This window comes from Lycium ferocissimum, chromosome 6, assembly GCF_029784015.1.
Source record: "Lycium ferocissimum isolate CSIRO_LF1 chromosome 6, AGI_CSIRO_Lferr_CH_V1, whole genome shotgun sequence".
Classification (NCBI taxonomy): Eukaryota; Viridiplantae; Streptophyta; class Magnoliopsida; order Solanales; family Solanaceae; genus Lycium; species Lycium ferocissimum.
The window spans coordinates 55,886,775-55,958,863 of NC_081347.1; the positions used below are offsets into that span (position 1 = coordinate 55,886,775).

The following is a 72,089-nucleotide window of genomic DNA, read 5'->3' on the forward strand; positions in this document are numbered from 1 at the left end:
TTAATAAAAGCAGTCTTTGCGTAATTAGACGCTATCTTATTTTTACCAATCTTTATATTTTTCCCTTCTTGTCGTTGATTTTTATGACATTATGCTTATTGTGTCTTTACCTAAAATTTCTAATTTAAATTGTTCAAAATGACATGCTAAGTTTCTTAAAAAGAGCTCACAATGTGTCTATGTGATACCTTAAATTGGTTAAAAAATTCTCTATAATTTAATCAAATTCATAAATGCAACTTTAGAAGTTGTTGCATAATTGCAGTTAGGAACTAAATTGGACCTAATATACTCTTAATGTATGTGTTTAGGTCCAAGTATGTCATTATTAGTCTTATGTTAAGTTTTCTGTGAAATAAGGATATCTATAGCCGAATTAACAGGGATATGATTGAGCCAAACCATTAACGGAAGAATGAATTTCGCATACTTTAAGAACATTTTAACTCTTTTCTAGGGAAAAAAAAAAAAACAGATACCGAAAGCCCATTATTTTTAAATTTTGAAGTGTATCAATTTTAAAATAATAACACAAATATCACAAAATTGAAATAGTAATCAGAATAAAGGGATGATATATCCCTCATTTTTAAACTAACAATAATTACCTTTGTTTTCGTTTTTTGACTAACGATTTTTAAGAAAACATTTCCATGTCACTATCTGAAACCAATATCCTCTTCACTAGCTCCTTTCGATCTTTTTGTTTTCTTTTTTCAATAAAAAAAAAAATAGAGAGGTTAATTTGACCTTGTGTTAGCTCTTTCTTCCATTGTTTTGACCGTAATTGTTTTACCTATAGTTTGATTATTCTGAATTACAATTCTAAAAGTACTCATAATAATAGAGAGAAACTCTTGTATGAATTTCTTGCAATTTATTTTAATATTTTAAACAAATTTTAGTTTTGGTGCACTGAATATTTGAATCCTTTTTTTTGTTTTCCAACTCATTTATAGATAGACTTTTGAATAATATCGATTGGCTCAAAAGAAATATTACCAATTAGGACCGACTGTCTCTTATTTACTTTTGCTATTTATTTTATATTTAATTCTCCAATCTTATTGACGAATGTTTTTTTTTTTTTTTTCCTTTTTTCAAAAGTGATAAATTTTGAACTAATTTAAAACTCAATAAAATATGAAGATTGTTGAAAATTCATCAACATTCTTAAAGCTAAAAATTGTTAGAATAGTTTGTTTCATGTTGGGAATTGATTGGCACTTTCCCACGTCGGTGGTGACAGCTTCATTAAGATCCTTGGAGTCTTTGTTCTCTTCTTTTGTTTACTTTGATAGAGTAGTACACATACTTTTAAGTTGAAAGATATATTATTATATAATTAAAGACTTGGACTTGCACTTGGGGCGTGGGCCGGATCGCATCATAAATTAGATATTACTCCCACTATCTCATATTACTTGATCATTTTTTCTTTTGTACGTTTCGTAAAAAATCATAAATAAAAGATATATTTTACAGTTTTACTTTTATCTCTGTCCAACAAATACATTCTAATCAATATTGACTAATTTCAAAAACATTTAATACTAAGGGTAAGATGGAAAAGATTTAATTAATTTTATTTTGATTTTGTAAGTGAACAAGTAATTTGGGACATATGGCCAAGTAATATGGACGGAGGGAGTATTTAAAAAAAAAATCTGTAATACAATAATTAGTTTATTTGAATTTTAACTTTTTCATAAATAGATGTATCTGTTTATGAAATAATACGTCTTTTTTTTAAAAGGATTGATTTTTTTTCTTTTTTTTTTGCTGAAAGGAATTGATGGTTGCTTGTATAAACAATGATTCCCAATGAGTAGTATTGAAAAATTCTGCAAGTATATTTTGATTTTGTTGTATCCTAAAAGGAATCATTTGTATTTTCTCAAAATCAAAATACGAGCGATAGCTCTTTAAGCCGTTCTTTGTTTTATTCTCTGTTAATTTTTCTTTCAGAAATAACAATTCATAGACGTTGAAGAATAAGACCTTACATATTACTTAATAGAGAAGGTAAATACTTATTAGTACCCTGTACTTATATAAAGTCAAATTCAGATGGTATCATGAAGTAATGTTATAGATACACTAATTAATTATGAAATGATAATTACCCTTCTACTAAAAAAAAAAGAAGAGAGATAACCCTTATGTATATTTAAACATATATTATTGTGATTTATTGATTTAGTATAAATATTTATGTTTTTGCCAATGAAATGTGTGTGTGCATGTGTAAGGAGCACAATTATTGAAGGCAAAAGGACATAAAGTGAAGAGATGAGATCTTCTTAGGATGATATATGCTAGGGCACGTCATTGATTTTGACAAACGCTGGTCCTAAAAGATTCTTGGACACGTACAAAACATTGAGATACGTGTAATGCTAGCTCAATCTCAAATAAATGATACTGTAGGTTTTGCTGTTCTATTGCTGTTGGTTGACCATTTTTCTTGATTGTGACCTATCCTCAATTGCTTTCCCTATCGTGTCCATTCTGGCTTAAATCTTAAATCTTAAATCATGAGTTTTACTCCTTCACGTAATTTTTTTTAAAATGAAAAATGGAAAAATAGCAGTACAGTCCACACATCTAATTTATATATATATATCTATATATTATTTTAAAAGCATAAATAGAAATATTGGTTGATCAAAATATTCTTCTAATAATGAATGACTTTTATATCCTTAATAAGTTCTAATCATGTTTTCAACATACTTATAGCCTGTTTGGCTAAGCTTCTAAAAACAATTTATTTTAAAAAATACTTTTCAAAAAAGTATTTTTGGCTAAAAGCAGTTTGTGTTTGGTCAATTAATTTAAAAAGTACTTTTGAGCAGCTATTAGTATTTGGCCAAATTTTTAAAAAGTGCTTCTATGTGTATTTTTTTCAAAAGTACTTTTCAAAAAAGTACTTTTGGGCAAAAAAAGCCTATTTTTTAAACTTTCCGAAAAACTCGCTTTCCTCGCTACTCCCCAAAAACACTTATTTTCTCCCAAAAGCTTGGCCAAACATCTCACTTTTTTTAAAATAAGCACTTATTAAAAAAATAAATACTTTTGGAAAAAAAAATAAGCTTGGCTAAACAGGCTAAACCTAATACCTAAAAGAACGTTACAAAATTTCTTGTTAGACTTAATCATATTAGAACTAAAATAGACATTACCTAATTAAGGTCCAAAACCTTACTTTACAACATATTTCCGTAAATACTACTAGATGGAAAAGGACTTGATTCTCTCTGAAGTTAATTAAAGAAATAACATTTATGTTAATAATATTTAAATCTCATATAAGTATATTTTCAATATATAAAAGTAAAACTTTCATTTCACTCCTTTAATATTTTAACTTTCATTTTGATGAAATTATTTACTTCAAATCAAAAGCGGAGTCTGAATTTGACGGTCATGAGCTCTGGATCCTAATTTATTTAAAGTTATTTTGTTCATTAATAATCTATACATAGTTAATAAACTTTTAAGACAAATACAAAGTTTGTGCAGCGGATGGGCTGCTCATCCCTTAATTAGGGGTCACGGATTCGAGCTTGGGTATGAAAAAAATCTTTGGAGGGAGCACTTTCCCCGAATAGGCGCTACAAAATGCGAATTATCTGGATTAATCGGGCTCAAATGCGAATACCAGGCATCAGATAGAAAACCAAAAAATAGAAGAAAAAAAAATGAGGTAGAAGGTTCGATAATTTTTGAAAAGTAGACCTTAAGAACAAAAAGTAAATTTGATTTTAAAAAATAAGATTAGGATCTAGAAATAATTAATTGAAAAATTTGACATTTTATTGAAAGCTTTTGTGAAGACTACAAAAGCCTCTTAGTTATCCCTTATATATAATAGTAATATTTATTTTGATCTAAGTAAAAAATTTAAAAATTTTGCTCTATAATATAAAACTGAGAGAGTAAAGAGAAAAAGAAAAAAAAACCACAAAAAAATATTACAATATCAATATACAAATTAAAGAGGGAATGAACTTAAGAGAAATAATTGGTGTTAAGAATTGAGTATAACCAACCAAAATGCAACAATTAGAACACATTTGGTACAACATGAATGGTCAAGTAAAAATATGAGGACTACAAAACTTGCATATTCTCCCTTATATATAAGTATGTAATATCTGATAGTCTTTCTATTGTAGGAGTAAGATATATATTTATAAATAATTGGATGAAGGAAATATGTAAATTGATAATCCTTTTACCAAAAAAAAAAAAAAGTATAAAATTGAGAATGTTAAATTATTTTCTAATAACATCTTTTACCTCACTATTAAAATTATTGTCTAATAACATTTTTGTACCTCATAAAACAACTATAATGTAATTACAAGTAATATTACCTAACATTTCTTTTTGGTGATAATTGATAGGGAATAATGTGCAACACAGTAGAGAATATATATAATGTATATGTTTTGTATAAACTCATGAAATCAACTCAAATTACAGTGTATACGAAGTATAGCTATATATTTACATTAATATATTTTGTATATATAATGTATATGTTTTGTATAAACACATAAAATTGTATATGCTTTGTATAAACACATAAAACTAACTCAAATTACAGTGTATATATAATGTATATGTTCAATTGCTATATATAAAGTTATAAACATATACAATAGTACCAAAGATGAATTCTAACAAATTTTGAAACAAAGTGGTAGCAAAATCCATCAAAAGAGCTCCAGCGGAGCAGATCAAACAGCTATGTCTCTTCTACTCAATAAATTGACCGTCACATGGGGAACAAGAGTTCTGCAAATTCATATCTCACCAACACTATCTTGACACAATCTGAAAGGACCATGATCAGAGGCGGAGCCAGAATTTGAGGTTTGGGGTTTCAAAATTTTAAGACATGATAACGACCTCAAGCTAATGTTAACAACTCCCAAACTAACGTACAAATATCGGTATTTAATATATTTAAAATAGCGACAAACTGAAAGAGTTCCTGTACGTATCTGTCAGAGGATAGGTGGCTGGTGGGCAAAAACTTTTGTAGTTTTGAAGAAGAAAAAGACCAAATAGGTTTTGGGTCTTTGTAGAAATCTAATTTTTGGTTTGATGTTTGTGAAATAAACGGAGAGCCTCTTTTGTTTTAGAGTGGAACGTTATTTTTGCATTTTTAATTGTCAATCTTATGTTTTTAAAAATAAAGCTTTTTAAAAAATTTTAAAAAAATGCTTACATAGCTTTATGCTATAAAGCGCAAAATAGTGTAGCAAAGGGAAAAGGATGCCAGAAGATGGGGCTCGAACCCACACTAGACGCACAAGGCTTTTCCCCTTCTTTCTTGCCATTGGACCATCAACTTACTTTGGTGAGTGGGTTCGAACTTAAATAGATATATATAACTACTGGATTTTCTAATATAAATACATAGTCTGCGTAAAAGTTATTGGATTTGGCCAAACTCCCGTGTTATACCGTAGCTCCGCCCATGGTTACTAAAACAAAAGCAAAAATGTTGAAAAGTCCTTAAAAAGGGATAGGTTTTCTGGGAAGAAATTACCTCAGGATCATATAATCACAATAACTAACCAGGGCACAAAAAAGAGGACAAATCCATGTGTCGAATGTTTTTTCCATCAGTCTTCCATATAGAAGAATTATTAAGTAAGGAGATACATGAAAAGATGACATGCAACTATTAACGGACAGGTCAGAAAGAATAGTCAAAATATGAACCATCAGAGTTGAAAATTTTCGGCCAGATCTAAACTTTCATGGTTTTCGGAGATTAACCTTTCGGCTAGATCTAAACTTTCATGGCTTGATAGCGAAAACTAATAGAGAGGGGTGAGGGACGAAGCTCGTGGTGAGCTTGTGTTATTGCGTCGAAGGCTGGCCGTGGTGGGGGTTTCCCCGCGTTGGAGGGCACAGTTGTAGCCGAGTGGGAAAATAGGGATAGATGGGTAATATACTAATAATTGGGTTAGAATTAATTAGTTAGATGTCCCATAAGAAATTACTTACTACGTTTCAATTTACGTGTTTTTGTTTGACTAAGCACGAAGTTTAAGAAATAAAGAGAGACTTTTGAATCTTGTGGTCTTAAATTAAGATGTGTATAATGTATAACATATTTTTCGAATATTGTGGTTATAAACTTATCATGAATGATGTTTGAATTGTCAACTAAATAAATATTGAAAGATTCCCCCTTTTTGAGACAGATCAAAAAAGAAAGTAAGACTCTTAAATTGGATGAAAGGAGTAATTTTTTTGAATTCCTATCTAATTATCGTAATAGCTGTATAGCTATAAGTTTTTTAAATTATAACCTTAAACATCATAAGTAGAATACCCCCCTACTAACCTGTATAGATAATTAAAAAATTAGGAGGTTTATATGTGTATGTTTTATTTACGTTGCTTTTTAGGTTGGAACAACTGATCCAGAAATTTTGCTAATGTGTTCGAATTTCGAAGAAGTAATATATATTTTCTCCATCTCAATATATGTGATACTTTTCGCTTATTAAAGTCAATTTGACTAAACTTTGAAGCTGAATTGAATTAGATTAACTCAATATTTTAAGATTAAATTTTATATATTTGAAAACTACATAAAAAGTATTATAAGTTATAACTTTTCTCATATCAATTTGTGAAAAAATACAACGTAAAACGTTGGTCAAAATTCATGCAATTTGAATAACCCAAAGTGAAAAATATCATATAAATTGGGACAGAGTGAATAATGTATACGTTAAGAATATTCAATATGTAATATATATTTGTAACTCGTAATAGTTGATATGTGTACACGGTTAATTTTTCGGCTAAGGGTGTTGTTTGAACACCTTTGCTGGGGTGATGGCTCCGGCACTGGGTAGGAAAAAGACCAGCAAATGGTACAAATCTACTATCGAGTAGTTCTTCCGTAGGGTTTTGACATTTGGATGATGTATTGAATTTTTTGTTTGGATTATTAACTCTTGTTTAGTGCTCTGAATCTGTTAATTGTTTTATGTCAAGTTGTGAAACTTTACTAATTCTATTATAATTGCTAGATGGAATAGCTTGATGAGGAGGTTTATATGCTAGTTAGAGTTTTAATTCGTATTCCCTCAAAGTTAATCGAAAGAAGACTTGAGGATTAATGAATTTATTTTCCTTTAAATAAATAAGCGCAAGACGTTTTCCTTGAAGATCTATTGCCTAATTTAATGCTCAAATTCATATAGCCTTTTCTTATATTATCTAAAAGCTTGAGATTTATTAGATAGAAGAATTCATTCTTTGAAAATAAATCAACTATTGAATAAAAAAAAAATCAAATATACGTTGAATTGAATGAAGAACCAGAGCTGTATTTGTGAAGTAATGTTCTCCCATCTATCCCATTTCAATCACCCTCATTCCCCTTATTGATAACCATCTCTCTAAGCTCTCTGTCGATCATTTTCTTTTAGCAAATTTAGCTAGTAACTTTTGGTTTATAACCACTTCTAAATAAAAGTGTTATTTTAATATCCTGAATAGTATCCCATAATTATTATTTCTAACAATATCCGTATCAATACCTGTGAAGACGATCAATATCTTTTTATATTATCTTCCACACAAGGGTTCAATTTTTTTTTTAAATCATCTCATTAAGAACAAAACAAAAATTTTAAAAATTATTTTTAGTACGACTTTTTTTTTTTTTGGGAACAAAACTAAAAAGAAAATATGACATATAAATTGGAAAAAAAACCCCACTTTATGGGATTACACTAGATATATTGTTTGTTGTTGTATAAATTGGAACAAAGAAATTAATATTTGTTTATTTCTTACGTTTAATTTGCACCTACAGAATGCTGAGCCAGCACTGAGGCTGTGTAATGGGGTTGGAGTAGTCTAATACAGCTCTAAGATTATGGGTCATTCGCACAAATGCCTCTACTTTGGGGTGGTATTTAATTTTGGCCCCTTAAATTTGTGGTCTTTAATTTTCTCCCTTCAGTATTTTTGGCGTGGCATAAATTATATTTCGGCCGGCATAGTTAGCGTTTAGCTTCGATAAATGTATCATAATATTCCACAAGTTATACCGGACAAGGCAAAACTTTCAACATTCAACATGATCTGAAAAAAGGCATAAGTATAGTTTCCGCTCGACATAATTAGCGTTTAGCTTCGGGATATGTATCATAACATCCACACAAGTGATGTCGGAAAAGGCAAAATTTTCAACACTCAACATAATCTGAAAAATACCACACAACTTATGCCGCATAGCTTAATTCTTACAAAACTTGTGCCAGACGAGGCAAAAGTTTAGTTTCCAAAGATAAAAATGTTACAGAACTTATACCGAACGAAGCATATTTGAATATTTTCTCATTAAGCTGTAGGAACAAAAATTAAAGACCACAAAAATGAAGGGTAAAAGTTAAAGACAAGTCTGTATGAAGGACAATCCGTGCAAAACTTTGTAAAATTACTCCATGACTTTGTACGTAATAATAGAGAAACATATAATAGTTTGGATTGAGTAGTGAATTGGGCTTCTTGGGCTACGTTTTATATGGTCCACTCTGAATGCGAAAAGATGGTAGGATTAAGGTGGGGATTAAGGTGGTGTTTGACTCAGACACTCCAATTTCAAATGTTGTTTCTAACACGGCTAATGGTCATTGTATGTGAATGCCACTTAAGCTATTATAGACTAAATATTATATGAAGAGACATCACTACAGGTGAACAACTTGAACGCCAATAGTTAAGAAAAATATAGGCTTACATTAACATTCTGGATATGATGTTAATCTATAAACGTGGGTACAATTATAAGTATGATAATTGATCAGTAAGTTGTGCATTTATGTGCTTGGTAGGTCAAGTGTGACGGTAGATATATATAGGATCAACTCGATGAGACCGGTAATAGGAGGGCTAAGAGTTTCATTAATTGTAGTTAGATCCCTTCTCTAACCCTTATATAAACACATAACCAGGATCATTTCATAACGTTTGTTGTATGTGGTAACTAGTGAATTTAACCGCGCTTCACGCAGTCATAGAATATTTTACTTATTTTATGAATGTCTTCTAATACTCGAATCTTAAATATAAAAAGATTGATTTTTATAAAAATTAAAAATATCTTTAAATTTTCTTTGAGAAGAGGGTCTAAACATAGAAGTTTATCGACTCTTAAGAATTGATTTTAAAAATGAGTTAATGTCGTTCTCCAACCCTTGCTACTAGGGCTGTTCAAAACCGAACCGCAACCAATAACCCAACCGCAAAATAGGTTTATTGGTTTATTGGTATCGGGTAATTGGATTAACGGATGGAGAATGGTTTGGAATTTTATAGTTAATGGCTTAACGGTGCGGGGGACGGTTTCCTCATTTTTCTTATCGGTTTAGCCGTTAACCCGTTAAGAATAATTAAATTATAAATATATCCCTATGTATATAAAGTACTAAAGATTAGAAATACTAATCTTTGAGCCTAAAACTCATTTTTCTTCCCACAACATGGTAGCAGTTTCTCATTTTCCTTATTGCTTTTGCCTGTTGTTTGTTTCTTATTATCTCATGTTACCAACTAGAATCATTCAAAACATTTTTACTTTCCTTGGATGTTTCTTCCCTTTTCTATGGTGAAGATGAGAACGAGATAGAATTACTAGTGGTTGTTTGAAAGAAATAAGTTTCTTATGGACATTGACACACTTTAGTATGAAAATCTCATACTTAATCTGCACAGTTTATTTAATAACGATACTTTAGTGAAAATTTAATTCGTATTTTCAATAATTTAAAATCACGTGTCCCAAGAATACCCACCATGAGTAATACATCCATTTAAATCTTGCGATGTGAAGCAAATAGGGTCAAATGTGAGTTTGCAACCTATACGCTATCAATATTGAGCCTTTTGTGTTTTGATAATTTTGTATTGATGCAATAGTCCAAGCAATAGAAGGAAAAAAAATCTCATATACTTTATTGATGAATCGATAAACCGACCGCTAACCGACCGTTAACTGCTAAATCCACACCGAACCATCTGATATCTTATTGGTTGGTTAGCGGATTAAGCTATTTAAAAATCGATATCTGATAAGCCGAACCGTTAAGCACAATTATCCAACCGAACAGCCCGATAAGCACCCCTACTTGCTAACTAACCTGAGAGTAAAAATTATGTCCAAGGTATATTACAAAACTAAAAGTTTCAAAAACTAAACCAAAAAGTCAAATCAAAACATAACCTTAGAAAATAAAAAGAAGTTACGTCGACAAACAATAGTTAAAGCCCAAAGAAAAGGTGTCAATACTATTTTTTATTTTTAAAAGCAACTCATTTAAAGTTGTGATGTTCAAGGTTTAATTGTGCACATTCTCTTTAAATTCTGCAATTACGTAATAAGTGTATTTTAAGTTCTTCTAACTCATTGGTAAATAACATTAGTAACTGAAAAGAATACGTTATTCATGTGGTCTATTCAATAGTGAATTTTGAAATAGTGCAAAAAAAAAAAAGGCAAAAATTTGAGAACATAGATAAATAGACGTGGTCTAAGAGAGGTGGCACCTCACCTCTTTTATACCTAGCTTATATATGTATACAGAAGATTTAATACTTAGTAAATTTACTACGGTCACAGAATATCTTATTAAATTTATATTTAATATTTTTCTAACATCTGACTATTAAAAGTAATGAAAATTATGGTTTCAAAAAATTAAATTTTGTCATCTTATTTTTCTTTCAAAAGTTTATCTAAACATAAACGATTAAATTTTAACCGATGCATACTTTGTAAAACTTAATTTTCAAGAATTAAACTTAAAATCAAATTAAACCAAAATAAAAATAACAACTCGTTTGGCTACCGCCGACCACCTAACGTCTCTGTCGAACCTTTCACATCTTCTATATATATAAAAAAGGAGAGGTACAAGCAATGTGGTTAAGCCAAGTGACAAGTTAATAACAAGCCACTTGGCACTTTTACGACAGGATAAGTAGATAATGTAATAAAATTAGTTAGCTTAGAATTAATGTTGTTAATTTTAAATGTGAATTGAAAGATAATGATGCTCTTTTGAATTTGAATTAAAAATAAATATCATTAAGGATAAAACTATATTCCCTAATTCTTATGAAAAACTATATCCCCTAATTCTTATGAATTGCTGTCAAGTTAATCCTTTCTCCGTTTCTTTTCTTTTACTGCATATGCAAATATTTAAGTTTTGCAACTAAATTTTATGTTAATAAGAATTTTAATAAATAATTATTTTGAATTTAAATCAAAAGATAAGAAATTTGAATGTGGATAGAAATATAAAGTTGAATCTTAATGTTTATCACTTTGCTTTTATTCATTATCTTTTGTCTCAGATCATCATTTAATAATAATAATATAACAACGACAATAATAAATAATTATGATGATAATTTATTTAAAACTGTATGTTTACCATAAATCATTTTTTTTCCGTACTCATACCTATAAGCATCAAATGTATTTCAATAAGCCAATTAATGATATTTTACAAATATGGGAAAAAAGGTCAAGACAAAAAAAAAAAAAAAAAAATAGTGTAGAAAAAATTCATCATTTCATAGTTTAAGTTGTTTTTTGAAGTTCCAAACGGAAGGACATAATTAATAGACAAATTCATAAATAAGTAATGGTTTAGTACTTAAAGTATTAATTTATCATTATCTATTTGACGTGATAACAGAAAGGTAGAGTATTACTCTATTAGGGATTGTTTTGAATTTGAATCATATCCTTAATATCTATCCATATTTACGTACATCTATATAAAGTTAGCTATAATTAAGATGATTTTCACTTTCAAAAGTTAAATAGTAACTTATTTATTTTTTGCTTTTTTTTGTTTTCTGATTCATTTTATTTAACTTAAGTTTAAAAGCACAGTTTTTGTAGAGCCGTTTTCTATTACAAAAATCTCTAATTTATTGTTGATTGATGTTATAGAAACTGAAGAAGACTTCTTCAAGAGGCCTGTTTGCCAACATAGCTATAGAAATGGAGAAATAAGATCATTACGGAAGAAGGAGATGCGGAAGATTGGAGCAAAGAAATTGAACGGGGTAAGCCTACTACACACGTGAAAACAAGAAGCTTTTGAATAATTTACTTTGATTTCTACTATCAAAAGTGACATGTTCTTTCTTTTTTTACTGGAAAGTTTATAGTTTTCTTGCTACCTTTGAAGTTGCTTTATCTTTTGGAGCAAGAATGAAATATGCAAGCTTGATCAGTGTGTTAGTGATTTTTTTAAATTTCTCTACGTTAGTTCTACTTTTAGATTGAATTATTATTTTTAACCCTATGCGACGAATCTTCGTTATTTCCTTATCTTTTGAAATACTCGGCAAACATATACTTTGAGCACACTATTAAATGAATCGATGAAACTTGAAATAGATGGAGGAGGTATGAAACAAATTGAGAAATATACAATTTAATTAGACATTACACAATATGATATTTAAAAAGAAATATCTCAAAAAATGAGATTTTACATTATCTTTATTTATTAAAATATACAATTTAATTAGATATTAAAAGTAAGTAATTAATACAAAATAAATCTGTGCTAGCCTCTTAGTTCCATTTTAAAGTGGAATACTTCACCCCACAAGTTTATTTTTTAGATTAACTTTATTTTTTCTGGATTCATGCAATACTTGCTAAGCTTATCCGATATAGATCATTTGGAAATTTAGGACACATTTTAGTTTATAGAAGTATTAAATTAGACATTTACAACATATTAAATTAATTAGAATTCTCATAGAATTAAGACAGAAATAATGAATGGCTTATGAATGAATAACAAAATATATCATGCTTGCTTACTTAAAACTTTTCCGCAATTTGAGTTGAAAAATAAATCTTTTCAGACTTTAAGTTGAAGATAGACATATATTTAACTCTCTCTCATTATCATATTTATCTGCAATTTGAATTTGAATTTTAAAAAAACCTTTTATGAACTTGAATTATATATATATATATATATATATATATATATATATATATATAAAGTTTTTTTAATCATTATTTTACTTATCTTCAATTTTAATTGAGTTAAAAAATAATGTATATGAATTTAAATTGAAGATAATTACTTTTTATTTCATTTTCGTACTTATCAACAGTTTGAATATTTGTTGATTATTAAATCTTTTATGAATTTAAAGTGATGATAAGTATTTTTTAAAATTCTGTACCATTATCCTACTTATCTGCAATTTGATTTTACTTAAATAAATAAATATCTATTAATTAAATTAAAGATTAATATTTTTCCTTAAAAATTTTCTTTAAATATAAATCACTGACTTTTAGTTGTTTTTTTATAGATATGTTTAAAGTATAATCTTTTTAAAATAATTTAAAGTGCACATATAAATGTATCATGAACTATAATTAGTATTCAACTGGAGAGTAGGAGAGTTCAACTTTAAATTCTCCTACTCAACAGTAATATGCTTTAATTTAACAAAACTAAGTAATTAGTAAGTATATATTAGAGATGTGTGTTATTAAATGGTTTAAAAACAAATGAAATCAAGTGTGATATGTCCAAGAATAACTTAAGGGAGGGTTCATGTTACATACTTAATATTTGTAAGAATAAATAAGTTTAGCATAGAATTTTTTTATCCAAATGCAAGATTTACTATGTGGTTAACACTAACAGTAATAGTTGTTATCTGCTACAGATTAGATATACGGTGTTTTAATGTTGATTTTTATTGTTCACTTTGTCAGATGCAAGATGAATTCATGAAACACCTATTTGTTCAATTTGAATTTACAAAGAGGGTATGGCTAGACTATTGGTATGTCTTCACAAACAGAATGTAAGCTACAAACTGGGAGCAGTATTTGCGATGGTCCATCAATTGTGTTTAAACTAATTAATGCTGAAGCAGTCCACTTAGTTTTGATTGAGAAAAAACTTAGAATTTTGTAAAAGAAGAGTAGACATTGGGAATGTAGAGCAAAAGAGATAGATTATGTTTGTTATGTTCGAGCCTCACCTCAAATAAGTAAAAAGAACAAAAAATAAATTAAGGAAAACAAATTGAACAACTTTTGGCTTTTTAAAAGAATTGATGATTATTTAATGAAAAGAAAAATTGAATATTAAAAGTTAGTTTTAAATATTTCATAAATTTATTGTTGTTAAGAATTTCATATGGAATAATAATAATAATAATAATAATGATGATGATGCTGTTTTAAAATTTTCAAAGAACATGGAACATACAAAAACCATTTTTCTATGCTTACAATTTTGTGTAGGTGTCTTAACAAAACATAAATGCTTATATTTTTATAAACCTTTTGATAATTCAAGCAATGAATATGGAGTCTGGAGCCAAAATGACATATTTTTGCAGCCATTAGTCCAAAATAGGCTGCCTTTTTTTTTTATACCACAATGGGTATTTCGTTGGATAACCAACGAAATACCCAACAACACTGTTCCTGTGCTTCACTGATAAGTTGCATTTCGCTACAAGTGTAGCGAAATGCAACAATTTTTTTTTTTTTTTTTTTTTTTTTTGCATTTCGTGAATCTTAGAACGAAATAGGTTTTTTATTTTTTTTTATTTTGTGAATTTGAACAAAACTGGTTTAATTTTTTTTTTTTGGGTATTTCGTGAATTAATTCACGAAATATAACTATTTTTTTTTTGCATTTCGTGAATTAATTCACGAAATATAAATGATTTTGTTTTTTTTTGTATTGAATAAAAAAACGAAATATGGAAAATACAATTTTTTTTTATTTCATCTAAAAACGAAATTGAAAAATATATATGAATTTTTTTTTTATTTCGTTCATCTAAAAACGAAATTGGAATATATATATATATATTTTGCATTTCGTTGGTAGATCAACGAAATAGGATAAAATATTTTTTTTTTATTTCGTTGATATACCAACGAAATAGGAATACATATATATATATATATATTTCATTCATATACCAATGAAATAGGCTCAATACATCAAGGATACGTAGACGTTCGGATCGTCATTTTAGGGGTTGAAAAGGTGCCCGAAGTAAGTTTTGTTTGAAAAAACTTAGTGTTTGACTATAAAGTTATTTTAGTCAACTTTATATGTCGAGAAAATTAGTCAGCTTTATTTTCAAAAATTGAAACCGCAGAAGTGAAATTGACATTCACAGCTACATTACCCCGAGATTTTTACGTTGAAATCTATTGCGTATCATCATCTTATAAGTAAATAAAACTGAAAATTTCAAGCCAATTTGGGGAAAAATTGAAATTGAATGGGATAAAAGGTGTTTTTTTAAAAATCGGCTCGGCCAAACCGCCTATGGCGGTTTGTCCGCGTAGATCTCGAAAAAATACGCAAGTTCAAAAAAAAAACGTGTAAAACGGACGTCCGAGCGCAAAGTTATGACCATCTAAAGTTTGACGACTTTACAACTAGTTTTTCTCCCTATATTTTTTAGAATTATATTTATATTCAAAATAAAGTTATGTCTTGATTAAAAAATAACACGCTTAAATCAAAATCTTAAAAAATAAAACACCCTAAAGTTTCCAAACAAAACATATCCTGATGTACTGGGCCTACATTATTGTACGCAGAAAAAAATATCATATTCTATATAAAATATTGACGTTTCGGAATCTTGACACACGACTAATCATTGGTCAAAGTATGAAAAAAAACACTATGTCACGAAATGTAAAAGATATTATTTTGAAAACTATTCAATGCTCGTCTAAAACTGATTGAACCAACAAGAAATGAACAAAAAAAAAATAAAATTAAAACCATAGCGATATGGAGAGCAGTAAAAACGGTAAAAAGGGGGGGGGTGGTTCGTTATATACCTACGAAATAGAACAAAACATTTCGTTGGTATATAAACGAAAAAAAATAAATTATTTTCCTATTTCGTTTTTATATAAATGAAATACAAAAAAAATATATATATTCATCCTATTTCATTGGTATATGAATGAAATAAAAAAATAAAATACACACACACACACACACACACACACACACATATATATATATATTTCTATTTCATTTTTATATAAACGAAATGAAAATAAAATTATATTCCTATTTCGTTTTTATATAAACGAAATGAAAATAAAATTATTTTCCTATTTTTTTATACAAACGAAATAAAAAAATATATAAATTTTTTTATCCTATTTCGTTTTCTGATACACGAAATGCAAAAAAAAAAATTATAATTTCCTATTTCGTTGGTATATCAACGAAATAAAAAAAAATATTTTATCCTATTTCGTTGATCTACCAACGAAATGCAAATATATATATATATATATATATATATATATATATATATATATCCAATTTCGTTTTTAGATGAACGAAATAAAAATTATATTTTCCATATTTCGTTTTTTTATTCACGAAATGCAAAAAAAAAAAAAAAACACTTATATTTCGTGAATTAATTCACGAAATACAAAAAAAAAATCAGTTATATTTCGTGAATTAATTCACGAAATACAAAAAAAAAAATCAGTTATATTTCGTGAATTAATTCACGAAATAAAAAAAAAAAAAAAAAAAACCTATTTCGTTAAAAGGTTCACGAAATGCAAAAAAAAAAAAAAAAAAAAAAAAAAAATTTGTTGCATTTCGCTACACTTGTAGCGAAATGCAACTTATTAGTGAGGCACCGAACAGTGTTGTGTGGGTATTTCGTTGGTTATCCAACGAAATACCCATTGTGGTATAAAAAAAAAAAGGCAGCCTATTTTGGGCTAATGGCTGCAAAAAAATGCCATTTTGGCTCCGGACTCAATGAATATGTACACAAGATTTTCTTTAATTTTTTCTATGCTTTTAATCTTGTGCGAATGTTAAGGATAAGGTATTTAGAATGGTAACAAGTAGATTATTAGAAGGTAGAAGTTTCGATGATAAACTCGGATTAATACGAAAAAGATGTGTTGATGGTAGAAGATATAATTTACCGACAGGTTTCGAGAAAGTTGTTTTAGTGATGGGAGTTTTTGAATTTTCTAAATGAGATAGATATATTATTATTAAAACTAATCGAATAGCTGCTCAAGATAAAGGAACTGGATGTTGTTTATTAAGATATACAATATCCTTTATTTTCTTGGTGAAGATGGCTATAGAAAGAACATTCCTTTTAATGGAATGTTGAATCAATTGGAGGAAGGATAGTGTTAGCATTGCGAGAATATTTTGGTTACAAAATTCAAGAAAGAAAGGATGGAGTCCTAATTATTGTGTCTTTCAAAGAGGTTACTTCAACAATTTTTAGTTGATTCATGTGCAATGGTTGAAAATTTTTACTTCAACGATTTTTAGTAGTTAATGTGCTAAAAAAAAAGTTAGATAAAATTTGCAATGATTAATATTATTTCGGCGGCGCATCGCGCGGGTACAGATACTAGTATTAAATAAAATCTTCAGTACTCAAAAAATCTATTGTGTCAGTCTGTAGTGAAGTGATGCGACACCTCATTTTGTGAAAAAAAAAAAAAAAAATCTACTTAACTTTGTTCTTTCCTCCTCCTCCATTAAACTCTCTATTTAAAGTTTATAATTTGACATCAATATTGGATGAACATGCAGAGGATCAACAATCAGGAACATGGTTGATGAATCAGAAGAAGATCAAAAGTCATGACAATAACATAATGCTTAATTGAACGTATAAAGAGGCGAAGAAGAGTACAGTCAAACCTTTCTATAACAGCATGGTTGGGTCCTAAATTTTTCAATTGTTATAGAGAGAATATTCATATACATCTATAAAAAGATTGACATTTAAATAATACTTGTTGTTATAGGCAAAAAAGATGCATAAAATCTAATTTTCATTTTTAATTGTCAAATTCTAAGCTTAATCACACTTTGTATAATGAAGGAAAATCGTTTAATGATGAAAATATATATATTCATATGATATTTTTTGTAATAAATAGTGTATTAAATGACCAAATATTTGGTCAAAATTTCTGCTCTTATTATTGGTAATCATAGATATTCTATTTTTATAAAGATGGTTAATTATTATATTACCAAAAAAAGAATATAGCTATTATATGGGGGGTAATTTTACAAAGAGCGTACTGCTATAAAGTTGGTTGTTGCCGTTATAGGTGAAATGTTGTTATAGAGAAGTAAAATATAACATAAAAAATCGGTTAGAAAAATCTTAGTTATACAAGAGGTCTTTGTTTTATGCGGGTCTAGTATATAGAGTACGATCTGTAAATGCAATCAAATCCTTTAAAAACGATATAAGGATAAAATAAATAAAAAAGTTCCATTTCTGAAGTAAGTTATTTATCTTATTATGTTATTATTAATATAATCAAAGACTTCTTATATAGTTAAAACGACCCTCACAAATTGCCAAAGATACCAAATTGCTTGAAAGAAGTGTCTCTTGATAGTTTTCGCTGGGTGTTTATATTAACTGTTTAACTTTCTTATATTTTGGGACAACTATCTAAACAAAAAGAGACATATACATTTTAACATAGATATTCAAGACACTGAAAAAATAAATAAGATATACCAAGTGAAGGGAGATGACACTAAAGTAGCTTTGTTTATAACAAAATCACGACAACTTGAAGGGAATAGTCCCAGTTTGCATAAGCTAAATTATCAATGTTACTATTCAACAGGTGAAATTTTACACTATAAAATCAAAAAATGCTCCAAGAGTATATACCTCAAAATATTTAAAATAAAAGGAGCAAGTTTGCATGACACAATTTGCTGGCACTTCAAATCATCATCAGCTGCTATATTATTCTTTCTTTCTTTTTCCTATATAAGAAGTGGGAGTGGAGTTGCTGAAGCAGGCTGCACTTCGTTGACATGCCTGCTTGTTGGAGAGGGCATTTCAGTCATTTCAAGTTGCTGTGTTTTTTACCATGTTCTTGTTGGTTTGTACATTTCGTTGGCTGCTTTGATTTTCTGCTATTGTGACATTTTAGCCCTTTAAAGGCCCCGTGCTCTTGATAACCGAGCGGCCCACTCAATTGTTCCCATAACAACACATGCTAATGTGTCAGACATGAACTAAAATTATTTTTTCAATTTTTTTAAATTGTTTCAATTGTATCTATTTTCCTTTAAATGGAAACTTTTTTCTTTACGCTTATCAATATTTCCTCCATTTGATATTTCCTCCATTTGATATATATATATATATATATACATATACATATATATAATGTATATAGTAGGATTAGATTCCGCTAATATGTATTGATATATGTTACTGCATTTTTGTACATTTGCTATTTTTGCAGTTCTTTTTTCTTTTCTTAAGTTTCTGCGGTGATTCACTTTACATTTTTTAATGTGTCTATCGGAAATAGCCTCTCTATTCCAAAGATAGAGGTAAGGTCTACGTACATCTTACCCTCCCCAAACCCCACTTGTGAGATTACACTGGGTATGTTGTTGTATAGTAGGATTAGAAGATCTTGTCAAGTTTTAGTTTGTTAAAACTAAGTAAAATTCAAGTTAGGCATAAAACTTGTACAGATTTTAGTAGAATTTAAGAAAGAACATTCAAGATTATTCATATTCTTTTTTTCTTTAAGGTTCAACTTGAGTTAATTACTCAATTTTCCCACTTAAAATTAAACAAAATAATTGTACAGTCAAATCAAAAAGCAAATTTTTCGTATTTCAAAAATAAATGTAAGATGTGTGACTCTAGAATTAATTAAAATTAGCTAATAAAGATACGTTTTGAATTCACATTAAATATACTCACATTATACATATTTCACACAGTCTAGCCGATTATCACATATTGCTTAGCTTATCTTTGAACTTATTGTTCCCCTTTTGCGCACGCGCGCACACACAAGGGCGGACACACCTTATAGTAAGGGGTGTCGTCCGACAATGCTTCGTTGCAACTTTTAATTAATATTGATGTATATATATATACTAATCTAAATAACAGAATATCATTACATTTATTCTAAAGTGACACTGCCTACCACAAAATGCTCCATGGCCTATTGGTTAGGCATGTTTCTAGTGTAGTGATGACCTAGAGTTCGAATCTGTTCGTGGCAAATTATAGTTTTTTTTTTTAAAAAAACTTTTTGTAATTGTTAAAATATAGCATGCTTTACTCGAACCCCCAAAATCTTACCCCTAGGCCCTAAGGATCAAATAAACCGATCAATCTAAGGTTAACTTTTGCATAATTGTCTTTCACATTAAATTACTTGAAACCCAAGTTTGAACTGGATTAACCAAGCTAAACTTAAAACTCTAACATTCATTCGTCTCTCTAATTTTTTCATCTGTTCTCTTCTTTAAATGTCGACACCTCTTAACAAAAATCCTGCGTACGCCACTGCGCACACACACATACATTTTCGCATAACTTATACATATATTATAGGAAAAAAAAAGAACAACCGAACGTTGTATTAATTAATAATGATTTTTATGTATTTACACAGATTTTTGAACCACAATTATCGTATTTATCTGTGGTAGCTACTGCTTCTTTCCTCACACTGCTTTATCATGGCTTTTTCGCTTTCGTTAGTTTCATTTTCGTATTGCTTTGAATTGTTTGTGCTTATCTAACCTTTTCTCGTCATGTTTTCTCTTGAGCCGAGGGTCTTTCGGAAACAACTTCTCTATCTTCCGAGATGGGGGTAAGGTCTGCGTACATTTTACCCTCCCCAGACCCCATACTGTGAGATTTCACGAGGTATGTTGTTGTTATTGTTGTACACAGATTTTTGAATGGAGAATATCAAATATACAATCTTTAACATTGCTTTCCAATTTAATAAACAAAGAACAAAGAAGAGAAAAGACATCATTTGACCCCTGAACTTGGCACGAAAACTTAGTTTAGCAATTAAACTTAAGTTGTATTTATTTACCCCCCTTAACAACTTTCAAGTTAATTAAATACCCCCCTTAGCGGCCTGAACCAGTTGAGATCTAGGTTTTGTTCACCACTCGCCTTTGGTGATTGGTCCATGTCATTAAATATTTTTTTAATTATTTTTATTTATTTAGTTTTTCTCTTTCTTCTTCATTCTTTCCCTATTTTATTATTTTATTAAAAATGGAACCGCGACCACCACGCCACCACCACTGCCGCCTCCACCACACCACCACCGCCGCCACCCCCACCCCCAACCAAACAACCAAACCCACCTTCTTCCGCCCCTCCACCCCCACCCCAGCTGCAACGAAAAAAGAAAACTCAAATTCATTGTGATTTACCTCCAATATCATCAACGCTCCATCAACAACAATTTCGCCACACACCCGATCCATTTGAAGGGCAATTCGTGCAATTTCTTCATTATTGAACATTGCAATTTCTTCATTACTCATCGAAGAAAAACCCATCAACAATTTCGCCACACGGTCCATTTGAAGGGCAATTTGCAATTCTTCATTATTGAACATTGCAATTTCTTCATTACTCATCAAGAAAAACCCATCAACAATTTCGCCACACAATCCATTTGAAGGGCAATTTCGTGCAATTTCTTCATTATTGAACATTGCAATTTCTTCACTACTCAACTGAAGAAAAACCCATCAACAATTTCGCCACACACCAGTCCATTTGAAGGGCAATTCGTGCAATTTCTTCATTATTGAACATTGCAATTTCTTCATTACTCAACTGAAGAAAAACCCATCAACCAAATAGCTTATATAATCAATATTTTACAGTTCCAATTGTCAAAGACAATAACCCATTTTCAACAGAAAAAAAAAAAAAAGGAAAACCATTAAGAGAATTAGGATGGAACCTTACGGGTATTGAATAAAAACTTGGAGAAATTGGGGTTTAGAAACTCAGTAGAGGGAGGCAAGGATGGTGGGAGGGAATTTTTTTTTTAAAGCTGAATTGATGGTAATGATGGTGTTGTGAAGATGGGTGGTGACGAGGTGGCTTAAGGGTGGAGATGGGTTGGTTTTGGGGTGAAGGAGATGGTGGTTTGTTGGTCGGGGTTAATGGGCGATGGTAGCGGTGCAGTGGTGGTGTGATGGAGATCAGTGGGTGAAGGTGGTGGTGGGTCACGGTGACGATAGGAAGGAGACGGAGGGCGGGTTTCCGGGGGGGGGGGGGGTTGGAAGAAGGAGAAAGGGAAAAGAATAAGAAAGAAAAGGAAAAAGTTAATTTAAAATGGAAAATAAAATATTAAGAAAATCTTAATATATCATCCAATTAGAAGATGACATATCTACAGTTGGGACCACCTTTAGTGTTATTTTTTTCTTCCCACGCGCTTTTAAGAGATTGGGTACACTTTCTTGCCACGTCACCCGCTAAGGGGTGTATTTAATTAACTTGAAAGTTGTTAAGGGGGGTAAATAAATACAACTTAAGTTTAGTTGCTAAACTAAGTTTTCGTGCCAAGTTCAGGGGTCAAATGATGTCTTTTCTCAACAAAAGAATATCCAAATATTGGGCCCGTGCAGCCTACTAGTATTGATAGAAGACAGAGTCTGCGGCAACCAAATTCAGTAAAATATTATATAGGGATAATTGAAGCCATGACAAGTATAGGGGGAGCTAAAGAGACGTTTTATTTCAGTGGGGAGACCAATCGGTAAAGTTCTTTGGTAACTGATGTGATACTACATCACTGAGATATAATTAATGAGACAGATAATGAGAATAGAAGTGGAATGAGCCAAAAGGAATGCCTCAGCAAGTAACTTAAAAGAATTAATTTTCTTAAATACCTTTCCCTTTTAATTGAGCAATGAATGTGAATAATTATAAACTTATTGATCGAGTGCTTTTAATTTTCATCAAATATTTGGTGGGAGATATAAAAGAAAAAGGTTAAAAATTTGACAAAAAAGATAAATAGCAATGGAAGCCAGAGAGATATTGAAGGAGCCAGGATTTTCACTAAGGGAGTTCAAAATACGAAAAAGTAAACACACGAAGTAGGCAAAGGGGGCTCAACGTCTACTATATATACATAAAAAATAATTTTAACTATGTATAAACAGTGTAATTTTCATCAAAGGGGGTTCGCATGACCCCCTTGGCCCTTCCTCCCTCCGCTCCTGTATAGAGAGATGCCACATCACCTTGTCTATGCCTAGCTTTATAATATATATTGATATTGATTGGTCCACTGACCCCTTTGTATTGAGAAAGGATAATAAAGAAAATGATCATTTATATATAGCTCAAAAGGACACACATGCAATTATCCTTGCTAATCTAAATTATTTTATATCCTAATATCATGTTTATTTTAATTTTATTATGTTAATATTCTTACAAAATAACGTTTGGTTGAACGAAGTTGAAAAATTCACAAAAAAAAAAAAAAAAAAAAAATCAACTATTTTTTAAACAAACGCCACGCCCCTTGACAAGAGCAAACAAAAGAATTAAGAAAACACATATGAAGAGATACGAGAGCTAGCTTGCAATAAAATCCCTAATGAGTTCCATTGGTAAAATTATGAATAATATTGTGATAAGATATGATATTTTGTGTTTTGATGATTTGCCAAACTTTTGAGGAACCAGATAGGGATCAGGTACTCGATCAGGTCCCCTGCACGTCGTACAGTCAACTCTACAGTTGTAAAGGCAAGCCTTGTACCGGCCGGGCGAGAAGCAGAGAAGACGACAAGGTGCAGTGTGCTAGAGGCCAAACCAAAGATTGAAATGTCCATATCCATTGTCACATGATTCTCACATGCTCCCGAATATATATACGACATGTTCCAATGCTTAACCTAACACTTTGAAATCGAAAAGAATATTTACTCTCAAGAGGCAGCCATCGCTGCTCCTAAAGTGCTCTCTTAAAGATCAAAGGTGCAACAACTAAAGGAACTAGTTCAGTATTCAATGTCTATGTCTTAGGTTCTTTTTAAATGTTTAATTTTTGTCTGTTGTTCTTTACTTGTATTCCTACACGGCTTTCAAGAAGTGTAAAAGTAGGACAAATTTACAACCTTTGTCGGTTTATGTTCTTGGCTAGAGCTAGTCAAGGTGTGATTGTGTTCATGGCTAGAGTTAGTCAAGAGTGTCTTTGCAATAGAGTTATTGTAAAGGGCTTACAATAAAGGTATTGTAAGGGGTAGGGATTAAGAGTTTAATTCCTAGGTTGCAATAGGTTGTAATTTGAAGTTGCTCTCTTTAGTGAAGTTGGAAATCCTACTGGGGTGGGTCGTGGTTTTAATCCCTCGAGTAAGGAGTTTTCCACGTAAGTGTTAATTACTTTCTGTTTTTACTTGAGGGAACAGATAGAGAACCTAGTTCTCTATCTTGTTTGGTGGACTCATATATTATATCAATTAGTATTAGAGCGGGTTCTTTCTAAGAGCTTAACACCTAGATCTTTCTCATGGCTGCACCACCAAACTTAGAAGAAGGACAATCTAGCACAAGACCACCAAGATTCAATGGTAAATATTATGGATGGTGGAAGACAAGGATACATAACTATCTCATGGCTGAGGACTCCGAGTTATGGGACATTATCTGTGATGGTCCTTTTGTTCCTATGAAGAAAAATGAGGCTGGAGCTGAAACAGTTCCAAAAATAAGGAAGGAATATAATGAGACTGATAGAAAGGCTGTTGAAAAGAACTACAGAGCCAAGAAGATCGTTGCGTGCGGTATTGGGGCTGATAAGTATAGTCGCATCTCATCATGCCAATCGGCAAAAAAGATCTGGGATGCTTTTCAAACCGCTCATGAGGGAACTAATCAGGTGAAACAGTCTAAAATAGACATGCTTACCATGGAATATGAGCTTTTCAAGATGAAGGATGGTGAGTCTATTCATGATATGCATACGTATTCACCTCCATCATAAACAAACTTTATTCTCTTGGTGAAATAATTGCGACAAACAAATTTGTTCGCAAACTACTAAGTGTCTTTGCCAAATTCTTGGGAAAGTAAAGTAAATGCCATCACTGGAGCCAAGGATTTGTAAAAACTGACCATTTATGAGCTCACTGGTAATCTCAAGACCTATGAACTCAAAAGAAAACAAAATCTGGAAAGGAGGGAGCCAAGGCAAGAGAAGAACCTGATTCTCAAGGCTGATGGTAAGAGTGATTCAAGTGATGATGAGTCAGATATGGCATATCTCACTCATAGATTTCAAAAAAAAATGGTTCGTAAAAATGGTGGGCTCCAGAAGAAGGGAAGTTACAGCAAAAATCTCAAGGGATATGGTTGCTATAAAAAATGTGAAAAACCTAGGCATTTCATCAAAGAATTTCATTTCCACAAGCAAGACCATTACAAGAACAACTTTGACAAAGCAGCAAAGAGGAATTGGGTTCCTGATATAAAGTTAAAAAGAAGAGAAGCAGCAGACAACTTGATGAAGCAGGCTTGGCTGCATGAGGAGATTCCACAAGTGAATCTGAAGATGGAGATGACTTATGTGACACATCCATGTTGGTCACGTCAATAATGAACCCTCAACATATGATTCAATCTTTGCTCTCATGGAAAAATATGACACTGATGATGGAAGTGAGCAGGATGAGGTAACCTTCTTGCTGTTCAAACAAAATTGAAAAGTTACTCTCACAGAAAATTGATCTCATTAGCAAACATGTTAATCAATGAGCATCATGGTATCATTAAAAAAAGGAGGCTCTAACTGAGAAGATTAATGAAGTAGAACAAGAAAAGGATGACATGATAGTCTGCATTATAAACTTGAGGGAACAGGTTGAGGAAGTTAATAGAGAAAATTCCTTGCTAAAAAGTCAAATGAAGAAATTGATGGATACACCTTCTAGAGGAAAGGAGGAGGATAAGATTCAGCTTGAGCTTGGAAGTGAGCTTGAGCAAGCCAAAATGAGTCTCAAGGCTAAGCTGGAAAAGAATAAAGAGCTTCAGGAGAAGCTGAAAACCATGAAAATCAAGCTAGATGAGTCATTGCAGTAGACCTGGTCCTCAATTGCATCTATGTACACAAATGGTGTAGCAGATAGATACGCATTGGTTTTCAAAAGACCAAAATTCCCAACAATCCCCATAGCAAGGCTGTCTCTATAACTGAAAGTTGGCTATACACTTATTGTGGTCAGACTGGCCATCTCAAAAGGGCATGCAAAGTCAAATTTCAAGCCCCTAAGAAAAATGAAGATTTTGTCGAAAAGAGATAGAGAGCAGAGGGACCTGGTCCTCACAAGAGAAAAATTGACTTGTTTGCATGGGCAAAAAGAAGCTTAATTCATCCTCTCCATCACTCCAAGGGACTAATCTAGTTTGGGTTCCTAAACTCAGTCAGTGATCCATCCGGCAGGCTTGAGTGAGAGGAAGCAGTCAAAAAGGTACATGGATGGGGGTTTCTCAAGGCGTATAACTAAATAAATGAATTTCTCTCACTCAGGCCTACCAAGGAGGGAGGATGTCATTTGGAAATGAAAAGAATGAGTGAATTCTTGGCACTGGCAAAACTAGCAAGACATTCTCCCTTGCAACTGAGAACATGTACTACGTGTTTTTATATGAAGCACAACTTGTGAAGTGGCCCTCATATCTGTGGGATCTAACATAACCCTTTGTTCTTAATATATCCCTGTGTCCTTGGTAATGATGCAAAATTGAGACACAGACAAATAGGACATGCAAGTATTTATCTTTGATTGTCAGTAAGATCGTAGAGGACCTGGTGCTTGCGATGTCAAAAAATCAAGTTCTCAGATCACAAAGTATGTGGTGCTTGCATACAAAGAAAGGATGTGTGCGATCTTCGATGATTTAAATGATTTAGGTAGCAAAGAGACACACAATGATGAAGCTGAAGATGGTGAATTTACAAAAGTCCCTGATGAAGCCATCGAAATTTCAAATGGAAAGACTGAATTAATAAGTCAGATCAAACAGAGTGATGAAGAAGATGCAGCAGAATCTCCAGAAGGCACTGAGTAACCCGGTCCCTCCATTACTCTACTCGAAGTTGAAGATCGGGTAGCTGATGCTGTATCAGGTACTCTTGAGGTTGGACAAAGAGATGGAAGTCATGCCCCTGTTGATGTCAATGATGAATCAAATATGAAGGAACCTGGTTCCTCGAATCCTGAAGTTATATTATCCAACTAGAAGCACAAGGGATCTCATCCTCTCCACAATGTAATTACTCCCTTAGACTATGGTATTCAAACTAAGTCTAGGGCAAGAAACATGCTTGCCTTCTCAGCCCTCCTACATCAAGTTGAACTCAAGAATATTAAGGAAACATTGAAAGATGCTCTTTGTTGGATAGTTACCGTGCAAGACAAGCTTCACCAATTAGAGAGAAACAAGGTGTGGCACCTGGTCCCGAGGCTTTCAGACAGAACAGTGATTGGGACTAGGTAGGTGTTACGAAATAAGCTTGATGAATTTGGAAACACTACAAGGAACAAGGCAAGGCTGGTAGCTCAAGAAGAGGGAATAAACTATGATGAGACTTTTGCTCCTGTTGCAAGGATGGAAGCAATCAGGATTCCTATTGCTTTTGCATCTCATATGAAATTCAAATTGTTCCAAATGGATGTAAAAAATTCCTTCCTTAATGGATATCTGAAGGAGAAAGTCTTTCTCAAGCAACCTCCTAGTTTTAAAAGTCATGAGCATCCTGGTTATTGTGTTCAAGCTTGACAAGGCTCTATATGGTTTAAAGCAAACTCTTCGGGCATGGTATGAGAGATTGTCAAGGTTTCCTCTTGAAAATGGCTTCACAAAAGGAAAAATTGATAACACCTTATTTTACGGAAAAAAGAGGGAGAAATTTGTTGATTGTGAAAGTTTAAGTTGATGATATCATTTTTTGTGCCACTAATGATTCCCTTTGTTAAGAAGTTTCAAATCTCATGGGAAATGAATATGAGATGAGCATAATGGGTGAGCTAAATTTCTTCCTTAGGCTGCAAGTGAAGCAAACCTCAAAAGGCACCATGATCAGTCAACAAAAGTACATCAAGGACCTGCTGAAAAGATTTGAAATGGAAAATGCTAAGATTATTGATACACCTATAGCCACTGCTACTCGGTTAGACATGGACGAACCTGGTTCTTCTGTCAATGGAACCATGTATAGGGGTATCATCGGGTCTTTATTGTACCTAACTGCTAGTAGACTTGACATTGTCTTTAGTGTTGGGTTGTGTGCAAGGTTCCAATCAAGCCCAAAGGAATCTCATTTGAAGGCTGCAAAAAGAAATTTGAGGTATCTCAAAGGAACTACGGACCTGGTCTTCTTCTATCCTTCAGGAGACAATTTTGACTTCATTAGATATGCTGATGCTAATTATGCTCGGTATTAGTGGATAGGAAGAGCATATATGGAATGACACATTTTCTAGGGTTATGCTTGATCTCATAGGGTACAAGGAAACAAAACTGCGCATGGCTCTCTCCATTCTTGGAGGTGAGTATGTGGGTAACTACTGTTGTGCTCAATTGTTATGGATCAAAAACAACTTAAGGATTTTGGTGTTCTCACTGACTGTGTGCCGTTGTTGGGTGATAATACAAATGCACTAAATATGGAAAAAATCTAGTGCAGCACAAAAGGACCAAACACATTGATGTTAGGCACCATTTCCTAAGAGATAATGTTGAAAAAAGTTTGATCTGTATGAAGTTCTGCAAAATAGAGGACCAGGTAGCAGATATTTTCACGAAGACACTGAGCAGGGAACACTTTGAAAGAAATTGCTTGTTGTTGGGCTTGATCAAGCTCAACTAGTTACCTATTCACTAGTTCCCTCAATGATTGGCTATGTTAAGAGGAAAGGTACAATGCTATAAAGTATTTTTTGGTGGCATCTAACTCACTCTTATATTGTTACATGTATACACACATGGCAGTTTCAGGACAATACCAATATATGTGTCATTGCATTACTCAGAGTCTTTGCTTGAATTTTTAAAATTGTCAAGGAACACAGTTGCTGTAATTCAGGTTAGTAGTCTCTTCAGTACTTCTATGTTTTTAAATTGCTCAAAGTGCCATGTTATTAATCTGTTTCCAGCCTTAATCTCCAAAATACACTCTCAAACATTTTTCTTTTCTCTAGCACCGACCCGATATCTGACACCTTTTCTCCACACCCAATCACACTCATCCTTCTCTCCCATTTAACCCGATTTATTTTATCTCTCTCTCTCCTCACTTCAATTCTCAGGCACACCACTTCACCTTCTCTCTCTTACTGAACACAACAACTAAACCCCAAACCTTCTACATTCTCCTCTCTTTGTGTCTTCTTGCTTCCAAATTAACCATGTCTTAACACGATCCTCCGTCTCCCATCATACTAGAAATGAACTCCACTCTCTCACCATCTAAAAACCCAACTCCTTCAGAATCAATATTGCAAGAATCACCCCCAAAAGCCCCAATCCCCACCCCACTATCTCACCAACAAAGCCAAAGATTTTTGGTCCCCCTAGGACTCGCAAGAGGCAAACCCTAAAGAAATTCGTGTCCTCTACCACAACCCCTATTCCTACTGAAAAGCCCATCTCGAAAGAGAGTGGTCAAACCGTGTCAGTCTCGAAATACCTTCAAAATACTGAGGAAATCGAGGAAAAAAATGATGATGTTGAGGTTTTCAGTCAATCTATGGTGGCTAAGGTTGTGGGTATAGAGGATCAAAGTGGTGTTGCTGAAAAATTGACTTCCGGTGACATGTGCAAGACTGCAGGTGTTGGTACTACAGAGGAGCAGGAAAATGCCGATAATAAAGGAAATTCTGAGGAAAACTCAACTAACTCAGGTAATCCCATCCCTCTTGATAGTGCTAAAGGGGTAAATGAGCCTTCAATAGAGTTTGATGGGTCTTTGTCTGAAAAGGAACCGGTTAGGTCTAACATTTTGGATAGTGACGTCAAGATTGTGGCTGGTTTTGTTGATGCCTTGCAGGCTGAGGGAGGTAGTGCAAGGATTCAGGGGGAAAGGAAAAATGGGCAAGAAAAGGGCGAACTAAATGAGGGACCTGGTCCCTTAACCCAAAGAGAGTTTGAGTCCTCTGCACTCAAGACGACTCCTATCTAGGATGAGACACTAGGGTCCTCAAGGGAAAATTTGGATGGTATTTTCAACCCCTTAACTCTGTCTACCGTTATTGTACCTTTGAGAGATCCTTCTCCTGAGAAGGAACCTGGTTCCAACAGCCCTTCTCAGGTATTTGATTCCGATGATGATCTTGTCATAAGTGCAGTGTTTAAAAGAAACTCTGGTGCTGTGATAAAGGGTGGTGTCAATGAAAGAAAACACATTGCTTATAAGGAACGCACCACCAGGAAAAAGAAAAAGGCTCAACTTGAGTCTGCTCTAAAGGGTAGTAAGGAGAAGAGTGTTGTGAACAAAAGGAGGAGGTCAGTGAAGTGTCAGCTTGTTGATGAGGAAATTGAGTCACCTGCTGATGTGGTACTTGTGGAGAATGAGGAAGATGAAGTGGAAAAATCTTCACTTGTTAAGAAGAATTCAAAGAAGAAAAAGGAAGAGAAAGGAAAGACAACTAATGAAAAGGATGCTGTGGTTGATGAAAGTGAACAGGGTGAAAAAGAGAAGAGTGTATCTCAACCTCCTAAGAAAAGAAAGAGCAGTGTAAGTGAGGAACCTAGTTTCTCAAAGAGGCAAAAGAGTAAGTCTTCTGAGTTAGAGAGGCATGAACATTTAAAGGCTCAAAAAGTGTTGTTAAGCAGATTGTTTGACTTTGATATTGGTGACAAACATGGGATGAAGGAGTTACTTGAGATTTTTGAATTTCAACAATGGTATAACCTCTTTGTCGAACCTGCCCCTAGTGTGTTTGAAAAAGAAGTGTGCAGAATTCTATGTCAATTTGTGCTATACTGCTCTAAAGGGTAGTAAGGAGAAGAGTGTTGTGGACAAAAGGAGGAGGTCAGTGAAGTGTCAACTTGTTGATGAGGAAATTGAGTCACCTGCTGATGTGGTGCTTGTGGAGAATGAGGAAGAGGAAGTGGAAAAATCTTCACTTGTTAGGAAGAATTCAAAGAAGAAAAAGAAAGAGAAAGGAAAGACAACTAATGAAAAGGATGCTGTGGTTGATGAAAGTGAACAGGGTGAAAAAGGGAAGAATTTATCTCGACCTCCTAAGAAAATAAAGAGCAGTGTAAGTGAGGTACCTAGTTTTTCAAAGAGGCAAAAGAGTAAGTCTTCTGAGTTAGAGAGGCATGAACATTTAAAGGCTCAAAAAGTGCTGTTAGGCAGAGTGTTAACTTGAGATTGTTGAATTTCAATAATGGAATCACCTCTTTGTCGAACCTGCCCCTAGTGTGTTTGAAAAAGAAGTGTGGAGAATACTATGTCAATTTGTGCTATACTGATGACTACACTTTGGTTCTATCGGTGAATGGCACAGATTTTGATTTGGATTAAGCAAAGCTGGGTGAGATCCTTGGTTTCCCAACTACTGGGATGAAAGCAGTGGAAGGAAAGGCTTCTGAGGCTTTCAAGGATTTGGTTGTTGAAAAGGAAGGGACTGCTATTGGGGAAAGGCTATTTAAGAAGCAGCTTAAGCCTGAGTATGAGCTCTTGTTTGAGCTAGTTAACAAAGTGATACTTCCACGAGCTGAGAGAAGATCAATTGCCTCCATCGCGGACCTGGTTCTCCTTGATGCACTAGCAACCTTTAATTCCATCAGTTTTCCACCTCACATGATAGAGCATATCATAAAGGTTGTTAATGCAAGAGAGGGCAAGCATGGTCTTCCATATGGATTCTTTCTAACTAAAGTCTTTGAGCACTTTAAGGTTAAAACTGGAAAACCCACAGTGGGAACTCGAAAGCAGATGATCACCATGGGAACTTTAGAGGAAAGTGTTGGCAGCAACTCAACCATTTCTAGCTTGATTGAAGCAGAAGAGAAAGCCACTGCTGAGATTCAAAGGCTCCAGGCTGAAAATGCTCTCTCGAGATCCTAACTTGTTGAAAAGGCACAGGGACCTGGTCCTAGTGGTGAGGTGGAGGCTGCTAAAAATGAATTAAGGGCTGAAAATGCAGGGTTGAGGCAAAAGATTGATGAGCTTCGTGACCAAATGGTCCAGGATCAGAGAAATGCCTGTGAAAGAGTTGATCGACTTCTCAAGGCTCTAGCTCCTTAGTTCCCTTCCTATCCTGTCCTCAATCCCCATATTCCTAAGCCCCTTAAAATTCTTCAATTGTTCTGTTCTTTTGCTCCCTGTTCGATAATGACGTTGGTACTTTTGATCATTTAAATATCATATTTTTGTACTGATTAAGACTACTGTTTTATTATAATTAATTAACTCTGGGCAATTACTCTGTTTTATGCAATGCTTAATTTAACTTGCTATTCCTCTTTCTGTTTATGTTGTGTTGCCCAAGTGGCCATGAGTTAATGCTACAGAACTTCTTTTTGCTTATACCAATATATTACTCTTTTCAATGATGCCAAAAGGGGGAAAATACATATTTTTCAAAAGGTAAATTGATATGCTGAAGTTCAAGAATACCATGTTGTTCAAAGGGTTAATTGATATACTGAAGTTCAAGGGGAAAAATGTTGGTTTGCTTGGAAAATAGGCCTGATCCGCAGGGGGAACAAGTGGGAATCTGGTTCTTAGGGGGAACATCAATTCTGGGTTTGTCATCATCAAAAAGGGGAAAATTGATAAGATATGCTATTTTGTGTTTTGATGATTTGCCAAACTCTCGAGGAACCAGATAGGGACCAGGTACTCGATCAGGTCCCCTGCGCATCGTACAGTCAACTCTACAGCTGTAAAGCTGCGGCACTGTACCGATCTTGGTGTAACCGCAAGAGAAGACAACAGTAAGTGTGTGCTAGAGGCCAAACCAAAGGCTGAAATGTCCCTATCTATTGTCACATGATTCTCACATGCTCCCCAATATATACAACATGTTCTAATTCTTAACCTAACACTTTGAAATCAAAAAGAATATTTACTCTCAAAAGGCAGCCGCCACTGCTCCCAAAGTGCTCTCTCAAAGATCAAAGCTGCGACAACTAAAGGAACTAGTTCAGTATTCAATGTCTATGCCTTAGGTTCTTTTTAGTTGTTAAATATTTGCCTTTTGTTCTTTACTTGTATTCCTACACGACTTTCAAGAAGTGTAAAAGTAGGACAGATTTACAACCTTTGTCGGTTTATGTTCTTGGCTAGAGTTAGTCAAGATGTGATTGTGTTCTTGGCTAGAGTTAGTCAAGAGTGTCTTTGCAATAGAGTTATTGTAAAGGGCTTACAATAGAGGTATTGTAAGGGGTAGGGATTAAGAGTTTAATTCCTAGGTTGTAATAGGTTGTAATCTGAAGTTGCTCTATTTAGTGCAGTTGGAAATCCTACTGGGTAGGTCGTGGTTTTTAATCCCTTGAGCAAGGAGTTTTCCACGTAAACATCTTGTGTTATTTACTTTCTGTTTTCACTTGAGGGAACAAATAGAGAACCTGATTTTCTATCCTGTTTGGTGGACTCATATATTTTATCATATTGGAAAATTTTCCAATTGAAGCACAGAAATTCCATTTGCATGCTTTTATATGAGGACCAGCATCTCAGTTATAAATTCGAAAAAAAGCACGTTTTTCTTTTTTACTCTATTTGCTTATGATAGCATTGCATACTAAATACCCTAATCTTGACATGCTCAGAAAGAAAGCTGGTGTATTGAGAGTTCATTTACTTCGTTTGACACGAATTCAAATCATGATTTGAAATTGAAATTTTATTTAGACATGTTATTTGAATTTCATAAGTTGTATTTTCTCATAAACATGAAAACCCACAATTTGTGAAAACTATCAAAACTTCCTCAATTCTTATACAATCTTACCAAATGAGCAGACCATACTTTAAAAACGAGGTATCGAAATATCCTAAGGTGCGGCACTAATAAATCGCATATTTCCACGTTTCTTTTATAGATAAATGCTTGCAATTGCATATTATTACAAACTTTCAAATACACAAAATTTTACAAAGATCCACTAGTCCAAAGAATCAACAATAGTAATAACTAGCTATTCTTTAATATAATCATTCCACACAGTAAAAATAATTTTTTCATGTCGAGCGTGAGTCTTTTTTCTAAAATTTAAAATGATGGATGGATCTTTTTTCTACAAAATATAAACTTATTGGTCAAGTTTACATTTAAAGAAATTTGAAACCACAACTTGAAATTTAAAATCCTATTTTTTGAAAAGTTTGAAATTTGAAATCATGATGTGAAATTGAGATTTTGTACCGATTTCATAAAACAAACACCAATTTCAAATTTTGGGATCCCGAATCTTATGGTGAAACACCTGCTTATAATTTTTGAGAAAGCAGTGAGAAGTGGAGACTGGAGATAGTCTAGCCAAAGAAAGAAGGATCCATGCAACATAAGTTGATTGGAGCTTAGAGGTCAACATGTGTTCAAAACGGTATCTGTAGTGATTTCCATTCCCCATTTTATAGTGGAGCTCACCATTTTTCCCTACGACCCTATCATTAATACTTTTTATGTTTCAATTTGTATGTGTTACTTTCCGTTTCAATTCGCTTAAAAAATTGTCTCTTTCCTGGCAAGTATTTAGTTTCAACTTTCCACATGCCATGTTTATGATTATAAAATTAAAGAGCATTTTGACATATTCTATATATTTTTAATTTAAGACCACAAGATTCAAAAGATTTTTTTTTTTTTACTATTTAAACTTCGTGCCAATTAAAACTAGACAAACAAATTGAAACAGAGGGAGTAAATTATTCTTGTGAGACCCAATATATATTGGTCCGATAAGATAAAATATTGCTAGCTATAGAGATCATCCTGTTAAAATGAGATATCTCCTCTTTCTTGCGTTATTTTGTTAAAAGAATGTGCTCCCTCATTCCAATTTATATGAAGGTGTTTGACTTAACACGGAGTTTATAAAAAAAAAAAAAAAAAAAAAAAAAGGAAGACTTTTAAAAATTATGGTCTAAATATTTGTGTGATTTTAAATCATTCCATTAATGGTAAAATGGTATTTTAAAGTTAAATTGTTACTAAATATAAAAAAGTGTTATTCTTTTTTAAACTGACTAAAAATAAAAGAGTGTCATATAAATTGGGATGAGTATATATTTGCAAGGAGATTAACCCCATTTCAATTTTCAACAAAAGAAAAATACACAAGATAGACGCAATACACAATTGGGGTTATTCTTTTTTAAACTGACTAAAAATAAAAGAGTGTCATATAAATTGGGATGAGTATATATTTGCAAGGAGATTAACCCCATTTCAATTTTCAACAAAAGAAAAATACACAAGATAGACGCAATACACAACAAGCCCCCAGCGAGGATCGAACTCGCGACCTTTCGCTTACGAAGCGAACGCAATACCACTATGCTATGGAGGCACTGACTCTGCGACAGGTTTGTTTAATATTATATATATAAAATAGTATTTAATTTACCAATTGGCAACTCCATCTTGGAAAATCGGTTTCATAATGGTAAATTCTGTGGCATTTCAGCCATTTACAACATGATTAACTGAACTTGTCTTGGAATTATTTTTTATTTATTTTTCGAAAAAGCTTTTCCTAGACAGGTGTCATTAGTTCTTGACTTTGAGAATTTTCAATTTTAATTGTTGCTCATTTGGAACTTTATACATACAACTCTAATTTATATCATAAATTGGAGTTTATTAATGATCACTCAATTAATGGTAATTTAATTTTCTTAGAAAGTAACTTTTCTATGTTTTATAACGGAAGATACTCAACTATTGGTGTTTCACCTATAAAACCAACCATTTTAGATGATTTTTTCATTTTCTATGTTTTATAACTGAAGACACTCGACTATTGGTGTTTCACTTGCAAAGTCAGCCAACTAAGGTAATTTTTTCATTGGACTCCACTTGGCTTGACCAGCTTAAACTATATGGGTGGTATGATGATATATTAAAAACGAGAATCATTCTAATTTACAATTGTTACTAGTTCAATTATAGCCTGCGGCAGCTGAGATGCAAGGATCACCGCATTGACTAGAGAAATTTTTTCAGATTAAATAGATATGAACTATAAATGACAATAACAATAGTTATGCCTCATTACTAAACAAGTTAGAGTGGGTTATATGGTTCTTCACTAACTAGGTTATTTCATTTAAACTTATCAAAGGTCAATATTATATAAAATAAAACAAGAACGAAAAGTACTATGAGTTCTTTATGATACTAGATATGGATGCTCGTGCGCAGCACAGGCCCAACATTAGTGAAGGCTTAAACATTATCACAAACTTTTAGACTCTTTATATCCAGCAGAGACAACCTCGTGAATAACTTTATTCTACCATATAAAAGAAGGGCAGATAATACGTTCTACGTTTATAGAGTTTCAAGAACATATAGTTTCTTTTCACACTGCATTATTCCTCTTGAATTTGAATCAAAGCAGTTGCAACTGGATCACTTTTACATAAACTTACATGGCCTTCTACGCTTCCCACCTTGGCTCTTCAGCTTGGAGCTTCCCTCCAGAATATAACTTTATGTAATCATCATACACGAACCTTGGTAAACTTGTTTACTTTTTTCATCCTTTTTCTCGACCAAATTAAGCTGGTGTTGAATAAATCAATGCCTCATCTCCCGTTTATAGAATGAAGCCAGTGACATCCATGTCCATAGAATTTAGTTCTGTGGGCTATACAAAAGGAAACCACCTATGACGGATAAAAACAATTCAGCATGTAATTACTATTTGGCCACTTTAAGCTGCAAAGTGCAAAATCGTCTAAACGTTGTTGCATGCAGAGAATCATGAACTGACACAAACTTCAGATCAACGTCTCTTGTAAATCTTTTCATTCTCAGCAAGGGAAATCCTTCTCTGTTTTAAAATGATACTCCCTCCGGATAAAAAAAAGAGTCCACTTAGCCATTTGTATACCCCTTAAGAAAATGCTAACTCCTAAACAAAAATAGATAATTTGACTAAACTACCACTAATTAAATAGGCATTGGGATTTAATCATATAACACTTAATAGGGGCAAATCTGAAAAAATAAAATTAATTCTTTCTTGATTTGATAAGTGGACATTTTTTTTGACCAAAAAACGTAAAAGGCTAAGTGGACACTTTTTTGATCCGGAGGGAGTACCATTTTCTACCTTGTCACTAATGTTGCAACTGGAATTTGATATCGCTAAATGAATTAATTAGTTGTTAAGCTTACTATGATGTTATAGGATATGCCTTTTGCTAATCGATTTATCCAAAAATGCTCCTTATTCTTTAATCCTTAGGTGTATATGTAATATTTAAAAATTAAAAAGTGAATGTTGATAGTACAGTTATCCATAAGCATCATTTTGAAATTATACATAAAGTAGAATGAAGAAAGAAAATAAAAATCTCTTATGAGGACAAATGAGTCACAATGCAGAAGTTTTACTTGAGAGTCTGTGTTGTTGTAGTCTGTGCAGCTTAAGATGTATCACTCCCAAAACTTATATCAGCAATTAACTAGTTAGTTCTGCCTTTTCCATTTTCAAAATATAAAATATACGGCACCTGAGAGGTAAGACAACTTTCACAGGAAAAATTACTAACTTGCAAGCTCGAAGTAAGAATTAGCATAGTACCTTTAAGATCAACCAAATTCATTTGTTTAATAAAGTTCTTTCCTTAACCTATGAGGTTGTCTTCCGATAGTTGTTTCCTCAGGAACAATATACCATGAAATTGAAAAGGACGTGGCTGACTACCCACTCTTTTCAAATCCAGGTATGTTTAGGAAATCCAAGCCTTCTGCTCCACCCAATTTTCACAACTCAAATTTGAGAGAGAGAACGATCTCTATATCCTTATTTATGTATCTTTCTTTTTAATCACTGTACTTCAAGTAACAAGTTGTTTTCCTTAGTTTTTCAAGGGTTGGTTATATCCTCTAGCAACCCACTAATAAAAATAAACAAACAATGAAGTAGCTCTCTTTTGTCTGAAACAGTTATGCAAGCTCTTTTCTTAGAAATATGTACAGCTTGCATAATGGGGCTCACTAAGAATTCCAAACTTAGTACTATGCTACAAATATAGAATCAAAAGGATTGCAGTTAAACAATACTTATTTGTTATGAACTGTACTTGCTAAATACTGAAAGAAAATTTGCCACTTATATTCAAGGATTATGAGCTATCAGTTTCTACGGAAAGAATGACTAAGTTTTTACAGTAAAAATCATTGCAGTGCAGCAGAAAAATTGTAAAATTCCACAATATATCAAGGAATCATGAGATGTGTACCTTATTTTTGTCCTTCAGTTCTATTTCCCAGAAACATCAGCAGATTTTTTAGGACAGTACAGTGTCACCAATAGCAATAGAGTTTCCTTCAGGCTTTATCTGAATTGAACTTTACTTTTTCTGTCATGGTATTGAAATTGAAATAAGTTAAAATTTGTTGATATCAATGCTCCATAAAGGCATTAAGAAGTTTACACGAATCACTACGGATTTGAGAACTTCCATAGATCACATGATCTTGGAGAAGGTAATGAGTTTGAAGTAGAAAACACCAGTATAAGAGTTAGATCAACTACCATGAAAGGATCCTACCCATATAAGCCCCCCATCGGCCCTTTCAATTTCCGTATTAAGGACCTTAAGCATAATGCAATCTAATGTAAGTGCCCTACCAGTACCAAGTGGTGGCCCTTCTGAGCCAACATTTCTTCTAGAGACATACTGAAGATACCACATTTGAAGATAAGGCCACACAAACTGCAAAAACACCGAGATGCTTCCTTGTCAATCGTCTCTACTGTCTATTCTTGAATGTATAGCTTCCTGTAGACCAAGTTGAAGCTAGCATGACCGCAAGAGACATCCACCATGGCAGCTATGCATTAAGGTACATTTTTTGTGCGCAAGGGATAGTCAGTAGTTGACTTCACAAAGTACTAGATCATCCAAATGTGTGTAAAGAACAATTTTAGTATTGCCGAGGAAACAATACCAAGTATGCAATAGAATGGTGCTATGCTCTGAACCAGGCTTTGGACTTTGGTTATCTCTTCCTGGTACACCATGAATAAAGTACCGCAGAAGTAGTGATCAAATTGACTCACTAATCCTCCCATGAGGACTTCGTATACGTCATTTTCCTATTAGAAAAATAGGATTACTCAAAGCATCAATTTTGCAGAACCAATAGCCCCACATAGATGGCTACGTCATAGGAGTAATACATTATAGTATATCTTTTCCCATTTATTTGTTGCATGTCAAAGCGAGCATAGAGCCAAATTAGGCAAATATAAGAATTGTTTGCATGACATCCTGAAGTCATTTTCTGGTGCATCAATGTTTAGTTTTGCCATCTTAGTCTGAGAGGTGAAAGCGAAATGGAGAAGGAGAAAAGAGAGGGGGGCGGGGGGCGGGGGGGGGGGGGATGGACATCGTATCAGGTTATTTTAGCATCCTATTCAAAGCTTTACAGAAGGCAAAAAGAAAAATAAATTTTGAATAACGAGAGAGCTTGAATTAGCTATATATCGTGCTGCCTATTCTGAAAACCAGCAACAATACTATTGATTTAATCTTTGCAAGGGACCTACTGGGAACACGTCGAATTCGTCATACAGTATTCAGAAAACATACTCAATTCATGTACATAGCCTAAAGTAAAATTACAGAGTATAAGCACAACTTATTGCTGACAGAAACTTCCTAAAGAAGATCATCATTTTATCACTGATACAATTCTTCGTGAAATTGCAAGAAAATAAACTTAACTAACATTAAATTAGAATAAATGAAGCATATATAATTAAAGAATGGAAACTGGTGTTTTCCAATAACTCAGACCAAGGATACAGAGATTGCGAGGAAAATCATTTTACTGATGGAACATCTATTTGAATGTCAAACCTGGCTTCTTCTCTGCTTTAATTTACCGGACCCGTGGAGAAATCGATCAGCAAAAAACGAACAAATGCATGGATTCTAATTTACACTATCGAAGACCTTCAAAAGAAAATATTCCACTCTTCGAAAGAGAGACGAATAGAGAGAAACAACTCAGAAAACATATAAATTCAACACTGAAAGATAAGCAAGTAATAGGAGCCTAGAAGAAAGTTGGAAAAACAAACCAAACAGATAGATAGCACTTTGAAGCAGTAGTGAAGGAAAATTGCAGAGTAAGGAAGAAGTAGTGAAGAAGAGATCTATTCTAGAGAATTACAGAGACTGTTATAAGGCCCAAATAGGGTTGATGGTTACACGTGGTTTACTTAAAAGAGAAGTGGAATCCACGTGTTTATGCACCAATAAAAAAGCCCAAAGTTTTTAGTACAATTTACACAACATTTTGTACAACAATCAATTGCAGTGTTCGTACACCACAAGTGTCATTACTTTGGATTATAGTGTATCTATGTGCAAAACTTTATTATATTACTGTTTGCTACGAATACAAAGTTGACAAAAATTTATTAATACTTTTTAAAAGAGAAGACTTGTTTAAAAGGAAACTATTTTCCTCTCTTTGAGATAAAACAATAGCAATATTTAAGCATCAGTTGATACTTCGAATTTTAATTCGATTAATTTAAATGTGTAAAATATTTTATTGTTAATGTATGTAGATTGGACCTAAACAATACTTATTATTTTTTTATCAAATTTTGATTTGGATAATTCTAATTCAAATTATTAAATTAATTTTACATGTTTAAAATGAAACAAAGTAGAAATTTGATTTTCTATTTAAACGAAGAATTACTATTTTTTAATTTTTGGTGAATATTATTGGTTTAGCTCATTTTACTTGTCATCTTGTCTTTTGCATGATTTTTTAAGGAAACGTCAATTAGAATTATAATTTGACTAATTTACCTTATTAATTATTTGATCTCCATTTAATATTATTTTTTCTTTTATGATATTAATCTCTTTTCACATTTATTAGAGTAAGAATAAAAATAAAAAAGTAATTAAATTCTATCTTATTTTAAAATATAAATATTTTAAGTATATTTATTTAGTAAACATAACAAATAAATGACATGGCGGAATAGCAAATACAACAGTTAAATATCTAGATTAGATCTCAGGTTAATATAAGAAAAAAAAGGAAATTGTATGATTTGACTACTTAACCTTTTGAAGAAAAACAATAATATGGAGTTCATGTTTTTTACTGTACAATAATTTCATTTACTCCTACTAATGGATTGATACGCATGTGGCAATGAATCCACCATTATTGACTTAATGGAGATACTTTGGGAATTACATGAATATGGGTCCACTTTTTTTTTTGCATGAGATTGGAGATGGTGGGGTCCACTTTTTTCCCTTTTTTTTTTTTAATATTGCTTGGTATTTTTAGTATGGGGCCCACCTTTTTTTTTTTTTTTTTTAAGGGTGACCGACGATGAAGCATGGGTAAACCCAAAAGAAAGAAAATTGTATGGTTTGGCTACTTAACCTTTTGAAGAAAAGTAATAATATGGAGTCCATATTTTTTACTGTACAATAATTTCATTTGCTCCCACTAATGAGTTGATACGCATGTGGCAATGAATCCACCATTATTGACTTAATGGGGATACTTTGGGAATTACATGAATATTGTTTGATTTTTTAATATGGAGTGCACGTTTTTTTTTTTTTTTTTTTTTGACATTGCTTGTTTTTTTATTATGGGGTCCGTTTTTTTTTTTTTTTTTTGATATTGCTTGATTTTTTTAATATGTGGTCCACTTTTTTTTTTGTCCACTTTTTTTCCTTTTTTATTTTTAATATTACTTGGTGTTTTTAGTATGGGACCCACCTTATTTTTTTTTTTTAATTTAAGGAGGATTGACGACGAAGCATGGTAAAACCCATGCTTCTGTACATTTTTTTGACATTGCCATTTTTTTTTTAATATAGGGTCCATTTTTTTTTTTTTTTACATGAGTTTGGAGATAGTGAGGTTCACCCCCCTTTTTTTTTTTTTTTTTTTTTTTTAAGGAGGACTGACATGCTTCTATATAGTAGTAATTAGTTAATATATATATATATATATATATATATATATATATATATATATATATATATATATATTATTACTATTATATATAAGAGCAAATGTGGGACTTTTTGTAGTCCTCACATTATGCTTTGCCCTGTGATGCTGCACCATGTGGCTGCTTACTTTTGCTTTCTTTCATAACCATGCCCACTTGGGCCTCTCTACTTGGATCATATGTTTTTTTTTTCTTTTTTTCTTTCGTGGATGTCTAAAAATATACTCCTCCCGTTTCAATTTATGTGAACTTTTTCGGAATACGGGAAATCAAACTTTATAACTTTGACCGTAAATTTTGACATAGATTTTTCGAGTTGGTAAAAATATACTTTATATATTTAGAAACTATATAAAAAATATTATAAGTCATGATGCTTTATAATTCAAATAATTTAGAAAAAATGTAAGAAAAACGTGATCAAAGAAGCATCTCGTAGACTCTCCAAACAGTAAAAGGTTCACATAAATTGAAACAGGGGAATATTTTTTACTTGTTTATTTTAACAAATCACGAAAGCTTTATTAATTCTTCCTATATTACCCTTATCATTAAGTAACTATATAGAGTATTAATAATCAAACTTAAATTTTCAAAGCATAATTAATAAGGGTAATTAGTATATTTTACTCCTAATAAATAATTTCTTAAGAGAAGTCTTTGAGTCAACGAGAGACAAGTAGAAAAGAATCAAGGGAGTGCCTTTTACATTATTTGTTATTACATATTTTCCTAAAATTTATGCAACTTTGGAGTCACTGTTTCATTTCAATCAGAGCATTCATTAGATCTTACTACTTAGTACCCCAATTCTTTTCTTTGGATGTGTTTATGAAGGAAAATATTATGTTAAAACTATTTTTCATCAAAACTAAGTGTGTTCTTACTTATTTTTTTGTATTGGTACGTAAGCAAAAAATATTATCTTAAAATCATTTGTATATAATCTAAACAAGTACTATGGGATGTGAGGTTGGGGCTGGGGTGCGGTGGGTGGTGGGGATGGGGGCTACGGGGGTGGGAGTACTAAAAATGAGGTGTATTGGAGGATGGGGAAGACACAATGAATGTGGAATTTCATTTGTGGAACTCGATTTTCCTGCTTCTCCTAGAGAAAATGTTTTTAAATAATTTTGACCAACCCAATATGAAAAAATTAAAAAATATTTTTTGATAAATATTCTTCTCCATACCAAACACACACTTTATTTGTTTTAAACCTCCAAAATTTTGCTTCTTTAGTGAATATTGAATATTGTGTCCCTTTGTATTTGCTAATTCTCCTTCAAAACTTCCTCATAAATAATTTATTTTTTAAAATTATTCAATTATGACTAAGAAACTTTATTAATTACCAATAAGACACGATTAATGTGCTGTTAAATTAAATTAATTATACAATAGAAAAATGTGATACAAATAATTTATATTTTTATAATTAATTTTTTTTATTTTTAGATCATAACTAAGCCCGGGCCTCATGCAACTAGTACTTATATATAAGAGAGAACCCATAGGTTTTGTCGTCCTCACAATTGAGAATTTTGATACTTTGATCAATCAAGCTACTACACGCCGGCCTCTACCGTTAGCTCCTACTGCCTATTTCCTTGTCTAGTTCATTTTTCACACTCTTTTTTTCTGTAAGCCCCTAGGGAAAAAAATCTTTAAGCCCATTCATCATGGGCCTCTGTCATTCATATATTGACATTGTGGTAATCTTTTTTTGTCCTTATTTCTTACTCCCTTCTGTTTACTTATATTTCATGGTATTTTTAGTTTTTATACTTAATTTAAAATAAATATGTTATTTATATAACCAAGAAGATATTAATATTTTTGTCTAAAAAATTATTCTTATTTAGATAAGTGAAATTTTAATATAACCAAGAAATCATATTAAATTTGTACTATTTAATTAAGGATAACGCAGTAAAAACACTTCTTACATATTTAAGGTTAGTAATATTTTAAGGGACATGTCTGAACTAAAAACACATTTTGATATGTACCGGATGGAGTATTAGATTACCCTTTGCATAATTTGTCATTATACATGGTAAAATTTTAGCAACTTTGGAGCCACATTTTCGTTTCCACCTAAAGTTTTTATTAGATCTTACTAATTACTCTTCCTTCATACCCCTTCCGTCTACTTTTACTTGTCACATTGCGCTTCTCGAGAGTCAAACTGAATAAACTTTGACCAATATTTTAAGATTTTTTTTCATCATATTAATATAAGAAGAATTGCAACTTATATTTTTGTATAGTTTCCGAACGTCTATAAATACCGAATTAATCTTATTTAATTTAGCTCCGAAGATTAGTCAAATTGACTCTCGAGAAGCGAAACTTGACAAGTAAATGTGCACGGAGGGAGTATCAATTTCTGTGACATTTCTTTTGAGAGTCAATTTGATTAAACTTTGAAGTTAAATTAAATTAGAGAAACTTAAATATTTTAAATTAAAATATAAATGTTTAAAAATTATATAAAAGGTACTATAAATTACAATTTTATTTTTAAGCATAAACCATATATGAGGAACTAAATTGTTCTTGAGGCTTATTTAATAAATTTAGTTATATTCCTTTTTTTCGTCTAAAAATAAAATCATTCAAGTCACGCATTCATGCGTGGGAGAGCAAAGCTTAAACTGGCACATTTAACTACCACAAATTCTTACAGCATAGAATATCATGAGCGAAATTAATTCCTAATACTATATTTAAGAAATCTATCCAGGTCTATAAAATAAAGAAGTTACAAATTCATTAAAAAAAAACCAATATTTTTATTTTAAGTTTTTCACGAAAGTTGCAATTATTTAAATCATCTTACTTTGCAGAATCCCGAGTCGCTTATTTTCCTTTGGTATTAATAATTCTCTTGTACAACCGTCCTTCCTATAAATAATTTAATGTTTAAAAATCATCGAATTAGGTGAATAAACTTTAATAATTATGAAGACGTATTACCAATGCATTTTAAGATGCCTCTGGATTATATTAATTATGTGATAAGAAATTATGAAGCAAATAATATTTCTTTAATTAAAATAATATTGCTTTTATATCTCGAGTAAGCCCGGGCCTCATATAACTAGTATATATATATATATATATATATATATATAAAGTACAGTAATAGTAATTTACCGACGCATATGTAAAACACAAATTTTCGGTGCCGAAAAATAGAAAAGACAAGAATTAGAGTAACACTATACTATTTAACCTCAAATCTATATTAAACTTGATGTGGTTGAATCATATAGATTGGAATTGAATACTAAATTAGAATCTACATTTCAATTCTTCTACCAGTAACAAACAAGAATTTGGGACACCAATTTTCACACACAAATTTTGGTTCATGTACGTAGAGATTAAGGCAGAAAAAGAAAGAAAAGAAAGAAGAAACTAGGCAAGGTTTTTTTATTTAATACATAAGTTTTCCAAGATAAGGCTCCTGGGGTGTTGTATATGATTTTCCAAATAAAAGCCGTAACCATAGTTAACATGTTTGCTAAGTTAATTCAATCTAAGCCTTAAAATTTAAAATAAGACATATGTCAATCATCTAACTATGCACTTAAGAAAATGGAGATGGTGTGTACGTAAGAAAGGGGAGAGCCTAATCCTAAAAGGAATCCTGAAAAAGAGGTCATCGCAAGAAGTGTGTCATGAGTGTAGATATATGATGATGCTTGGAAAGTTATGAGATATTCACACAAATAATCTTATAGTGAAATATTAATTACTTCAAGTATGGTGTTGCACAAGCTTGGTTTTGTTTTAGCTATACTTGTTATGGCGGCCACTAGTTAGTATCTCTATCTCTATTTATCTATACATTGCAATTCTATAATTTTGTGCTCGTGATTATATATGTACCTAAATATGAACATATATACTTGAGATATATGCATGAATTAAGCATGTATTTTTGTGCGGGAGGCTTTCATTCTTAATGTGATTTGTGATAATTATTATGGTGAAATGTTTCAGTTAATATGTCGAGCTTCTGGAAGACACAAGTGATAGCTACCGCTGATGTTGATCAAAAACTTTCAGGACTTAAGAGGAGATTGCTCCCACAAATTGATGGTTTTATGACTTGTGGTAAATCTTGTTCTACAAAAAGTGACTGTAAAGGTTGTTGGATTTGTTGTAAATGTCAGGGTAAGGGAGCACTGCGTAGTTGTGCAGTGGGCCGTTGAATAATGATATGCCATATATCTTTCAATATTATAAATAATGAAGAGAGTCAAGTGAATGTCTCTCTCAAGAAATAATAATGGATTCTGCTAGTTGGGCTATAGCTTTTTACTTATTATCGTATGATGCGCCATGTATTCTTCAATATTATGAAGGGGAAAAAATAATATATATGAATTAAGACTCATATTTATTAAACGAAATATGAGATTTCGGTTTACCAAATATAGTAGAAGTTTTTTTTTTCCAGAACATATGCGAAATCACACTTCGAGAGCTACTCCTTCTGTCCCAATTTTAGTGATACTTTTCGTTTCCCGAGATTCAAACTGTATGATTTTTTACAAACATTTTAAGATGTATTTATTCACCAAATTGATATGAGAAAAGTTTTAAATTATAACTTTTCATGTAGTTTTCAAATATATAAATTTTAATCTTAAAGTATTAAGTTAATCTAATCCAATTTAACTTCAAAGCTTAGTCAAATTGACTCTTGAAAAGCGAAAAGTGCCACATAAATTGAGACGGAGAGAGTATATAAATTTTCTTAGTACAAAAACACGGCAGTAAGGTTGTAAATGGTGTGTCCAAGCGAAAGGTTCAAGATCTTGAACCGTGACACATTGATATCAGTAAGAGACATGGGATTTATGGCAATTATAAGCCCAAGTCTAACTGACTTATACTCGTTGTAATGATCTGAGAAAAAGTTCAGTTCATAAATTATTTCAGAAACAAAATGTTTTTCTACAGCTTCGAGGCTACATTTTGAAAGAGTTTTATTGATCAAAAAGTCCTTGATTTATTAAACATATGTGATTTTTTTTTCCTTTTATGTCATAAAAGTCACTCATTTTTTTTATTTGACTCAAAAGAACATTTTTCTTTCTTTTATATACTAAGAAAAATCACTTACATTTTTCTATTTCACTCAAAAGGTCACTTAAGCAGGAAAGTGATACATTCAAATACTTCTTAATGATGTGGTACCTGATTCTTAAGTCAATAAAAGAACATTGAACTCAACTTACGTTAACCAAAAATCTCATATCCGACTCAATACCCACGTAAAATCCCATTATATGTTAAACAAATGCCTAAAAAGGTCCAAAATTACAAACTTCGGGTGTAATTGGTTTTTGGGCGCTTAAATATATATGGCTATGTTTCATATCCGAATTTTGCTGCTAACAGGAAATATCCTGCACGGTCCACAATTAGGTCACAAAACCAACATTTGGCACATTCGTATTGTAATGTATCGTTTATTTATATTTCTTATGAAAGATATTTCTCAAAAGTCTTAAACCATCTCAGATGATGCTTTAACACTCTCTTACCCGATTATGTCCAAGCATTTATCATTTTTTGACAGGTAAATGAACTTGTTTAGCATGCATATAAAAGAACTGGTAAAAGAATCCGTGCTTCGCGCGGTTATAAAATATTTTATTTAATTTAGAAAATAAACATTTTATAATATCTGTAGTGCTAAAATTAAAAATATTTTAAAAATTTTGTTAGTGTTGAAATGAAATAAAAGCTTCCGTTCGTAAAATTTGTGGAAATGTCGACTAATCCGTAGACGTGGACAAATTATAATAGTAATTCTTTTCTTTCTGTTACTTCAAAAGCAGCTGAAATTCAAATATCAAATTTGATTTTTGATTCATTTTATTGTTGATAATTAATTTTTTTAATTTGAAACGCTTAAGAGTACTTTTGATCTTCTAAAATTGCTTTTTGCAACGTCGAAACCACTCTGTTTATTTTTGTAAATAAAGGAAAGAACTTCAATAAAAAATTGAACTCTATGGCATATGTGTTTAATAAATTATTTTTCATTCGTATATGTAAAAAAATAGTTTATTTATATATAGATTTTAATTTTCAAAAGAAAATATGATTTTCCTTTATATATAAATATCTAAGTTTTTTTAAGTATAGAGTTAATTTTTTTCGTTTCATAATTTTAACATTCAAAAAACAATAAAAAGGTAATGAAAGGAAAGTGAATGAGCATAGCCGATCAATAGGCTCCAACTTTATGTAATCAAACAAATTGCAGGGATCTCTTATCTAATTCTGCCTTCATTTCTTCTTCGCGTCTTCCCCCCTTACTTTCAAATTTTCCTTTTTTCTCTTCATACCCATTCATTTCCCAGAAACAAATATCAGATCTGTATTTTTTTTTTCCTTTGTATATCTTACCAAAAACAAAGGTTCAAAACCAAAAAGACTTTGGTATCCTAAAAATGTAACCTATGAAATCTGATGCATAATAAAAGTGGGCACGTAACAAAAGATGTTCAATGCATTAGTGAGTTAATTTTCTTTAAAATAATATAGTAATTGAAACTAAAGGGAAAAAGCAAAAAATGAGAATAACACAAACAGGGAATTTATATACATAATGAAACTGATAGACTAAATATTCTCAAGAGTAAAAATTCACAGGTCAATAATAGTATCTCATATGTCAAGTTTACATATTAGCCAATTTATGTAATTGAGGTTTTGTTTGATGTTGTAGTAATAACTCATATGCATATTAAGATGAGAGGAAAATCCAATGACAAATAACTTAATTACATGGTGAAGTTTAGGACTTGAAATAAGATAAAAAATTCCCTCCCCCATCCAACATAACGCCCCTTCAATAAGGAATGAGTCAAGGACAATCTTCTCAAAATAATTAGAGGAACAAAAATTTAAAAGACATACGGAATTAAGTAGTAATTAACAATAAGATTAAGGTAAAACAATGTAATGAAGATGAATCTGCATGTTAAAAGACGATAAATAATAGGTATTTATGAATAAAGATGATAAACCTTTTGAAGATTTGATTTCACATATATAAAATGCTCTATTTTTGCAGTGTCAATTTAAGTTCCTTGAACACCATCTGATCCCAAATTGATTTCACTACCCAGGTTTCGCAATTGCTAGCAACGGTAGCCAGCGAAACCATAGCACACTGTCTAACGATGCTTATTCAAAACACAAGTTCCTTATAAATTAATGGAGGACTATAATCTCTGTTTTTAGCATATATTTTTTTTGTTAAACAAATACTACTGATATATTCATAGCAACAATTATCTACATCTTAGTTACATTAGAGTTAACGGCCCCAGGGCCATTTAGTTGTCCAAAATCATCACGGTGATCCCAAAAGTTACAACCCGGTTAAAGAGAGTACCACAGTGGTCATCAAAATATACATTTCTAACAAAAATAGGAGGAGCTTCCGATAACTTTACTTCATCAAACAAACGTTGCTTCCCTCCTTCTTTGGCTAGCAAGTTCGCCACCTTGTTCTGCTCCGTTTTTAGCATTGTACTATTGCACCGGTTTGGTATGTTCAAATTCCTTGAACTCGGATGAGATTAATTTATACAAAATGCATAGATTAATTTATACAAAATGCATAGATACCCTTGGAAATCGACTTGCCAGAAACAGGTTGAAGTGCTGCAAAGAATACAAATTGCATACATTGAACTCAACATTTCATGCATTTTTTTTTTTTTTGGGTTGGATCTACAAATAGGGTCTTTTTAAACTTTTGGTAAAGACTTTTCGAATGAGTACTGATCTTTTGGTTTGATCACTTTTTTTTGCTTAAAAAAGTGATCGGATATATCACTTTCCGCTTGAGTACTGATCTTTTGAATGAAATAACAAAAGATGAGTGACTTTTATGATACCAAAAAAAAAAAAAAAAAAAGACCCTTTGAGTCAAATAGATAGAGAAAGAAAGAAACGCATTTTTTTCCCCACTTATTTCCAATAGTTCAATGACTGTTTAAGAAATGAAGTCCATTTTCAAATATTCACACACAATATTAGCCTCTAAAACATTATTTATAATCAATAATGCTATCAGTTCTTTCTTAATTAAGGAGTTGGGCATTCATATGAAAGTAGTTTGCTAGCTTGTAATTAAAGTGATAGTTGAGTTCGGAATAATTAAAACATGTGGCTCATGGACTTATGAATTTCTATTCCAAGAACAACACCATTATGCTCCTGAATGTAGTAATGAATCTAAGAAGTTTTTCATAAAGAAAACCATGACAAGAAATATCAAAGTCAATTAAGATTAATGTTAAAGTTTGTATATTTATGACAACCGCGAGTTCGCATTAAGTAGCCTTTTATGAATTCGTATTAAGTAGCCTTTGTTGGACAGTACCAACTACATAGTTATCATTATTGAAATTTAAATATGATTATGGAGAAATTACAAGAAACTTACCAATTGTGTGTTAACTTCAATAATAATAATCCGGTAGCAAACTTAAAAGCACATAATTCTTTTGAATTTTTTATTTCCTTATATTTGTTGCAAGCTTAGTCATAACATTTATGCGAACTCTTATTTTTTTCTCCATCTTTTCTAAGCTGGGCCTTTTTCAAAATAAATGTTAAGAGAAAGGGCATGAGTCGTCCCTTAGCTTAGGGGTAGATATGCTTTAATGTCTTCCGCTAGATCAAGGGTTCGAGACTCGTATCAATTGATTCAATGGGTTGAGTTACCAAGATAAGGTATTCTAAAATACCTTTTTTCAACTTTCATTTAATCATTCACGTTTATTGGGTTTTGAATTACTTTATAAATTTGTGTATTTTAATTTGTGTGAATGTATGCTTATAAAAATAAATAAAAAATTTGTCATTAGATGATTAAAATAAAATAATGCAAAAAATATGAGGATGGACTAAGTTAAAGTGATTAACTTATTTCTCACGAATAATCAAAACATTATCCAACTCTGAATGCTCTTTTCGTCAATGGAGGACAAGATAATGAGCAAGCTTAGTAGCACCATTATTTTCATACTAGTAAATTCATCCGCGCTTCGCGCGGTTTTCTTTTTTATAACTAAATATTTCTATATAGTTCTTGTTTAAATTTTTTATTAAAATCAATTTATCTTCTCTATATTCTCCAACCGTAACACTCTCAATTGTTATCAATATACTCTTAAGGGTCGTTTGGTATGATAAATAAGGAAACACAGTCTTGAGATAAAAATTTAGTACCGCCTTATTCATAGTAACAGGATAAGTTATCTCTGGCAGAGGGTGGATTAACAATCCCAGGATTAGTTATCACAGGACAAAACAATGAAAATGACAGAAATATCCTTGAGGTCCCTCAAACCCTTTTTCCGCTAAATAAGATGAAAGGTATTTTTGTAAACAAACAAATCTTTCTTAGAAATTATGTAGTGCATATTACTTTTAATACAACAAACCAAACAATCGTTGAGAAATAATACCAGGATAACTAAGCCCAACAAAACTTGTCTTCAAACCAAACGACCCCGTAAAGTTAATACCAAACATGGAAAGAAAACCTACCTCAACAAATTTAATATTAAACAAATAAAAGATATGATTTCTTAAGCAATAAGCCAAAATAGATATTATCAATTGGTTTCTCATTTATAGAAAAAGAAGGATATGTGAAATTAAAAAGGGGAAAACTATAAAACAAATAAATTTGCACGTTTTGGCCATTCAGAAATTTACTTGAAATTTAAATATATTTCCCAGACGATGATAATGAATTGGTATACGACAGAAAATTAAGACAATTAGGAGTAAAACCTTTACGGTGAGCCTAGATATTTTTTAATAGTTAACTCAATTATCTATTTTCGATTACTATAAATTGGAGCACTATGAGAAATGAATACTCTGAAAAACCCGAAAACTTGATAAATACAAAAAAGAAATAGCTCTATTTTTCTTGCACCAGACAATCATCCTTTGCTACCCAAAATGCATATCATGCAAGGTTATCAAAACTAACTTTATATAACGACATCTTTACCTAGCCTCTTCGGCAAAGTTATGACAACACAAATAATTTTAAATATCCTACTATGTGGTCTATATCCTCCCTCCTCCACGCTTCCAACACATTTAGCAACCTTGAAATTCTTGATCACAAACAATGAGCCTTCATTCAAGATGTGATTGTACTTGTTCATTTGATTTTTCCTTATGGTACCATGCAGTAGATTCTTCTAGTAAGAGGGGGAAAATCAGTGACTGCTCAAGGTCATGTCACCTTTGCTCTATATATAGTGAAAAAATAAACACCAATGAATATGAAGACACACATGGCTTAATACACATTCGTTATTCAGTTTAACAGAGAATATGAAGAATATGTAAGAGAAAACAAATTAATTTGAGAAACTAATTGTACCCAATAATTAGCATTATAAACTACAATTTAAGTATAACAGTTACAACAGTAGGAAAAATAAATAAAATTTATCTAAATGGAAAAGGGTAAGGAATATCTGCAGTTACAACATAGGAAAGATAAAAATAAAATTATCTAAATGGCAAAGGGTAATGAATATCAGCAGTTACACACCTTCAAACGGACAGTAGGCGCATCATATCAGGGTTTTACAAAAGAATGCAAAGTGAATGGCTACTATAATTGTAATTAATGTTGCGGGCCACCAAAGCAATTTGGAGAATATATAGATTAGAACATATGAAAAATTTGGGAAAAAGGAAAAAAAAGGGAGAAAAAGGATAAATAAGAATGTTAGTCATAGAGAGGTGTCACATCACCTTGTCTATGCATAACTTTATATTATATATAGATTTATTTCGTTAAATGGGGTCATCCATTTTCCTTTCACTTTCTTCTTTTATTGTTATTTTTATTTTTATCGTCTTCATTACTAACTATTCTTTGTAGTCATATTTTGTTGAGATACGCTATTCACATTTTTTGCAATCTCATCTGACGTCCAGCAAAATTTTATAAATATTTCTGACATATTTTTTAATCTCACTCAAATAGCAAGTGCACAGTCTTTTCATCAATGTTATTTAAAATACAGTAATTGAAAATTACATATATAATAAAGAATGTGCCCAATGACTAGGAGGTCAAATATTCAAAAAAGAACGAAGCCTATAGTTTTTATTGATAATCTAAAGGGTATACAAGAACTTTGTGTGTGTGTGTTTCCATAAACCAGTCACCCAGGTTTTTTCCCAATAGATCAATCACTTCCTGTGGTGTTAGTGGGGTTTGGCATAGACCCCTACCTTATTAATTAATTGAAAAATCAATGGATTACAAAACAAGGAGAAAAGCATAAACCTAACATCTTTTACCCTGGTACCAGGAAATTAAATGGCACGACCCAATCAGAGGGCCATGACGGGTACCCGGAGCTAACCTATCGAGCACCTCTGAACTTACATCCCATAACCATTTCTAGGTGGAGCGCAAAGATAGCTCATGGGAATCATAATCTGTAAGGGCATATGTCACAAGATAACGACACATCTCTATATAATCATCAACAACTATGCCCATCATCGCAAGCTGACAAGGCTACCAAAATATTATACAATAGTATGAACTGATAAGGTCATAGGACATCTAGCTACTTACATCTGTCTACGAGCCTCTATATAGAATACAGGAATCCATAAAGACGGGGCAGGACTCCGCCATACCCAAGTATATACACAAAAGAGTAATACAAATAAACTGAAGCTTCGAAGAAAATGGAGCGCTCCTGAAACTCCGCTGTTGAAGCTCCTAAGGATCTGTTCTGTCTCCCTAATTCCTGCGGGCATGAACGCAACGTCCACAAGAAAGGACGTCAGTACGAATAATGTACTGAGTATGTAAGGCATGAATAACAACATAACAAGGGATATGGAACATAACGTGAGATAGAGAGATAACCTGTACATGTTTGCCTCTTAAGGCGGATACTATGCATGCTTAGCCTTTTAAGAAAAAACATTTTTCATACCTATATAACACAATATATTCGCCGAACGTTCAGCCCGATCCATATATATATATATACATATATATATATATATATATATATATATATATATATATATATATATATATATACACATATATATTGCTGCGGAACGTGCAGCCCGATCCATCACCATATATCCCGCGTCCAGGCATCCCGTGTCCGAGACGATATCATAGTATACCAACTGATCAGGTGGTTATGCGTATATAACGCCTCGCCCTTTTCCCATATCCCATGTATACATATATATATATATATATATAACATAAATAGCATGCATGAGATCCCAAATAAAAGCTACTACTTTATCGGAGTGACGTAAGGTCGGTGACCTCCGATTTATATTATGGAACAATCATCATCATCATTATATCTCACCTTGAAGGAATAATTATCATAAGGTGAGATCAACAACAATGAATAAAATCAAGAAAATCATGAAATAAGCTCAATAATCTCATAATAGCATCAAAACCATAAGCTTTGGAATCTCCGGAAATGGGATCATCATCATCATCATTATCATCATAGAAAACATCTATCTTTAGCATCATAAGAACTTGAATCATGAACTTCTAGCTTTTTGGGAATAAGGATGTTAAGGAAAACATGTATGGGTTCATAAGAAGAGAATCATGCCTTTAGAAAGAAAGGGATTTAGCCTTAACATACCTTTTTGGTCTCCTTAACTACTTAACGCTTATCCTCCCAAGCTCGTAAATCTACATTCAAGAGAATTCATACTATTGTTAGGCTTATCACCATATGCTTGTCTTAAACCTTCAAATTAAATCCTTTTAGAATCTGCCGAAATTCGGGCAGCATCTCTTCTGTTTATATCCCTAGCCCGAAATCACAATATCAACAACCAATAACAACAACACTAATATCAACAACATCATCCTCAGTACCAATATACTCCATAAAACATCCCACACGATGTTTACCCGATTTCTCAATCAACTAATTCATTATACGACTATTTAATAGCTCTATCTTCGTAAGTAAACCTAAATCAATATCAATAAGGAGAGATTCATACCTTGTTCTCACTATAGCAACAATATCTTCAGTATTCACCTTGAATCCAAGCCAAGATCCACCGCAAAATGTTACTATAATCACAACTATACGCTATCCGAACCTAAATCCCGAGATTTCACTTGATTTGAGCTAAAAATTTATGGGCGGAAGTTGGGAGAATGTTCCAGAGAGTTTGGGATATTTTTGAAGGGTGAATGAATGAAAATAAGGGGTAAACCCCCTTTTTATATTGTTTTAGAGTCGGTTTGCACCGACCTAAAATTTGCTCTGCGCGTTCGCGCAGAGTTACTCAGTGCTTCTCTGATCGTTCGTGCCATCTCTAGGCGCTTTCGCGCAGGGTTAGTCCCTGCTCTAGCAGCCCGTCTTGAAATGCTCATAACGTTTGATTCCGATGTCGGATCGATGCGCGGTTTGTTGCGTTGGAAACTAGACTTCTTGAACTTCAATTTAGGCTTTTGTTTCACTTCAAAACTCCTGATATACTAGGAGATATTCCTTTCTCAAGTTAGACCAAAATTATCGTACGAAACCTTGCCCATCCTTTCTCCAAAGTTCCAACAAACTTAATTTCCTTAATTCACTTGTTCTCCAATCCTTCCATGACCTATTACATGAACTTAAACCCTCATAACCATAAGATAGGCGCATATAATCTCATATATCCTAGAAAATAACTCCAGTGTCTACAATTGAACAACTAACACCTAACGAATCTCAACGTACAAAACTACGAGGTGTAACATTCCTCCCCCCTTAGAAACATTCGTCCTCGAATGTTAAACTCTTAGGAATTCTACGAAAATTTTGCCAGAGTTTCCCCTGTAATTGTACCACTACCATCCTATCACAACAACTCAAGATATAGTGCCTCATAAGGCTACAACAACAACGACAATAACGGCCCCACACGACTAAGGAACTATAAAAGTAAAGCATTACGCACCTGAAAACAATGATGTCTCTGTCTGAACTTCTTCTGGGAGTGGAAACAAATGTGGATACCTGGACTTCATATCTTCCTCAGCTTCCCAAGTCATTTCTTCCCTATTATTGTTTCTCCATAGAACTTTAACTGAGGCTACATCTTTAGTTCTCAGCCTCCGAACTTGCCTATCTAGAATGGCAATGGGTACTTCTTCATAGGACAATTTCTCAGTAACTTGGACATCATCTACAGGCACAATTCTGGAAGGATCTCCAACGCACTTACGAAGCATTGACACATGAAAAACTGGGTGGACTGACTCCAAGTCCGAAGGCAGATCTAACTCATAAGCTACTTGGCCTACCTTGCGCACAATCTTGTAAGGCCCAATATACCGGGGACTAAGCTTGCCCTTCTTGCCAACTCTCATTACACCTTTCATCGGCGATTCTTTCAAGAATACCCAATCGTTAACTTAGAATTCCAAGTCTCGGCGGCGATTGTCCGCATAAGATTTCTACTGGCTCTGGGTTGTCAATAACTGATCTTGGATAAGCTTGATCTTCTCCACCGCTTGCTGGACCAAATCTGGGCCCGCTAACTGTTTTTCCCCTACTTCGAACCATCCAATTGGCGATCTACACTTCCTTCCGTATAGAGCTTCATATAAGGCATTTGAATGCTGGAGTGATAACTATTGTTATATGCAAATTCAATGAGCGAAAAATGGTCATCCCAACTACCCCCGAAGTCTAATACACATGCCCGTAGCATATCTTCAAGGGTCTGAATGGTGCGCTCAGCTTGCCCATCAGTTTGTGGATGAAATGATGTGCTAAGTCTTACTTGAGTTCCCAAACCTTCTTGAAAGGACTTCCAGAAATTAGCTGTAAATTGTGCTCCTTTATCAGTGATAATGGATACTGGAACACCATGAAGTCGCACTATCTCTTTAATATACAATTTTGCATAATCTTTTACTGAGTACGTAGTTCTGACTGGTAAGAAAAGAGCTGATTTTGTGAGTCTATCCACAATCACCCATATAGAGTCATACTTACACCGACAACGGGGGTAAGCCTGTAATGAAGTCCATATTAATCACTTCCCATTTCCAAGTTGGAATTTCTATAGCTTGCAATAATCCCCGTGCTTCTGATGCTCGGTTTTCACCTACTGGCAATTGGGACATTGAGCCACAAACTCTGCTATATCTTTCTTCATTCCATCCCACCAATAAATTGACTTGAGATCATGATACATTTTTGTTGCTCCTGGATGAACAGAATAACGGGAATGATGAGCTTCCTCCAGAATCTGTCGACGTAACCCTGCAACATCAGGAACACATAATCTGCCTTGATACCTGAGAACTCCATCTGTAGGAACCTCAAATGGTGACTTCTTCTTTTGAGGAAGTGTGTCTCTGTACTGAGTTAACATGGGGTCCTCATATTGGCGTTTATTTTACCTCAACTGCTAATGACGAAACAGCGGAGTTCTGAATGGTAACTCCCATATTGCCTGAGTCCATCAAGCGAACTCCTAGACTGGCTAGCTGTTGAAGCTCACGAGCTAACTCCCTCTTCTCCGGCTGAACATCACATAAGCTGCCCATGGATTTGCGGCTAAGAGCATCAGCTACTACATTTGCCTTTCCAAGATGATATAAGATACTCACATCATAATCTTTCAATAGCTCCAACCACCGCCTTTGCCGCAAATTCAATTCCTTCTGTTTGAAAATATATTGAAGACTCTTGTGGTCTGTATAAATATCAACATGAACGCCATATAAATAATGTCTCCACATTTTTAGTGCATGAATAACTACAACCAACTCTAGGTCATGAGTCGGGTAGTTTTTCTCGTGTTTCCGCAACTGCCTTGAAGCATAAGCAATAACTTTGCCATGTTGCATCAACACACAACCTAGCCCAACACCTGAGGCATCACAATAGATAACATAGCCCTCCGATCCTTTAGGAAGTGTCAGGACTGGGGCCGAAGTCAATCTATCTTTCAGCTCCTGAAAACTACGCTCACACGCGTCCGTCCACTGAAATTTTGCCGATTTCTGAGTTAGCTTTGTCAATGGTGCAGAAATAGAAGAAAATCCTTCTACAAATCTCTTGTAGTAACCGGCCAACCTCAGAAAGCTACGAACATTAGTAGGTGTTGTAGGCCTTGGCCAAGTCTTCACAGTTTCAATCTTTTGGGTATCTACTCGAATACTATCAGCTGAAATAATATGCCCCAGAAAAGTTACAAAATTCTGCCAGAACTCACATTTTGAAAACTTGGCATAGAGTTCCCGAGTCCGAAGAATTCCGAGAACAGTATGTAGATGATCTACATGCTCTGCCTCCGATCTAGAATATACCAGGATATCATCGATGAACACAATTACAAATAGATCTAGGAAAGGTCTAGACACATTATTCATCAAATTCATAAACACTGCCGGTGCATTAGTCAATCCAAATGACATTACCCGAAACTCGTAATGACCATATCTAGTTCTGAAGGCTGTCTTCGGAATGTCCTCCTCCCTGACTCTCACTTGATGGTACCCTGATCTTAGATCCATTTTTGAAAACCACTTGGCACCCTGCAACTGATCAAATAAATCATCAATCCTTGGAAGTGGATATTTATTCTTTATCGTCACCTTATTCAACTGCCTGTAGTCAATGCACATCCGCAAGGAACCATCTTTCTTTCTTACGAACAGCACAGGCGCTCCCCATGGTGATGAACTGGGCCTAATAAAGCTTTTTTCAAGCAAATCTTTTAATTGTTCCTTTAACTCCTTCAATTCTGCAGGGTCCATTCGATAAGGAGGAATAGATATGGTCTTAGTATCCGATAACACATCAATGGTAAACTCAATCTCCAGTTCTGGTCGAAAATCGGGAACCTCGTCCGGAAATACATCTGGAAACTCATTCACTACTGGGACAGATTGAAGAGTTGGCGGTTTTGCTTCTGTGTCCTGAACCCGGACTAAATGATAGATATAGCCCTTAGCAATCATCTTTCTTGCCTTGAGATATGAAATAAACTTACCTCTCGGGGACGCTGTATTACCTTTCCATTCTAAAACTGGTTCTCCCGAAAACTGGAATCGAACCATCTTTGTTCTACAATCAACATTGGCGTAACAGGAGGCCAGCCAATCCATACCTATAATAACATCAAAATCTAACATTTTCAACTCATGTAAATCAGCCATAGTATGACGGTCGCAAACTACAATCACACAATTCCTATATACCCGCCTAGCTACCACTGGGTCACCTATAGGTGTAGACACCTCAAAAGGTTTGATTGGCTCAGGTTTCACCCCAATACGATCAATAATATACGGAGTAATATATGATAAAGTAGATCCATATCAATCAATGTATATACATCATGAGAGAATACTAATAATATACCTATGACAACATTAGGGGAAGACTTAAGATCCTGCTGTCCGACTAATGCATAGATGCGGTTCTGAGGGCCACTTGGATGTTCCTTCCGCCTCTACCATACTCCGATGTTCCTTCTCCGCTCTACCACGACCTGCCGGTGCTCGCGAACCTTGCCCCAAAGGCGTACGGACGATGAAGAACCACCGCCGATCCCGTGGTTGAACCTTATCTCCGCCATTCCTCAATGGACAATCACGTAGCATATGCCCAGTCTAATCACAGGCATAATAAGCGCCTGAACCTAGGCGGCACTGTCCCAAATGTAGCCTACCACATTGATTGCACCGTGGTAGGGGTGGTCTCATCTGACTGGAGTCACATCTATACCGAGAATTCAAAACCCTGGAGCTCTGACCCGATCCATAATAAATAGGGCGATCAAATATATTGCCCGCAAATCAAAGAGGTGCACTAGCCGCTGATTGGCATGAATTCCTGGAATACTGTTGCCTCTGGACCCCTCTGAACTTACTAGCAGCACCGAAAGATCTGGCCCTCTTACTATACCCTCTATCAGAATCAGGCTCACCCCTTTGCGGCCACTGTTGTTCTTTCAAATTCTAGGCATAGGCCTGAATACGAGAGATATCCATTCCTTCCTGGAGTGAGGCCGTCAAGCACTCCTTAATCAAATGTGGCCCTAACCTACTCACAAACCGGTGTACACGGTCTCCCATATCGGCTACTATGACTGGGGCATACCTAGCCAAAGAATTAGAGTAAATACTGCACTCTCGAGCACACATATTCCCTTGTCTAAGATTCAAGAATCAGTCAGCTCGGGCCCGTTGAACCTCCGATGACAAATAATGTCAAAAGAAGGCATCTACGAACTCTTGCCATACCGGGGGAGGTGCATTTTCCCCTCTCGAAGACATCCAAGTGTTGTACTAATGGACGGCCACATCCGGCAATCTATAAGAAGCCAATTCTACTGACTTAGTATCAGAAGCATGTATTATCCGCAATGTCCTCAGCATCTCATCTATAAAGCCCTGCGGGTCCTCATTCGGTTTTGACCCAAAGAATTCTGGAGGGTTCAGACTAATAAAATCATGGGCTCTTGTACTGACCGCTCTATCACCCTAGCCCGCACCGTGCCGCTGGGTCTGAGCGGTGACTAACTGGGTCAGCAACTGAATGGCCTCCGTCATCTGCTGATCGGAGGCATCTGGTGGAGGAACTAGGGTATAGGTCCTGGAGCTGAGGCCCCTTCATGTTCCTCTGAAATAGGAGGAGTAGGAGAGGTCCTAGATGGAGCCTCATTATGGGACTCACCCTCTTCTATATCTGCCGGTGGCTCCCGTTCAGTCCGCCTTCCTGTCACCATCTTACCCTTTTAGGCGGCTGTAGCTTTCCTCTTCACAGGCATCGCTGAAATCATAACACACGATTAGGAAAAAGGGAATCCTGATAACATAGCTCTATCGCACGATCCAAGATAAGAAAGAAAGGTCAATCATTCCTAAATGCCCTACAGCCTCCTGTTTATAAGGGTGGCGCGCTTCACACCTATAAACAAGACTCTACTGGACATGGCTCATACACACACCCTAGGACGAACTGCTCTGATACCACTTTTGTCACGACCAACCAGAGGGCCATGACGGGTACCCGAACCTAACCTACCGAGCACCTCTGAACATACATTTCATAACTATTTCTAGGTGGACCACAAAGATAGCTCATGGGAATCATAATCTATAAGGGCATATGTCATAAGATAACGGCATATCTCTATATAATCATCAACAACTATGCCCATCATCGCAAGCTGACAAGGCTGCCAAAATATTATGCAACAATATGAACTAATAAGGTCATAGGACACCTAGCTACTTACATCTATCTACGAGCCTCTATAGAGAATATAAGAATCCATAAAGACGGGGCAGGACTTCCCCATACCCAAGTATATACACAAAAGAGTAATACAAATAAACTGCAGCTCTGAAGCAAATGGAGCGCTCTTGAAACTCCGCTGATGAAGCTCCTAATGATCTATTATGTCTCCTTACTTTCCTGCGAGCATGAACGCAGCGTCCACAAGAAAGGACGTCAGTACGAATAATGTACTTAGTATGTAAGGCATAAATAACAACATAACAAGAGATATAGATAACGTGAGATAGAGAGATAACCTATACATTTGATTGCCTCTTAAGGTGGATACCATGCATGCTTAGCCTTTTAAGAAAAAACATTTTTCATACCTATATAACATAATAGTGTTGCAGAATGTGCAACCCGATCCATTAATATATTATATTGCCGCGGAATATATATATATATATATATATATACATATATATTAATGCGGAACGGCTCGATCCATCACCATATATCCCGTTATATATCCCGTGTCCGGGACGATATCATAGTATACCAACTGATCAGGTGGTTATGCGTATATAACGCCTCGCCCTTTTCCCATATCCCATGTATAAATATATATAAAATAAATAGCATGCATAAGAGCTCAAACAAAAGCTACTACTTTATCGGAGTGACGTAAGGTCGGTAACCTCCGATTTATATTATGGAACAATCATCATCGCTATATCTCACCTTGACGGAATAAAATCATAAGGTGAGATCAACAACAATGAATAAAATCAAGAAAATCATGAAATAGGCTCAATAATCTCATAATAGCATCAGAACCATAAGCTTTGGATTCTCTAGAAATGAGATCATCATCATCATCATTATCATCATAGAAAATAGCTATCTTTAGCATCATAAGAACTTGAATCATGAAATTCTAGCTTTTTGGGAATAAGGATGTTAAGAAAAACATGTATGGGTTCTTCAGAAGAGAATCATGCCTTTAGAAAGAAAGGGACAACCTTAACATACCTTTTTGGTCTCCTTAACTACTTAACGCTTATCCTCCCAACCTCGTAAATCTACATTCAAGAGAATCATACTATTGTTAGGCTTATCGCCATATGTTTGTCTTAAACCTTCAAATTAAATCTTTTTATAATTGCCGAAATTCGGGCAGTATCTCCTCTGTTTATATCCCTAGCCCGAAATCACAATACCAACAACAACACTAACATCAAAAACATCATCCTCAATACCAATATACTCCATAAAACATCCCACACAATGTTTACCTGATTTCTCAATTAACTGATTCATTATACGACTATTTAATAGCTCTATCTTCGTAAGTAAACCTAAATCAATATCAATAAGGAGAGATTCATACCTTGTTCTCACTATAGCAGCAATATCTTTAGTATTCACCTTGAATCCTAGCTAAGATCCACCGCAAAACGTTACTATAATCACAACTATACGCTATCCGAACCTAAATCCCGAGATTTCACTTGATTTGAGCTAAAATTTTATGGGCGGAAGTTGGGAGAATGTTCCAGAGAGTTTGGGATATTTTTGAGGGGTGAATGGATGAAAATAAGGGGTAAAGGGGTAAACCCCTTTTTTATATTGTTTTAGAGTCGGTTTTCACCGACCTAAAATTTGCTCTGCGCGTTCGCGCCACCTCTAGGCGCGTTCACCTAGGGTTAGTCCCTGCTCTGGTATCCCGTCTTAAAATGCTCATAATGTTTGATTCCGATATCGGATCGATGCGCGATTTATTGCGTTTGAAACTAGACTTCCTGAACTTCAATTTAGGCTTTTGTTTCACCTTAAAACTCTTGATATAGTTGGAGATATTCCTTTCTCAATTTAGACCAAAATTATCATACGAAACCTTGCCCATCCTTTCTCCAAAGTTCCAACAAACTTAATTTCCTTAATTCACTTGTTCTCCAATCCTTCCATGACCTATTACAAGAACTTAAACCCTCATAACCATAAGATGGGTGTATATAATCTCATATATCCTAGAAAATAACTCCAGTGTCTACAATTAAACAACTAACACCTAACGAATCTCAACGTACAAAACTACGAGGTGTAACATTAAACTACGACGGGAAAAGCATGTACACTGTCGCCTAGAAGGAACTTCTTATGTCACGATCCAATTTCATAAGTCGTGAAGGCACTAACTCCCACCAAGTTAGTAAGCCATCCACAACCCGATAGAACAATTTAGTAAATGAATTAAAGCGGAAAAGAAATCATTCAAGTATTAACAATCGTTAATAACATAAAATATGGAAATAAAGGTACATCCATCCCCGAATCTGGTGTCACTAGTACAAGAACGACTAAATGAAGTATAAGTATGGCATACATCCGGAAAATACATAAGTTGTCCAAAATTAAGGACAACATTAAAGGTAACCGAAGAAAATAGGATGCCAGGGAATCACGAATGGCTCGCCCTGAATCGTCCAGATAACCATCACAACGACCAGCAACATTTCGAAATATGCTCGTACCGGGAATAGAATTTGTACACGAAAAGAGTGCAACAAGTGTAGTGTGAGTATGGGGAACAACATGTACTCAGCAGCATCATCGACCGACCCTAACGAAAATGGAGAAGCGGGCTGCCCTACGATTACTACTTCCACACTTAACCGCCATTAGTACACAATAATAATAATAATAATAATAATAATAATAATAATAATAATATAACAAGCCATAATAACCTCAGTTTAAGCCTGTGTGAATCTTCTAATCCATAAGCACATCAGGTAACCAAATAAGCATCTAAGTCCTTGGTCTATCAAGAGATCAAATAAGCACCTAAGTCCTTAATCTGTTACTCATCCCAAGCCAAAAAGGCGATCCAAACCACAATCAAGGCATAATAGACCATCAACATACTCACACCAGAATAACAACAACGAGATAGAATGAATAATATAATATAAAGTGCAAATGCATGTAATGTCGTGCGGCCTTTCCATCACCTGGTATACATACATTCGAATATGAAGGAATCGTGACCCATGGGGGACTTGCAAGGTCCATATACCACAGCTCCGAAAAATCATCGGATCAGGACCTCTTCAGTAGCACCCTCGGATCACGATTTTTCACATATCATATCTCAGCCCCTTAGGCTCATATACCTATCAACTAGCCCATTGACTCATAATCATCATCACTTCGTCCGGAATCATTTCCCTTCGGACCTTTCATTAGTGCCAGCAATGCATATGGGATGCCATGATAAATATGAATATGATATGCTCAACAACAAGAAACCAATGCATACAGTAAAGGACCTTACTTTTATACATGATAAGTATGTGAGAGATATAATAAGTATGGATATGTCATGCATCACAATAAGAAGTCGGAATGCACACAGGATTCCCTTTTTCAAGTTCTCATAATCACAAAGGTCTCATCTTTAGCCTCTTCACAATAAGCTTCTGTATCAAGATAATTACATCACTCCATCCGGAAACATTTCCCCTCGGACCCACATATGTATCCTCAAATTTATATAATGCATGAGATACAAAATAAGGCATGATTGTAACATACGCAATGACAAGAAGCCAATAGATACAGTAAAAGATCTCATCTTTAGATCTTTATTCATTATAAGCTGTAAAGGGCCTATCTCTAGCCAATTACGCAATAAGGTCATTATCTTAGCCTCTTTTCCACTTTTTGACGAGCATTTAGAAGTGATGAGTACCATACATAACAAACAAGACAGACACACAACCAAAAAGACAGAAAATGCGGGCTTCATACCCCACTCACAGATCCATAAGATCATACTATCTACCAGCTAGTGCCCAAAACATGGCATTCAGACCAATTATACAATTTAAATTACATAAGTTCCCATAACATGTCACCGGTACCCAATAAAAGTGCTCGTCACCTCACGAGTATCGGGACCCCTTTATTATCCCTGTTACACCCTTTTATTTAGTCCAATTATGAACCATAATGCTTAAGTTAGATTTTACAGTCTTAACATGCCTGGTAAGAAGTCCAGCCAAATCACAGCAGAGCTTTGCCTTTCCGTAGAGCTTCCGAACGATCCAATCTGCTCAAATACAGATTAAGCGTAAGAATACAAGACAAACGACGCCCATATTACCTTATAGGAGATTTGGGTCCAAAAAGTCAACCCATACATCCCATTTCAAATCCCAAAGGTCAACTTCATAATTTATTGGAAAACGGTTTCAATATAGCCTAATTAGCATTCTAGGGAGTAATACGAATCCATTGATACCCGTAATAGCATTCTTTAATCCAAACCCAAATTAAGCCCTAAAATTAGGATTCCAGACCCAAAAGGCAAAATAGTAAATTGAACCTAGAATCGTGTTCCCCATACTTAACATAGCTCATAAACCAAAACTCATCCATTAACATCCACTAATTCATTCTCAATTGAAAGAATCTTAGTTTCTTAAGTTAGGGTTCCAAAACCCACAATTCCCCTTCTTACATCATGATTTCTAGCATGAATTTCCATAATATTAGAGGATATCATCATAAAGGAGTGATTAGAAACTTACTCACTTGAAGAACCTTGAAGAATCTCTTAAAAATCATCCTCAGTCGAGCTCCCTAACTCCAAATATGAATGAAATGTCTAAGGTTTGAAATAGGATTTTAATGGGGTCCTGCCCAGTGATTTGCGCACCTACGCAACTTTCCTCGAATCCGCCAGTGGGCTCCTGCGGACCAATTCACGCAGGGGCAAAGTCACTAAATTTTTTGAAAAGGCGCGCCTGCGGACCAATCCACGCCGGAGCGACTCCGCTTCAGCGAACGTGCTCTCGCAATAGCGAGACCAAAAAATAATTCCTAAATCTCGCACCTGCGGGCCTCCTTCCGTAGGAGTGATGCCACAGGGGCGGTCAAGGTCTCGCAGGGGCGAGTACACTAGAACCAGCAAAATCTAATTTTTGACTCACACACCGCGAAATCCCGAGACTCTCTCGGAACATCCTCGATACAAACCAAATATGCAAACAGATGTAAAAATGCACTACGAACTCACTCGCACACTCAGAATTCCCAAATGAGGTCTCGTTGACCAAATTAACCTCGAACGGCCAAAAACTATCTTTCCAATCAAGTGACTTAAATGCCCCCAAGACCCTCGAGAACTGAACCAAATACTCAACCAGCCTATATTCAATTTTCTGGAGCAAATGAAATCGACGAAATTCCCAAAATGACACCATTACCCCCGATGATGCCTAAAGTCAACCAAACACTTATGGATTCTTTTAACTTAACAAATTTTCCAACTTAAGAGGTTTCAACTACCTCGGGAATTGTACCAACCACGCCCACTATACAACAATCCAAAACAAGAAAAAGGGCAGGTTCACAAGGGCAAAATAGGCAAAAATAAGAAAACTAACAAAACGACCTAACGTACTCGTTACATCTGAGTTTTTCTCAACTATTGCATAACATTATAGAGAACCAAAAATGTTATTCCCATCATCAAAATCAATAGACTAGAATAGCTATCCAGCTTGTCCAGTTGGGAACTTGTCCATCTAAGGTGGATCAAAGTAGACCATGTATGTTTAGCGAGTATGATCCTGAAGGATGGAAGGCCTATTTTATCCATGCGTAGAGGTCCCACGATTTCAGAAGGCCGATCCTTCTCCTGATAGATGAACCTTTGATAGAGGCTATGCGTGCCCCAAACACAGTATGGAGGGACCTGGTTGTTACGCCTCGTAGTTTTGTACATTGAGATTCGTTAGGTGTTCGTTATTCAATTGTAGACACTGGAGTTATTGTCTAGGATATATGATATTATATGCTCCTATCTTATGGTTATGAGGGTTTAAGTTCATGTAATAGGTTATGAAAGGATTGGAGAACAAGTGAATCGAGGAGACTAGGTTTTGGAACTTTGGAGAAAAGTTAGGCAAGGTTTGTACGACAATTTCGATCTAAATTGAGAAAGGAATATCTCCTAGTATATCAAAAATTTTGAAGTGAAACAAAAGCCTAAATTGAAGTTCAGGAAGTCTAGTTTCCAACGCAACAAACCGCACGTCGATCTGATATCGGAATCAAATGTTATGAGCATTTTAAGACGGATTGCCAGTGCAGAGATTAACTCTATGCGAACGCGCCTGGAGGTAGCGTGAACGTTCAGAGAAGCAAGGGATAACTCAACTCGAACGTGCCCCAAGGAGGCGCGAATGCACTGAGCAAATTCTAGGTCGATGCAAACCAACTCTAGAATGTTATAAAAGGGGGTTTACCCCCTTATTTTACATCCAAAAACTCTCCCAAACTTTCTGGAATCCTTCCCCTACTTCCACCCCTAAAATTTTAGTCCAAATCAAGTGGAATCTCCGGATTGAGGTTCGAACAACGTATAGTTGCGATTATAATATCGTATTGCGAGGAATCTTGGCTTGGATTCAAGGCGGATATTAAAGATATTGCGGTTCTAGTGAGAACAAGGTATGAATTTTTCCTTATTAATATCGATTTAGGTTTAATTACGGAGGTAGAGCTATTAAATAATCGTATAACGAATTTGTTGGATAAGAAATTGGATAAACATCCTGTGGGATGTTTTATGGAATATTTTGGTATTAATAATGACGTTGTTGATGTTGCGTTGTATTTGTTGTGGTTGGTTATTGATATTATGATTTCGGGCTAGGGATATAAACAGGAGAGATGCTGTCTAAATTTCGGTAGAGACTAAAGTGGTTTAATTTGAAAGCTTAAGACAATCATATAAAGATAAGCCTAACAATAGTATGAATTCTCTGGAATGTAGATTTACGAGCTTGGGAGGATAAGCGTTAAGTAGTAAGGAGACCCAAAAGGTATGTTAAGGCTGTTCCTTATTTTCTTGGCATGATTTCATATAAGGTAAGAGTGTAATAACCTTGTGACCAGAAATTGTCTAAGTAGAGTTTGTCATATTGTTACATGATTTCTGAGTGTTCTGTTATTCTTTCTGAGGGACTATATTCCCTTCCTATGTCCTTGAGTTCATAGAGAGACAGAAGAGACATGTTACAGTATCGGTATTCTTTTGCACATACATGATATACATATATTTTATTTAGCCTGGCCATTTAGTCAGTGAGATTTTTATTTAGCCAGGCCACTTGGTCAGTGAGACTTTTATTTAGCCTGGCCACTTGGTCAGTGAAACTTTTATTTAGCTTGGCCACTGGATCAGTGAGACAAATTTCCTGGTCGACGGGTCAGTGAGACTTTTATTTAGCCTGGCCACTTGGTCAGGAGACATATGATATCATGGTATTGCATTTCATTTGAGACAGATGAGAGGGACATTATGAGAATTCTTTGGCCTCCAGATTTTATTATTTTCAGTTCAGTTTCAGTTATCGTTTGCCTTACGTACTCGGTACATTATTTCGTACTGACGTCTTTTTTACCGGGGGCGCTGCATTCATGCCCGTGGTACGGTATAGACAAACCGATGGATCTCCCGAGGCGAATCGATATCACCGATTGGTGAGCTCCCTTTTGTTCGGAGTTTCCCGGTCCTTGGAGTCTCTCCTTTTGATTACAGATTGTGTGGTACAATCATGCATTCCCCAAAGGCTTGTAAACAAATCCTATATATAGTGTGTCTATGTGACAGCCTCGTCGGCTTGTATATGTCTGTTCGGATACTGTTGGCTTTGTACGACCATAGCAGCCTCATAGGCTGGTTCAGTTTTGTATATATATATTTTGGGTATGTGTGCCCAGTTTAAATGAAATAGTCAGTATTTATATATATCCAGATTGCGGCCTCACCGGCTTGTTGGTATTGTTTGTGTGCAGGTGGGCCTTACCGGCTTAAGTTAGGAGTTATTCTCCAGAGTTTTAGATTTAGAGCGGTTCGCTCGGGCCTAGTTTGGCGTCGAGTGCCGGTCACGCCACTCCAGATTTGAGGAGTGACAAGCTTGGTATCAAAGCAGGACTGTCCTAGGGTGTCTACAAGCCATGTCTAGTAGAGTCTTGTTAGATGTATTGTGCACCACATCATATAAACAGGAAGCTACAGGGCATTTTGGAATTGGTTACCTTTATTTCAGATCTAAATCGTGCTGTAGAGCCAAGTCATTGGAGATTTGAGTTAAACTTACCCTTCCATATTTGTACACAGCTATGCCGGTGAGTAGGAAGACTGTAGCTAGCCGTAGAGGCAATACGGCAACGGGCGAGGGGAATGGTAGGGCACACCCGGCAGTCGAGGCCCAGTCTGAGGGCCAGGGTGAGACCCTACCCCAGCGATCATCGACGACTCCACCGCCTGAGGAGCTCCCGAGGGAGGCAGCAACTCTAGTACCCTCTCATGCACCAACAGACCAGGATCTCAGGAGGGCGGTGCACTTATTAACTTAGCTTGTGACAACACAGAGACAGCCGCAAGCACCTATTGGAACAGTGACCACTGATGGGTCCAACAGTTCGAGGGTTCGTGAGTTCTTAGCACTTGACCCTTCAGAGCACTCAGGGATTAAGTGGGATGAGGATCCGTAGAACTTCGTTGATAAGCTTCAGCGTATTTTCAGGGTCATGCATGCTACCGAGACCCAGGCAGCAGAGTTAGTGGGTTTCAGGCTTTGTGATATAGCGATCTTATGGTATGAGAGAAAGGAGCATGCCAGAGGTCCTGAGGCACCTCCAGCGCGTTGGTCTGAGTTTTCAGAGGCTTTCCTTGATCATTATTTACCGTTGGAGATACGAGAGGCGAGGTTAGATCAGTTCTTAACAGTCCAACAAGGTATTTCCAGTGTTCGAGATTATTGCCTCCGATTTTATTCCTTGGCCAGATATGCTCCATCCTTCTTTGATTCATCGAGGGTCAGGATTCACAGGTTCATAGCGAGTTTGCACCCCGATTATGTTGAGGCTTGTACCACTACAGTGGTGAATGATAATATGGACCTTGCTTGTATCCAGGCATTTGCATATAACTGCGAGGATCGTAGACATCAGCGGCAGGCGACTGAGAGGATAGAGAGGGAGCATCATAAGAGGGCTAGGACTATTGGTCAGCAAGGTGATAGTAGAGATAGTTTCAGACCCCATTACCAGGATAGGCCATTTAGGCCACCATCAGCTCAGTCTCAAGGATTCAGACCAGGGTATTATATTCCCTCTAGACCAGGTGAGAGTTTCTGTACGTCCGAGTCACAACAGCAGAGAGGTCCGGGATAGGCTAAATAACTACCACAGCAGTGTGGTAACTGTGGTAGAGAGAACCATGGGCGATGCCAGTACGGGTTGAGGGTTTATTATACTTGTGGCAGCCTAGATCATTTCAAGAGGGACTGCCCCCAAGGGAGACCTACTGATATGGCGCAGCCGACAGGTTCTATAGCAGGGTCATCAGCCTCCGTGCGTCCTTCTGGGCACGGGCCTCAGTCTTCAGCAGGTAGAGGCAGAGGTAGGGGAGGAGCTTCTGGTACAGGCGGGGCTCAGAACCGCATCTACGCTTTGGCAGGTCGTTAGGACTTGGAGTCCTCACCAGACGTTGTGACAGGTATGTTGACAGTCTGTTCATATAACGTTTACTCGTTGATAGATCCGGGGTCCAATTTATCCTATGTCACTCCCCTTATTGCGGAAAAATTCAGTATAGCGCCAGAATTATTGAATGAGCCATTTTCTGTGTCTACACCTGTTGGTGAACCTGTTATTGCTAGGAAGATTTATCGTGGTTGTTCTGTAGTTGTTTGTGATCGTCCGACCATAGCAGATCTCATAGAATTACAGATAGTCGTCTTTGATGTCATTATGGGGATGGATTGGTTAGCTTCTGTTTATGCTAATATGGGGTGTTGGGCGAAGACTGTCACGTTCCACTTCCCGGAGGAACCAGTTTTAGAATGGAAAGGCAATACGGCTTCACCGAAAGGTAGGTTTATTTCCTATCTCAAGGCGAAGAAGATGATTTCGAAGGGTTGTATCTATCATATAGTTCGAGTTCAGGATACAGAAGCAGAATCGTAAACTCTTCAGTCCATTCCTGTAGTTAATGAGTTCCCAGATGTGTTCCCAGATAAGCTTCCAGGTCTCCTACCAGAGCGAGAAATTGACTTCGCTATAGATGTACTACTGGGTACTCAGCCGATATCCATCCCTCCTTATAGGATGGCCCCTGCTGAGTTAAAAGAGTTGAAGGAACAGTTGAAGGATTTATTGGAGAAGGGCTTTATCAGACCTGGTACATCACCGTGGGGAGCCCCAATATTGTTCTTTAGAAAGAAGAATGGTTCGCTATGGATGTGTATCGACTATATACAGTTGAATAAGGTGACGATTAAGAATAAGTATCCACTTTCGAGGATAGATGATTTATTAAATCAACTGCAGAGTGCTAGATATTTCTCGAAGATAGACTTGAAGTAGGGTTATCACCAGGTTAGGATCAGAGGAAAAGAAATTTCGAAGATAGCATTTAGGACTAAATATGGTCATTTCGAGTTCTTTGTTAAGTCTTTAGGGTTGACTAATGCTCCAGCTGTATTTATGGACCTGGTGAAT

General features: G+C 34.3%; 1 long non-coding RNA gene and 1 other non-coding gene across 2 annotated transcripts; both read right to left on the reverse strand.

Annotated features, from left to right (window-relative positions):
• Positions 1 to 35,415: 35,415 nt before the first annotated feature.
• On the reverse strand, positions 35,416 to 35,487 carry TRNAT-CGU (transfer RNA threonine (anticodon CGU)). Its single transcript has one exon. It is a non-coding gene; the product is annotated as a tRNA-Thr (tRNA).
• A 943-nt stretch (positions 35,488 to 36,430) lies between these two features.
• On the reverse strand, positions 36,431 to 40,305 carry LOC132060824 (uncharacterized). The gene is made up of 3 exons (XR_009416037.1): positions 40,243 to 40,305; positions 38,393 to 38,512; positions 36,431 to 36,789 (listed from the first exon to the last, which is right to left on the reverse strand). It is a non-coding gene; the product is annotated as an uncharacterized LOC132060824 (long non-coding RNA).
• Between the last annotated feature and the right edge of the window lie 31,784 nt (positions 40,306 to 72,089).